At 40.5% G+C, this 72089-nt stretch overlaps 1 protein-coding gene across 1 annotated transcript; it reads left to right on the top strand.

Moving 5' to 3' along the window:
• Positions 1-37735: 37735 nt before the first annotated feature.
• Positions 37736-68991, top strand: grm3 (glutamate receptor, metabotropic 3). The gene is made up of 11 exons (XM_015964627.3): positions 37736-38187; positions 39793-39936; positions 44532-44801; positions 46522-47122; positions 61735-61977; positions 62084-62273; positions 62548-62857; positions 62971-63164; positions 63262-63394; positions 66438-66615; positions 68692-68991. The coding sequence occupies exons 1-11, from the start codon at positions 37876-37878 to the stop codon at positions 68766-68768; spliced, it is 2652 nt and encodes an 883-aa protein (XP_015820113.1). The 5' UTR covers positions 37736-37875; the 3' UTR covers positions 68769-68991.
• The last annotated feature ends 3098 nt before the right edge of the window (positions 68992-72089 follow it).

Raw genomic sequence — 72089 nt, 5'->3', positions numbered from 1 at the left:
TCTAGAGCCGAGGTCACTGAGCTGGACCCAAAACTCTTCTGTGGCAAGGCTCCAGGGGTGGATGAGATCCACCCAGAGTTCTTCAAGTTTCTGGATGTTGTAGGACTGTGCGATATTGTGTGGACATCAGGGGCAGTTCCACTGGATTGGATGACCAGGGTGGTGGTCCTCGATTGTCCTGGTAAGGTCTATTCAGGGATTCTGGAGAGAAGGGTCCATCTGATGGTCGAAACTCCAATTAAGGAGAAGCAATTTGATTTTCGTCCTGGTCATGGAACACTGGAACAGCTCTTTACCCTTGGGAGTGTCCTGGAGGATGTGTGGGAGTTCGTCCAACCAATCTACATGTGTTTTGTGGATTTGGAGAAGGCAATCGACCATGCCCCTTGAGGGACACTCCGGGAGTGTGGGGTACGAATGCATCCCTTTGTCACCGATTCTGTTCATAACTTTTATGGACAGGATTTCTAGGTGCAGCCAAGGTGCTGAGGGAATCTGTTTTGGTGGCCTAAGGATCAGGCTTTTTGCAGATGATGTGGTCATGTTAGCTTCATTAGACTGTAATCTTTTGCTGGAGTGGTTCGCATTTGAGTGTGAGGCAGCTGGGATGAGAATCAGCTCCTCTAAATCCATGACCATGGTCTTGATTTGAAAAAGGGTAGAATGCCTTCTCCAGGTCAGGGATGTGGTCCTGCCTCAAGTAGAGAAGTTTAACTCATTCACTGGTAGCCATTTCCTGATCACTGACGGCCTTCGCTGCCAGCGTTTCTCACAGTTTTTACTGTTTTTTTAAGAGTCACAGAACATTGCGCGCTAGGATGATGTCGATGCCAAAACTACCAAAACAAAGAGGAGACTCACCTCTTACATCAGGAAGAATCCTCGTGTTTCGAGCATTATCCGTTCTTTCATAATCCGTTGTTGAATTGTGATCGGCAGACGCTTTTCCGGTTTGTGCCTCACTTTTTTTTTACAGGAACGGCCCAAAACGATCTCCAATCACATGGATGTGTTGCTTCCTGATCGTGTGATCTGTGACATATGCGGATGAAGATTGGCTTCAGGGCTGAGATGTTTGTTCTCTCAGCGCGGGGGCTCGTTCCGATGCTCAAACAGTTAAAAAATGCAAATGACAACTTAAGTCATCAATGGCAGTGAATGAGTTAAGTATCTTGGGGTCTTGTTCACAAGTGAGAGAAAGGTTGAGTGTGAGATTGATAGGTGGATTGGTGCCACGTTTGCAGTGATGTAGGCCTTGCACCAATCTGTCATAGTGAAGAGAGTGCTGAGGCAGAAGGCAAAGCTCTCGATTTGCCGGTCGAAATACGTTCCAACCGTCGTCTATGGTCATGAAATTTGTGTCATTACAAAATAACTTTTATCTGCAGGATGTCTGGGCTCTCCCTTAGAGACAGGGTGAAAAACTCAATCATCCAGGAGGGGTTCGGAGTAGAACCGCTGCTCCTCCACATAGAGAAGAGCCAGCTGAGGTGGCTTGAGCACCTAGTTAGGATGCCTCCTGGACTCTTCCCATGGTGAGGTTATCCAAGTACATCCAACCTGGAGTAGGCCTAAAGAAATACCCAGGATACGCTCAAGGGACTATGTTTCTCAGCTGGACAGGGAACGTCTTGAGATCACCCTGGAGGAGCTGGCCCAAGTGGCTGGGGAAAGGGAAGTCTGGGCCCCTCTGCTTATAGTGCTGCCCCCACAACTCGAACCTGGATAGGCAGAAAAAACGAATGGATAGATGGATATTTATTTACTTGCTTATTTATTTTGCTTATGTATTGAGTATTGAGTAAGAAGTAAAATAAAAATAAGATTACATGTAATCGCACATGAGCAGTAAACTATTATTGTAACCTTCAACCACTAAAAAACAACAAATAAAAAGGAAACTTGGGTTTCCAGAATTATGCAGCATAATGGACACAGACATACTAATTAATGTACATCCGGTCTTGCACAAGTATTTAACACATACTGAATATTGCAATGATGTTATTGTGTAACAGGATAATGCCAGTACCAGTTAAACTGAGGAAATTATAGTTTCTTTAATAAAACAATGCCACCAGTTTGCTGCAAAGTTGAGCCGGCATCAGGGAGTCTTAGGTCATTAATAAGTAGTCAGATTGTGGCGGTAATGTGCTGCAGTCATGTTCTTTTCACAAAACATTATGCAATGGTGGTATGAAATGGGTATGGGGTGGTCTGTGCACTGCGGTGGACTTCCATTTATCTTGGACATAACTTGTGTTTTATTGCCATCAAGCCACGCTTATTGAGTGTTTTTTTTCAAGACGATCCTAAAGGTATATGTCCTCGACAGTCCCTGTGCAATCTCTGATGATCAGAGATCCAGCTGTCACGGAGAGAAGCTCCTGGAGTTCTGCATCACTCCAGTTAATCATCTCAGGTGGTTTTGTTTACAAAAGCAAAACTTTCTTCCCACGTTTACTTTCATTTTGAAGGTAGTTGCCAGCCGGAGCTCAGCAGTAACTCCCAACGTGATCCTGACACCTCCTTCTGTTGCGCCAAGGTGTAATTGTTGCGGTAATATTACTATCAAGCGTGGCAGCACGAATGCCACAAAATTCCCACACCGCCATGCCGCTACGGTGCACGCCGCAGATTTTCCAGTGTGGTGTGCCTTACTGCAGAGGGGATGAATGAGCTATGTTAGCGTTCTGATTTACATCTTGGATGTCTCAGTCCTCCACCTTTGAAGATGGTAGCACAAGAGGCATCTGCTGTCTGGAACGGTTGTAAATTTTTCTAACCTTTCCCTGCCATCTATATCCAAAGGTTCTCATTGGAGTTAGATCAGAGGAACACACAGGATGGTCCAAAAGAGTGACATATCTTTTCTCCTGGAAGAAGTACCCTGTCCTGTGGCCATTGTGTACTGTAGCATTGTCCTGTTGAAAACCCAGTCTTTACCACACTGACGAGGGGCCTTAGTCATTAGGGATGCTGTCTGCAACATTTGAACATAGCCAGCTGTTTGATGCTCTTGAACCTCCTGAAACAGTTTTTTTTAATGGCTGCCCACAATTCTGAAAGCACCTCTACTTTTCTCCATTATCTTACCAAAATTGGTTCTGTGTTCTGATACATCTGAACTGAACAGTTCATCTAGTCATGATACACCCAGATTCCTTATGTTCTCAATGACACACGTGGTCTTATTGAACTGGAGGAACAGGTGCCCACAGTTGTTACAAGACTTATTGTCCAAGCAATACTCGGCACACTTTTAAGCACACTCCTTCCTCTGTGAGGAGCCCCATCCATCATGAGGCCAGGACAGGACAGAGGGCCATGGGAAATGAAGTGTTGCTAATTCTATTAACACAAGGACACAAACAATCTGTGGGGAATCACAAAAGGAGGAAACTTAATTCCAGCTGACCGTCTTCCTGCTGCAGGAGCCAAAGCAGTTTGCCACGATAAGGCCAAAAATTACTGCACACACACACACACACACACATAAACACACAAGGAGCCTTGTGTCATTACCATGTCCACACTGATACCACTGCCCTCAAATATTTCTGTCTTTCTTTCTTTCTTTATTTCTCTTTCTTTCTTTCTTTCTCTTTCTTTTTTCTTTCTTTTTTCTTTACTTATTCTTTTTCTTTCTTTCTTTCTTTTTCTTTCTTTCTTTTTCTTGCTTTCGTTCTTTCTTTACTTATTTTTTTCTTTCTTTCTATTTTTCTTTCTTTCTTTCTTTCTTTCTTTCTAGTGGGGAAAAAGCACAAAGCTGTCTCGCTGAGCGACTCTTATGGGACAAAGCTGGCTTTCTAGGCATTTTGCATGTATGCATGCCATGTAGACAATGAGGCCTCTATTAGAGAAGCCAGCATCTCTGAGCTGGAACGGCAGGGATGAGAGATGTGGTCGAGAAAGCTGTGATTGGCACTAGAATCCGCCGCTTATGAGTATCTGCTTCCCAAATATTTCCATCGGAAATGCACGTGGAAGGAAGATGAAGTGGATGCTCTGACCTTTTCAGTTTTTACCGGCATTCTCATGTGCTATATGATGTCATTGCCACATATGCATGGAAAACCTCCTATAGTTTTTTGACTGCAAACAAAACAGACAAAATAAAACATTGCTCTTAGCCGCATTAACATGAAAAACTGCTTAAAGCAAGTCTTCACATTGTGTAATTCTATGCACTTGGCTAACTTTGCAATACTGGTGTTTGTGTGTGTGTGTGTGTGTGTGTGTGTGTGTGTGTGTGTGTGTGTGTGTGTGTGTGTGTGTGTGTGTGTGTGTGTGTGTGTGTGTGTGTGTGTGTGTGTGTGTGTGTGTGTGTGTGTGTGTGTGTGTGTGTGCGTGTGTGCGTGTGTGCTTTAATGTACACACACATACTGTAAGAGCACTTTTTTCCTTCTCCCATGTTGAACTAAATAGGACAGGAAGAGACAGACCTACAAACCAGACTGGTGCATTGTGTTAGTGTGAGCACTTCAGACATATTTGATTTTGGACTTTAATTTTAAGCTCAAACAGTGGACGTCCTGAACCACTGATCCACCATTCCTCCAACAAGATGAAGCACAGGCAGCGCTTGGTGCAGTGTTCTTCTCCACTGGCCTCATGGAGTGCAATAATAATATGTTGAAACATTAATGTTGCCTCCTTGAAGCAAAAATGTGAATTTGAATTTCTTCATTACTCCATTTGGTTCGAGCCAGGTTGCAAGGACACAAAGACAGATCCAGTGTGCTGCTTTGCAACCAACGCACATCTGCTAAACACCCAGCACATCCCTCATCATCCCCTGTTTTTTCCCTTCCAACCACCTCTCTTCTCTCACTAAACCTTGAGTTGTTCAGAGAGGTAAACATGTGCTAAGGGAGGTGGATGGTTAAGTTTTCTTTTTATCCAATAAAAATGTCTCCTTGCCAGATCGATTGTTGTTGCTAGGAGACTGAAGCATCCTTTGGCAAGGGGCTTCAGCTCTCCACGTCTGTTGTTTCCCTCCCCATCTATCTTCTTTTTTCTCTCGCTTTCCCTCGCTCCCCTCTCCCTCACTTTCTCTGTGCCCCTCGTGCACGCGCGCTCACGCTCAAACACTCGGAGCTGGCGCGCTGAGCAGTGGCGCCCATCCTCTCCCTCAGTGCGACTCCTCCGAGGGATCAGGAGTAGACTAAGTCAAACTTCCAGCAGCTTAAGATTTGTGCGCAAACTCTGAAGGATCGAAGTAGCCAAGGTAGGTCCAGTGCGCCACGTTCGGTTCTGGTGGGCTGCTGCTGTGAAGAGAGATCTAAGATTACAGGTTAAGGCAACAGAGTGCAGAGGAAAAATTGACAGTCCGAGAGCGTCCAGGCGCGTGCCAGACAGTCGCGAGGAGCAGAGCGATTGCTTTGAACTTTGCGCAGGATTTAAATACCCAGCTGTACTGCAAACGCGTAGTTTTCTTTGGCTGCCAGTAATCGCTGGTTGTATTTGAGCGGGTGGGATGAATTCCCTGGAAGCTAAGCTCTGCGGGAGATGCAGGAAAAGATACAAAGGGTGAAACAAAGAGTATCTGCAGTTGCGTATGTTAACGCTGCACCGAGAAGTTATTTGGGCTCAGACAAACCGCGCTGAGGCATGTCCCCCGACTTTGGGCGTCCTACAGGGAGACAGTGGAGAGTAGAGGGTCTCTAGGAACAGCCATACAGGTGGATCAAATAACTGATAATTGTTAATCAGCAGCATTACCCACCCAACACATTGCACCAGAGGAGAGGCGCATGGAGGCACATTTACAGCGATCAAAATGTCCAAATGTGACTCCAGATGTGGCGACTTTAGACCTATAGACTCAGATGAGCCGGCATCACAGGGTAGAACGTAAGTGTTACAGAATATGAAGTTATTGAGTAAGATGAGCAAATTCCTCCCATTTACTTGGTCTTCAAAAAACAAAAAGTGAGGCTGTTCCTGCAGTGCAGGTGTATGACTGACCTTACCTTTTCCCCTTTTGATTTTTTTATTATAAAAAGTTAAAATACATTTGAATCTCTCCTTTTTTTATTTTTATGTTATTTTTTAGACTGGAATGGTACAGTTTTCTGTACAACGCATTTTCCAGTGAAAAGTACAGGAGTAGAATGAGTGGCATGTCATGTTACAAAATCAGGACTGTCATCTCTTGTACAACACTTCAGTGTTTACCTATTCTTATTCTATTTCTACAGTTTTATTATAATAAGAAAGAAATGGGGTGCTGCCCCTTTGTTCAGAGCAGGGGTGCGGAACACCTGTATTTGATGCAGAACACATACACCTTGAATTACTGTGGACAATGGAAAAAATATATTAATCCTAAAATTTTGTTTTTATTTGTCTTTTATTTTTGTGAGGGGAGCATGTCTGTTTACATGCAAATATTAGCTCGTGTAAAAAATACAATTATTTACAAAATAACAGGATTTTTTTTTCTTTAACATTTTGTGACATTTTCATGCGATACTTTCATGTTAAATCAGGATGTTTGTGCACATGGCCAGACATATTGATGTGCTCAAAGTGTGTAACTTGTTGATTTGTCATGCACACAGTAGTTTCTCTGCTCTGTGAATGTTCTCGGTTTCAGACGTGATGCAGGAAGATGGTTTTGTTCAAAGTTGAGAATATATGTCATCATACTTTGGAACATGTGTTTGAATGTTGCATGAGGAATTGCATGTATATACAAGTAAATCATCTGATGCAAACAAGACTAATCTTGAATCTTTTACATTCAGTTTTGGTAAAGATGCTTATATTTGCTTCAAACTGCAAAGAACTTCATCAGTAGCAGTAATAAGTCTGCAGGGTGTTTGCATTTATTTTAGAAGCCATTGCGAGCAATAACTGGCTGATTTTATTGGTTGTTTTAATGGTTTTCCATAAAACATTTAATGGGGTGCTAATTTACTTACTGTGCCAGGTTATATTTCACTTGAAAATGTTTGCCATAGTGAAAAATTGCAATTATTTTAATGACATTTATAAAATAAAACTTATACATTCTATATTTCTGATGTAGGGCACCAATGCCAAGTTTTTCTCTGGGATCTTTTCCCCTGTGCATATAGCCTAAGATGGAAATCTGTTTAAGGATGTTTTGTTGAATATAGCAAGCCAGCACATAGATAGACAAAGAGATTTTTGCTGCATGAGTGGTTTCTGAAGTGCTGTGAACAGAATCTTCATCAGAATCATGTGACCGGTGTGAGTCTAACTCAAACAAAGCTCCATAAAGGGCAAATGTTTTAACAAAAAAGAACACCCATTTCATGAATATATTAAAAGACAGAGTGAAATGCGTTGCAACTACAGAACAAATTTGCTAGAACCTATAAAAGAATGTGACTTTAGAACATTGTAATAATGATTGAGATAATTGGGAACATTTAGAGTCAAGTACTCATTGTTATTACTTAGGAAAAACTATGTTAACGAAGAATGGTTAGCATTTTAAATGTGTTGCTGTTAAGATTATTTGTAACAATTATGTTTTAAGGCATGTTATTGCAACATTAAACAGATAGAAATGGTTATCAAAACATTGATTAAATCAAATACCATCCTTTTTTATATTGGGTTTAAAATATAATTGTAAATTGTAAACTATTTGAAGCTCTACAGGTGTTTCTATAGAGATTTGTATGTCACTGTCCAAGGTGCTGAAATAAGTCAGGCAAGTTGTGAGCTGTCTAGATTTAATTTCCCTTTATCACACTTTTTTTTTTGTCTTTTCCATGTGTCCATCAGCAGTGAAGAAACAGAAATGACACAATGGGATCTAATGACGAGATGGTCAAAAGAAGTCCAACACTAAAAAAACAGGTAAGAGACCCAAAATCTTTTTTTTTTCATGCAAACAATAACAGAACCAGATCTGACACACAAACAGGTCAATGTAATTTGTATCTGTACGGAGCTTGCATGTTCAGGTGTGTCTTCCAGGAATCCTATTGTATTTTCTAAAGTTTGGAGGACATTAGTTTAACAATCAGCACTAAATGGGATTTTCTTTTAGGTTCTGAATGTGATCTTTACTGATCTAATTCCAAAACAGAATTTAAAAACTTGATTAATGTCAAGAACTGTAAGAAGGCAGTGTTTCCGATCTTTTCTGTAGAGAAACATAAACTTTAGAAGTTTTTACTGTCCTTGATACTGGAGCACAAATTCATTGTACCTCTTTTATAAAAAAATAAATAAAATAAAAATACGTATAAATGCACATCCTAAATGTATTATTTATGAAGTATTTTCCTTCAGTTAAATCAAATTTCAATTACTTGCCTACATTCACAATTGAATGTTAACACAAATAGCTAATTAGCCTCTCTGATAGCAGCAACTTAAAACATTTAAGCATCTATATATGGCGAAGAAGACTTGCTGAAGTTCAAACTGAGCACTAGAAAGTGCCAGAAAGGAAGTGTCAGTGACACTTTCAGAATAATTCCAAATCTGTTGATGTATTGAAGTTTTAGGCTGTGCAGTGGCGCAGTGGTTAGAGCTGTTGCCTGGTAGCAAGAAGGTCCTGGATTTGCTTCCCGGCCTGGGATCTTTCTGCATGGAGTTTGCATGTTCTCCCTGTGCATGCGTGGGTTTTCTCCGGGTACTCAGCTTCCTCCCACAGTCCAAAAACATGACTGTTAGGTTGATCGGTCTGTCCAAATTGTCCTTAGTTGTGAGTGTGAGTGTGCATGGTTGTTTGTCCTGTGTGTCTCTGTGTTACCCTGCGATGGACTGGCTATCTGTCCAGGGTGTACCCCACCTGATTGCCCGTTGACCGCTGGAGATAGGCACCAGAACACACACACACCCCCACCCACCCCCCACCCCGCACAAACCTACGTGGGCAAAGCGGGTTCTGAAAATGGATGGTTGGATGGTATTGCAGTTGTCACCCACAGCTGTTGCTGCAGGGTTTGCAAACAACGGTCTAAAATCAAGAAAAATGATTTGAGTAACCATCATGTGTGGATGAAAATGCCTAGTTGATGTTAGAGGTCAGAGAGCACCACATCTGAATGCATTGATCATTGCCACAGACTGACTACAGCAGCAGAGGACCACACTGTCAGCTAAGAACAGGAAACTGAGCTGTGTAGTAAATGGGCTGTATTTGATATAGCACCTTCTAGAGTCATAGAACCCCCAAGATGCTTTACAACACAATCATTCATCAGTTCACACACACATTCACACCCTTCTGGTGATGAGCTACATTGTAGCCACAGCTGCACTGGGGCACGCTCACAGAGGCGAGTCTGCTGTACGCAGGCACCAGCGGTCCCTCTGACCACCACCAGCAGGCAAGATGGGTTAAGTGTCTTGCCCAAGGACACAACAACAGAGACAGACTGAGCGGGGCTCGAATCTGCAACCTTCTGATTACGGGATGAACACTTAACTTCTGTGCCACCATAATTTACCAAGAGTGCACAATAGGAGTTGGAAAAACCATTCCCGGGTCTCTATTTCAGCTTCAACATTCAGATGATTGGGTAAAAAATGTGTGTAAAAAATTTGTGTAAACGTGCAATAATGGATTTATCCTTCTTTGTATCAATGGTTCAGGATGCTGATGGAGTAAAGACGATAGGGAGATGTTCTTGTCCCTCTTTGGACCCCTTCAGTAGCAATGGCGCCTGGTTTAAATAACTGATTATTGTTGTTGATTTTTTTATTCTAGTGTTAAGTTCATTGTTCATTGATGTTAGCTTGGAGTCCTCCTCAAGTTCTTGTTTTTTTAATATTTTCTTACTTTTTCTACTGCTTTTGCGCTCCACATGTTGCCTATGCTGCTTTGCTCCAGTGAGAAAACAAGACAGTGTCTGGAAATAACCGCTGTTTCCTACAGTTTCTTTCTCATCATCTGCAGTCACACACTGAGCTGCATACAAACATACACACATTGTGACGCTGTTACATCCCCGACAGGTGTTGTAAAAATGTGAAGGATGGGGGTAACATAAGAATGGACAGTGGATATTAAGAGAATTTTATTGTAACAAAAAGGTTTTAAAAACGCGCGAACAGATGACGACGGTGCGTTATAAAAATAATGCAAAAACAGAAAACTCTGAAAAAGGTTAACATTACACAGCAAATTATCAACTATAAAACACCTGGTTAAAACTTGTATTAAAAGCTTAACCGAACAGAAGGTGTTTTAAAACCCTGAAGTTGATAAAAGTTCCAAAACAATCCACTGACTAAAAACACCTGGTAAAAACTTATTTTAAAAAGCTTCACCAAAACGAAGGTGTTTAAAACCGAGGTCAGTAAAATTGCCACAAAGTTAACCTTAAAACCAAACTGCAAAAAAGATCCCACAGGATCATCCAGAAACGTCTTATTAACAGTTATAAACCACCCCAAAGTTTAAAACTCATGCACATGAATCTAAAGGAAAGGGGTTGAAACTTGAAACTTGAAACCAAAAACCAAAAACCAAAAACCAAAAACCAAAAACCAGGAGGACAGGAGAACAGCAGAACCCCTGCACTGCTACCTCCCAGACTGCTGAAGGCACAGCCTTTTTATGCAGGTGTTGGCAATCAAGGAAGATGCAGCTCAGATGTGCTCCTCAGCAGCCCGGGAGTGAGGAGAATGAGGGACGGTGTCAGGCTGTTTGACCAGAGCTGGGTGATCCTGGCTCCTGCTCTTCCCTGGCCAGACTGGCAACCGTAACAGACGCATACACACATAGAGTGGTAGTTCTCTGGTGCCCTCTTGTTCCTGACATGCACAGACGTTCACACACGCGTACACACACTCATGGGATGAGGCAGTGAAAGGGCAGTGGGATGTACAGCTGTGATGGCGTGTCTCTACGAGAGATCAGGCTCTTTAATAAATGATGATACCAAGAAGAAAAATGATGTGTGTGTGTGTGTGTGTGTGTGTGTGTGTGTGTGTGTGTGTGTGTGTGTGTGTGTGTGTGTGTGTGTGTGTGTGTGTGTGTGTGTGTGTGTGTGTGTGGGTGTGTCTATGTGATGGGGCCTTGGCGATCATGCATTGTTTGCCATTAAGACACAGTGTCTTGTTTTAAGTATAAGGTGCACATATCTTTGCATTCTGACTTTAAGAATAATCTAAATAAGTGTTTTAAATCTAACTTCCTCTTAATTTACTGGAAGTTCCTGAATAATACTTAGCTGAACTCCTAAACTTTACCAGTGTTTGGAAATTTGATATTTAAATAACTACAGATATGAATGCCATGTGACAGTTTGCTGCAGCAGAGAATGATTGAGTGATAGAGGTTAATAATTTTACATGTTCCATTGGGATATTTAGTGATTGTTGCATAGATTTTGTGGATTTGTTCATTTTGTTTACCACAACTGAAACGTTTGATCACACAAAGGATTCATCAGCTCTCAATAGCCCCTAAAACATTTTGAATAAGATCAAAATGTTTATCAATGAAGCAGTATTGTACATGAATGAAATAGAATTTTTATTTTCAGTTTTTGTAAGCTTTTTGCAAAATTTTAATTTTACTTGAACTTTTTTTTCTAAAAATGTTAAAGATTCCATATCATGCTACTTTAACCCTTTGAGATCAAAGCACAGTTTATGATAAAATATTACCAACTACACTATTGAGATGCCCCAAACCTCACAATCATTATTGATGGAATAACAAATATTTCCTGATCATTCATTCATTCACTGATTTATTTGTTTGTTTGTTTGTTTGTTTGTTTGTTTGATCATTGGGTGTGCACAGCTTCTTTGATTAATCTTCATTGATTAATTCATCCTCATCCAGTATTTGGGCCATTAGTTTATTGGTTTGTTGTTTTGACAATATATAAACAAGATTGAAGAAAACAATCTAAAAATACAAATTAATTAATGAACTTTGGGCTGTAATTAATATTTAACTTTTGATTTATTCTTTCAATTATTATGTGATTAAATACATTAAAATATTTTCTTTCCATATCAATTTTTGAATAATCTGTATTTTCTTGGTCTTTTTAAAATCTTTAGAGAAGCAGTTTGTCATTTATATGTCCTAAGAGGTGGGCAACGGTGGCACAGGAGTTAGTGCTCGCCCCATAATCGGAAGGTTGCAGGTTCGAGCCCCGGTCAGTCTGTCACTGTGTCTTTGGGCAAGACACTTAACCCACCTTGCCGGCTGGTGGCGGTCGGAGGGACCAGTGGCACCAGTGCTTGGCAGCCTTGCCTTTGTCAGTGCGCCCCAGGGCAGCTGTGGCTAAATTGGAGCTCATCCCCACCAGTATGTGAATGTGTGTGTGAATGGGTGAATGACTGATTGTGTTGTAAAGAGCCTTGGGGGGTTCCAGGACTCTAGAAGGCCCTACATCAAAGACAGGCCATTTACCATTTACTATAAGAGATGCTTTATAAATAAAGTTTTACTTATTTACTTGCTATTGGGACAAAGTAACTCTCCGATTTTGTCCAGAGCATTATTTATGCACAACTTCATCTAACAAATAAACACTCAGAGAGTGGAAACGTATCACAAATGTTTTGTTCATTGAGTGAGGTGGAAACGAAACGTTGAAAGGTAAAATGCAACAGAAACTAATTGAGTGTAAGTAATGAACTGAGAAAAATCACATAGAATTTCACTACACATGGTTTAATCCAAGAGCACGGGTATAGAAAGTTTGGTACTTTTAAATAATATATTTTTTGTTTGGGGGTTAGAGTTAGGGTAGGAGGAGATAATGCAAAGAAGGATTCTCCAGAGAATCAAGAAAATGATGGACAACCCTGAGCATTCTCTTCACAAGACTGTCCGACAACGGAAGAGTGTCTTCAGTCAGAGGCTTCTTCAGTTTCGCTGCAACACTGACCGCTACTGGAGATCCTTCCTGCCAACAGCCATTGTAATATTCAATTCAATTCAATTCAAGTTTATTTATATAGCGCCAAATCACGACAAGAGTCGTCTCAAGGCACTTCACATAATAAACATTCCAATTCAGGTCAGTTCATTAAGCCAATCAGAAATAATGTTTCCTATATAAGGAACCCAGCAAATTGCATCAAGTCACTGACTAGTGTCAGTGACTATACAGCAATCCTCATACTAAGCAAGCATGCAGCGACAGTGGAGAGGAAAATTCCCTTTTAACAGGAAGAAACCTCCAGAGAATCCTGGCTCAGTATAAGCAGCCATCCTCCACGACTCACTGGGGATCGAGAAGACAGAGCAGACACACACACACACACACACACACACACACACACACACACACACACACACACACACACACACACATACATACACACGGACAAGTAATGTGTCTACAGTTATATTGTGATGTCTTAGTAAATATTCTATTTGGTGAAAGATAGACTTTATTGTATTTATCCTAGTGGATCTATAATTAAACGGATAAACTAGTATTAGCACATCAAAAGTCAAGGAAACCAAAAAGTTATTATCAGGAGAGAGAGAATGCATTAGTGGTTAGCAGCAGTGTGCTAGACGATGCCCCCCTCCATGAGGCCACCACAGCTCAGCAGAACGTCATTGTCGCTTCTTCTGGGGAGAAAAACACAGAGAAAATAAAGTTACCAGCTGAAATTGCACAAAATAGTACAGTTAAAGAGCAGACTGTAGAAGAAAGCAGTAGAGTGTGAGAAGTGGTCAGTGTATCCTCCAGCAGTCTAAGCCTATAGCAGCATAACTACAGAGACAACTCTGGATAATCTATCCCATTTAGATGTAGGCATGTTGGAGGCAGGGCAAGGGAGAGCCGTCTTTACCGACTGTACACTCCACCTCCCTCTACTCCCCCACTTGTCCAGATTTAGGCTAACATCAGATTTTAACCATAGTCCCTATCAAATAAAAATGTTTTAAGCCTATTCTTAAAAGTAGACAAAGTGTCTGCCTCACGGACTAAGGCTGGGAGCTGGTTCCACAGGAGAGGAGCCTGATAACTAAAAGATCTGCCTCCCATCCTAATTTTAGATATTCTTGGAACCACCAGTAGACCTGCAGTCTGAGAGCGAAGTGCTCGGTTAGGAACATATGGAACAATCAGATTCCTAATGTATGATGGAGCTTGATTATTAAGAGCTTTATATGTGAGAAGAAGGATCTTAAAATCTATTCTGAATTTAACAGGTAGCCAATGTAGGGAAGCTAAGACAGGAGAGATATGATCTCTCTTTTTAATTCTCATCAGAACTCTAGCTGCAGCATTTTGGACAAGCTGAAGACTTTTAACTACATTATGTGGACTTCCTGAGAGTAATGAATTACAGTAATCCAGTCTTGATGTAATAAATGCATGAACTAGTTTTTCAGCATCACTCCTGGAAAGTATGCTTCTAATCTTAGCAATATTCCGAAGGTGGAAAAAGGAAATCCTACAAACTTGTGAAACCTGGGATTTGAATGACATGTCCTGGTCAAAGATAACACCAAGGTTCCTTGCTTTGTTCGTGGAGATTAATGTAATGCCATTAAGGTCAGGCGATTGGCTAAGCAATTTCCTTTTCTGGATTTCTGGTCCAAAGATGAGAACTTCCGTTTTGTCTTAACTCAAAAGCAAAAAGTTTAGAGTCATCCAAGATAATATACAATAACTCTTTGATGACTTGAATTTTCTTATTATTCCGAGCTACTACAGCAATCAGTTTCCCTCTGGGATTAACAAAGTATATTTGAATTAAATTGAATTCAATTGAATTTATTTTCATTGAATCCTTACTATCATTTGATTGCCTTTATGTTAGTAAGGCGTCCATAAGAAGTTAGGTTTAAGTTAAAAACCAAATAAGTCTCAAGTTATTGATTTTTAGGTTATTGTGCCGCTTCACAAATGAGCAGACAGTAGGGCAGCACAATACATCTCTACTGTATCGTAATCGTGATATCGGCATATCACAAAGAACTGAAAAAATAACGCAATGAATGGTCAGCTCAGATGTTTGCTACACATAATGCATTTTGTCAATCAAATGGAAGCATGATGTTTTTGACTAAACAAATAGAGCTCTTCACCCATTTGGCCAATCGGGTGGGTTCTTATAGGTAAGATGCCCGCCACCTAGGTGGACGGCACCTAATTTGGACCTAATTTAACAAACACCTGAGATAGCTTTGTTCTGCTTTTTTGGCCGATGCAGCTTTTTCACAGGATCCCCTGATAGCCTTTTTTTATTAATTTCCGTTTTCCCTTGCTGCCCATTTTTTGCTTTTCTCATTGTTATGACACTTTTAGTCTTTTTTTTTTGCTCTTGAGTTAAGTATTTGCGTATTTATTGCAACTCATATCATCATCACAATAATAATATTGTGCAGCCCTAGCAGACAGAACGATTAATGCTTTCTTAAAGCGCTGAGTCTCCTGGTACTTAAAGGCACAGCAGCACCCTCATTTGTGGTGCAACCCAGCCATTCAGCCTGTTTGCACCTTCACACTGAAAATCAAATGAGTACAACCAGGAGCTTCTCATACATATGCTCATGAGTCCTGCACTCAAATGCCTCAGAGGTGGGAATGAGTTGAAAAACTAAAATATAAGCTCATACTTCCCAGTCAGGTTAAAGTTTTAAAAGGAAATATCTGATTTAACCCTTAATCCATGCTGCAGTCAGGGGGAGAGGAGAAAGGACAGGGTCATCTGCTGGTGGCCTCGATGTAGCCGTGTTGGTTTAACATAAACGTAGACCTTTTTCACTCAAGAAGGAAAAAGGTGTAGTCACACCTACATTTTTGAGGACTGCAAAAGATCTCCAACAAAACCTTGAAATTATTTTTTCTTTCAAAACTACCAGATAAGAGAGTTGTTTTGCCTCCTCCTTGTATACCAGCTTGAGAATCAGCATCATCCATCGCTTAAATCAATGACCCAGACTTTCTTTAAGCATAAATTCCCATTTTTTACTTCGACCATTTCTAAAATGTTTAAAATTTATAACACAATTGGATGGAAACCATGTTAATCAGCTGAAGCAACAAAAAGGGGAGCTTATGTCAGCAAAATAAAAGTTTTCCATTCCCTATTTCTAGAAATCAGCAGTAACTATAACCTGTACATTTCTCAGCTTCAGGATCCTGCCACCACTCTGATGGATTTAGAATGATATTATGTAGGAATATTCCTGGGTTCTGATTGGATAAACACCACATCAAAATCTGGCCTTGTGCAAACATTTGCATGAACCACGGTGAATTTAGTTCAGGAAGTTAAGAAAAGACTCGTTAAAAGAAATGTGTCTCATTTTATGAGATTGATAACAAACTGAAGTTTCCAAACTAAAGTATTTCATATCAGTTCTGTTTTGGCATCTTCACAAAAGATTGTATCTGTTTCCAGCTATCTAAACACAACATCCAGGCTTGTTTGATCGCGTTGTGTGATGTACAGTATGTGTATCCGAGGGTTCCAGATGTACGTATAATGACAAGGTCTTTATTCTGATAACTGGGTTGTCAACAAAGTTTATTCAGGAGATGTAAGATATTTTTATTTACTTTTAAATCCTACTGATATTTTGTTCAGCTGGCAATACTTTGGTGCAGCAGACAGCACTCTGCCTGCCTCTGAAGAGTCAGTATAAATCTGTATTGTGTCTTCCTGTTGCAGATTCCATGCTTTGGTTTTACAGAGGAAACTCTGAATATTGGAATGTTGTGCAAAAGTCCATTTGTTACAGTAATTCAGCCAAGACCGAGAGACCATATTAAGGCTCAATAGAGGTTTAGAGTGTATCACTTTGAATCTAGAATATTTATCCTTTTCACAATATTCTAATTGTCCGAAGTTTTGAAGTCTGATGTTTTCATAAGCTGTAAGCCACAGTCATCACAAGTAAAGGCTTGACATATCCTGCGTTGCATGTAATGAGTCTATCTTGTATATTAGTTACACTTTTAAGGAGATGTAGTGAACCTGATTAGGCTCTTTTAATTATGTAGAGTAATGGTTTATGCTCTTTTATGAAAGAGGAACCATCCTACATATTTTATAGTTTTAAGAAGACTCAAAGGTTGTTTTCATCGATAAACTGTCGATAATATCCGTGGGTCTGTGTTTCAGTTCAATGAAGAGACAAGTTTGAAAGTTAAAAGATTTAATTCTTCAAATTAACCTAATGATTTTGAAATGACAAGCATAGGAACAACAATCAACATTGGCAACTTTGTTGAACAATCTTTAACAGTTGATATTGTAAACTTGCTCAAATAGACCTTGTGTTGGATGTGTGAAGGTTGAGAGTGATGTGATGTGATTATGGATGCGTGTGTGCAAAATGTAGTGAAAATTGAGAATAAGGTGAGATGAATGCGTGTGTGCATCTGATTTTGCTTCAGGAAGAAACAGGTGTCTGAGTGAAAAGTGATGGTTTGAATAAACTTAGGTTTTGTTGGAAAAGATGCATCAACGCTATCTATCGTGGACTGCCTCACCCTACGAGGACCCTCGTTCAGATCCGGAACGTCAACGGCCGATGTTTCATCCAGGTCACCTCGGCTGGCAGAGAAGACGAAGGTGTCCACCGGTCCGGTCAAGAGATGCCCCCTGGTACACGCTGATGATAAAGCGTTTGCAGATGCGCTTTCTTAAGTTTAATTACTCAGAAAATCAAAAGACTCGGGACGAGTCTGCGTTAGCAATTGCAATTCCGCTGTCCTGTCTGGCTTGGCAGGAACAGCGTGGGGGGGGGGGGGGAGCCGGTGGGCTCCATTCCCCCGTTAGCGGTTGTTCACACGTCCTCTCTCTCTCGTTGACCAACTCCAACTGAATCATCAGACTGAAACTTACCAAACCCAGTTCTCTTCTCAAAGCAAAACTTGTGCGTCAGCAAATGTGTTTTGGAGTTTACTGTGAGAGAGTGTGTGTGTGTGAGTGTTTGAGTGTGTGAAGGTCACCACTAAAACATCCTCAAAACATTATTTAATTAAGTATGGATTCATTAGTTGTTATGATTACCCAAAGCATGATAATCATTCATTTGATTAAAACACATTTATAATGAGCAAAGTGATCATACTGATTATTTAACATTTTAAAATAAAGGAAAGGAAGTTTTTAACTTTGTTATGTTATGACTAGCTTTTCCATGAGAACACATCTTCTGGCGCTGCAGGTGTTCAGATGTTGTGGTTTCTCCCAGACTCGCTGGCGTTCAGGTCTTAATCTATGGGTGAAAGTTCTCAGCGACCCAGCTATGACCCAGCCGAGTCAAATGGCCTTTGGCACAGAAAACCCATATTTCCTCACGTTACATAGAGTTACTGAAATTACAGTAATTAACTTATTTTGCCATATTCTAATTTTTCAAGTTACACCTGTATTTTTGATCCAGTGCAGGTTTTTAATCACTACCTCATTTTTAAATGCACACCAGTCTTTAAAGAGCAGGTTCATTGAGAATCCCTTTTTACTTATTATGTTTGAAAACAGTCACTCTGAGTTTAGCATGCAGGCTGAAGGTCAAAATAGTCTCCCTCTCCTATTTCCTGCTTTAGCTGCTGATACGAGATAGGCTGATAAACACTCAGTTCAGAAAAGCCTGACAGATCTACATCACACTGTTACTTAATATTCATGGACTCACCCATTTTGACTCACGATAGAGAAGGCTGTTGTTCTTTTGCACATTTGTTCTGTTTTAATCTTCATAATCCATTTCTTGGTTCTTTTTTTTACACAGTGTAGTAAAAAACACTTTTTTTACCTGACCTGTTTCGACTAATGTATATAGAAATTATATTTTCTTCTTCTTCTCATGTCTCTAGTCATCATCAAGACTAGAGACATTAGTCGAAACATTTCAGCTGTTTTACAAAGGCTGTTGTTATCTTAGTGTCCAGGAAACAGCAGAGAAAGTCTCGACTAGCAGAAGTTAGTGGAGTTTTCCTCTCCACTGTCACTACATGCTTGCTTTGTATGAGGATTGTTGTAAAGACACTGACACTAGTCAGTGACTCGATGCAAAATTTGCTGAGCAGAGTCCGTGTCATATTGCTGTTAGCACGTCAGAAGCGAGATGTCCAAATATCAGGAAATAACACTCCAAATCCTGCCGTGTTGAGCTACTTTCTCCTTCAGCTGACTTCATGTCCCTGAACAGGAGCATCTGCTTTGCTTTAAGCAGAGAACAACTTACAAGGTACTCATTCCTAATATAGACCACTGCAAATGTATTGAAATAAATAAGTAAAGTTGACCTTTAAATGTTGTTAATCTGAAAATGATGGTAATCTTCTAAGTACCTGACTATGTCAGAACCTAACTGCTCAACCTTTTGGTTTAAGTGTGGATAAAGAGTCTGTTTTTGTTTTGTATTTTTCAATTGTGCTGAAGGATCGAACAAGGCAGGCAATTAACTTTGTAATCTTAATAAAATTAAATCTCATTTAAATTCGTAATGATTAAACTGAGCTTAAAGATGTATTATGACAATACACAAAAGAAATGCGTGCATTTTATTAGTTTGAATATAACATTCAAATTAAATAGATTTTTCTGTATTTACTGAATGACACAAAATAATTTATGATGCATATTGTAAGTAAAAAAAATGAAAGCATTCCTTAGCATGAATTTCAGCAGCTGACATGCCTGTGTACTTTTTTTTACTTGTTTATTTTTGTCTAAATAATCCAAATAGCTTAAATATGGAATAATGACCTGCCTAGAAATCTTGGATTAACAGTCCCACAAACCAAATTAGACATCGTAGCTTCATTAAAACGCCCAACAAGAAACTTTTGTATTGATTTAAACCAAACAAATGCTTCACCTGTACAATGGAACACATTTATTCTGCTGCAGGAGAAATAATGAGCCCTTTAATCAAAAGAGAATTTGGATAAGTGGAATATCTGGTTACAACAGAGAATTAAAAAAAATGCTGATAATTACTGAGGAATTAATGCAGTAATTAGTTTTTACACATCACTTCCTAAACTAAATCAACCAAAAACAACCAATAATATCTAATCCTTTCAAAGAGGCTTTTAAGTTCACCTGAGCCAATTAGACGTGTTTGCTTAACTGCCTCAGATGGACTGTGGTTCTTTACTGATCCCTTTCATCAATGCTCAGCCCACCTCATGCATCAACCTCAGAGATGACAGGCCAGCAGCTCCGTGGACATGAATTAACTATAGGATGCAGCAAGTCTTGTGCTATAGCGGTTGACTGATGTGCCATGATAACTCCCAGGGTCATTACATGACGTTTAAGTTGATAGATTTGATCCACAGATGGGTAATTCTCCATCTGACAGCCTCACTCCATTTTACAATGATGAAAAGCAGACCTGATGAATGCTTTGCCACATTTCCCAGCCGAGGTCTGTTTTAGGCTGAACAGCAATTTTTAATCATGTCATGTCAAATGAGTTGTGGATCGTAAAAACTTGGGGAACACACAGTGTGAAGAAAATGAAGACAGAAGCCCTGTTATCTCAGAGATTGTCCAATAATGTCATCAAAGACCAATCGTCTTTACGCCGCTGTGTCTCGACGGTACGTATTTATACTGATGCAAACGCAGCCAACGTGCACGCATGCACGGACTGCAAGACGAGGTGGTGCTTAATCTGAATTTCTTTACATGAAGTAAGAATCTTGGAACAGGTTTTAACACAAATATAAAATACAGGAAAATGCAGCAAAATGCTTATTTTTGTAGATCACTACATTTTAATGCAGATTGATGTTTTCTAACATTGAACATGATGTCATCATGCAAGCTTTGACTCAATTCTGGAAAGGTGATCTCCTTAAATGTGAGAATGTTCAAGCTGCAACTCTTATTCTATACAGAGGAATCCACCTCACACAAGTCATAGATCCCTTTTTTTAAAGTATTATTGTTGCTTTTGCTGCAACGTTCTGAGTTATTAAACTAAAAAGAAGCCATGTAATTGTTCAAGGATGTAGAGAAAAGCCTGATTGGATGAATTTATTCAGATTTTAAGCAATTTACAAAAAAGTATTGATTTAAAAGAGTGTAAATGCTTGCTGGTGGCCTGCAAATAAAATAAAATAAAAATTTACATTTTAATTACCACCAAAATATAATTAATTTGAAAAGTGTTGGCACCTTCCACCTGCAGTCTTTTGAATTTCCATCAGAGGGCAGAAAGCACGTAATGTTTCATACAGCAATCTGAAGAAAGTACCAATGCTGTTAAAAAGTCTTACATTCACCATTACATAGTGCACATGACTTCCTGTGCAAATTTCATTTTAAAAGCAATCATTTATAAGCCTGATATTCAATGGTCATGCAAAGGTCTTAAAGCTGTTATGGCAAATCTGCAGACAAGTTAAGTTTGGAACACAAACACGGTCGCAGAGCACTCACCCCTCCCCTCTGTATCTTCCCTGAGACGCTTCGGCAGAAAACAGAAACCCGCAGAAACGAGATACTTCTAAACACCTGTCACCGTTTTATAGGTCCAAATATATTTCGTTGTCCGTGACAAATTATATTTTTCTTTTCAGGATTCTGGGACTTTGTCCTAAAGTTAGGGATGGGTACCTTTGACATTTGGATCGATCTGGTACTAAATCCCGGTACCTAGGAATCGATACCGGTACTTAACGGTACCAATTTTCGATACTTTTGAGTGTTTAATAGTTTAATTCTCTTTTATAATTAAATATATATTTTCTCAATATATAACCATATTTGATAAATATCACGATAAATAACGTACAACTGTTTGTATTTTAACATCGTCCTTGTAGTTTTATAAGCTGATAATTAAACTGAAGCAAACATCTCTACTGTGAACTAAATTTACTGTGTATCTTCATTCCTTTTGCCGTCCTTTTTCTTTGATTTTTCCTACTGGGAAGGTAGAATTTCCGAGGATAAAGCGAACGTACCATCAGCTGATAACAACGGTGGCAATGGAAGCTAACATATCAAGCTAACGTTATCTTAAACAGTTTATTTAGCTGCTGGGGCAGATTAAAACCATGATGCCTCACTTTGAGATCGTTGTCACTGGTTTCATCTTCACCCAATCACCCGTCGCATTTAGTAAAGTGAAGCCAAACTTTAGAGCGCATTCATGTTCTTCTAGTTGGAAATTCGGAGTTCCGAGGAGAAAGCGAACGCACCATTAGCGGAACGGAAGCTAACATATCAAGCTAACGTTATCTTAAACATTTTATTTACCTACCGGAGCAGATTAAGATGAGGATGTCTCACTTAGATCGTAGTCGCTGGTTTCATCATCACCCAGTTACCTCTGTTTACAACCGGCTCGCAACGACTGACAACATAACGCTCTTGCACATGCGCAGCTGTCTAGGCAAGTTCTCGTTATGAAGGACGGGTACCGAAACGAGGCACCGTTTCAAAAGATGTGAATCGGTGCTCAGTCGGTACTGTGGAATTCGGTTGGTACCTTAAAAAGTACCGAATTCTGTACCCATCGCTACCTAAAGTTGAAGTAGCAGCAGCCAGTTGTTTTATCCTTCTCTGAAATTATTGTGTCCTGTTGCTAAATACGTGGGTCCGAAACGAAGGAAGGACCCAGAGAATTGCAGCAGTTTGGCGGGACTGATGGTTCAATAGTTACTTTCGTTTGTTTTGTTTTCTTTTTGTTTTTACATCTCTATGATGAACATAGAGCTATACTATGTTAGAACGTAGTTAAGAGGCATGACATAAAATGTTTTGTGCAAATTTGTTATTTCCAAATTAGCCACTGCAGCTTTAAAAGAATGTGGTTCCCATTCTCCATCAGTCTGCAAAGTCCAGAAGATCAATGTCAATGTTTCTAACATGACACGGCTTTTAACCTTCGGACTTTATGCTGGTCACAGAACAGGCTGATTAATCAATACAGAAAGGGCTGAGCTCGGAGTACCTCATCATTGATTCTAACGGTAAATGAAAAAGGGTCTCAGTAAAGTAAGCCAAGTGCTAAGACATTTTGCAAACACAAAATAAAACTATGTTGCCTTAGAATCCTAATAATATAACATTATGATGTGTTTTTTTAATGGGAAAAGCGAGTTGTTACTGTTTTTAACCATGTGTCTCCCTGGCTGTTTAGATGCTAACTTTAGTTTTATTTATTTATTTATTTATTTATTTATTTATTTATTTATTTATTTATTTATTTATTTGCGATACTCTTCTGCCCTATTTATGGATCATCAGTCTTTCCTGCCTGGGAAATGCTTTGTAAATAATTAATGATCACAGCCCATTGCACCCGTTAAGCTGTCTGAGACGTCATGTCTACACATACAAATTCTGTACCAACATACATGTAATAATGAATGCATCAGAGTTGATTGATTTATGTCCCCATTTAACAAACTTTTTCCAAATCATCTCAAAGCACAAAAATACTCTCTTTAATGATTTAATGAATGAAAAATAGAAATAAATCTTCATATGCATGGAGATTTGGGCAGTTTAAGATCGAAACGCCTATATTAAAAAAAGCCCCTGATGCCCCACCACTGTTTTTTTTTCTTTCTTTTGATCACACATCTGCACATACAGTATTTCCTCATACTGTGAGATTCACGTCACTGCAGCAGCTGTGAGGTCTGTTAGATTCACAGTAGACAAACAAGTGCACACAACACAAACACACAGTGGCAACAAAACACACACACACACACACACGAGTTGTGGGGATATCTCTTCTTCCTGGTCCATCGACCCTGCATGGCTGCTCTCAGCTGGATACGTGTCATCCACAGCAGCCTTGCCTGTTAGGGGCAGAGTGAGGGCTGTGAAGGGTGTAAAGGAGGTGTAAATAAATAAGTGTAGAACTAGAATAAAAAAAGGGAGATGTGGGAAGGGGAGCTTGGAAGAAACAAATACGGGAAGCTAGAGATGGGTGAGGTGAGCTGTGTGTGTCCTACTCTCTGATTTAAGCAGGGTCAGGAGGGAAACAAGCTTTTCTGTCAAATGTTACTCTGCATAAAAACATCCAGGGAGAAGGGTCAGTTAACAACCTGCACACCTGTTTTTTTTTTCATTTATAGTCCACCTCCCTTAAACTGTTTCTTAATCACCTTATGTGTGTTCCCATCTTTTCTCTAAGGTGTCTATGATGATGTGATGTGCCAGCTGCTCTGATTCCTCTAAAATCAGGTAGGACATTTAACAACACTATATATACAGAGTCCTGATTATGGCAATTTTTCTAGGTATTACATTACAGAATTCTGGGGAAATATACAACTGAAGGCTTCTTGTGCTGTGAAAGAATGTTTGCCTCTTACAGATTGCTCCTATTTCATGTTTTCTGTCATGCTTAAATGTGAACTTGAAACTCGGTACTGGACAGAGATACTGTGATTTAAAGCAAAATGAAATTATCAAATAATAATTTTCTTGATTAAGGGGGGGAGCTACCCAAATCAGACTGATGACACTTATAAGGTAATTAGAGAGATGCTTTACTACTTTTTCATATTTTTAAATAGTTGTCTTGGGCCAGTATGTGCTAAAACTACCCTTTAATTGTGAAAGGGTTAATGAATTGTCACGCAGAACCCCAATGGTATATATATATATATATATATATATATATATATATACATACATACATACATACATATATATATATATATATATATATAGATAGATAGATAGATATATATATATATATATATATATATATATATATATATATATATATATATATATATATATATATATATATAAGTATCACACTTTAGCTTTGCTTGCATGGTTGCTCTTGAGACATAAAGCTTGGACTGGGAACATTCAAAGAGGTTATAAGGAAGCAAACATTCAGTTTCAGTGGATGCCTTGGGAGCAGTGTAAAACTACTGGGATGTATTATTTGGCCGATTTCATAAACATTAACTATGAGAGCTAGCAGATGCAGTAAGACATGTCAAAATACAGCATAGAGTAAAGCTTTTATTGCATACTTAGTTTAATCAACTGTATAAAAAGTTCATATTTGACAACACACACGTTCATGAGCTTGCACACAAACCGACAAGCTTAGAACAAACAGAACCCTGCGTCCTCCTCAATGGGCTCATTATAAAAATCCCTCATTGTGTTTGTCTCAAAGCGGTCTTTAATAAAGAGTTTCAAAAGTTTATTCCCATGAACTCTTTTTTACTACATTTTTTCTTTGCTAAAAGTAAAAGAAAGCCTACAATCTAGAATGCTTTAAAACATGACCGTAAATATAGTGTAGTGTTGGGGAAAAAAACTGGCCACAACCTAAATAAACATTCATGCCATATAATCTCCTAGTAATTAAATAAAACATAATTATGTAGTGAACCTGATTAGGCTCTGCCAATTATGTAGAGTAATGGTTTATGCTCTTTTATGAAAGATGAACCATTCTACACTTTAATTTGTGATATTAATTTGTAATAAATTAATAACCAAATTTTATAGTTTTAAGAAGACTCAAAGGTTGTTTTCATCGATAAACTGTCGATAATATCCGTGGGTCTGTGTTTCAGTTCAATGAAGAGACAAGTTTGAAAGTTAAAAGTTTTAATTCTTCAAATTAAACTAATGATTTTGAAATGTCAAGCATAGGAAATAACAATCAACATTGGCAACTTTGTTGAACAATCTTTAACAGTTGATATTGTAAACTTGCTCAAATAGACCTTGTGTTGGATGTGCTGAAGATTGAGAGTGATGACGTGATTATGGATGCGTGTGTGCAAAATGTAGTGAAAATTGAGAATAAGGTGAGATGAATGCGTGTGTGCGTCTGATTTTGCTTCAGGAAGAAACAGGTGTCTGAGTGAAAAGTGATGGTTTGAATAAACTTAGGTTTTGTTGGAAAAGATACATCAAACGCTATCTATTGTGTTCTGCCTCACCATACGAGGACCCTCGTTCAGATCCGGAACGTCAAAGGACGATGTTTCATCCAGGACACACCTCGGCTGGCAGAGGAGACGAAGGTGTGCGGCGATCCGGTCCAGAGATGCCCCCTGGTACACGTTGATGATAAAGCATTTGCAGATGCGCTTTCTTAAGTTTAATTACTCAGAAATCAAAAGACTCTGGACAAGTCTGCGTTAGCAGTTGCAATTCAGCTATTCCTGTCTGGCTTGGCAGGAATAGCGTGGGGGGGGGGGGGGGGGGGGGGCGCAGCTCCGTTCCCCGTTGGCATTGTTCACAAGTCCTCCCTCTTTCGTGGTCAAACACCGAACTGAATCATGAACTGAAAACTTACCAAAAGCCTTTCTCTTCTCAAAGCAAATGTCCGTCAGAGCAAATGTGTTTTGGAGTTTACTGTGAGAGAGTGTGTGTGTGTGAAGGTCATTATAACATCTTCAAACATTATTTAATTAAGTATGGATTCATTATAGCTATGATTAACCAAAGCATAATAATCATTCATTTGATTAAAACACATTTATAATGAGTAAAATGGTAAAATGATTATTTAGCATTAATAAACAAAGGAAGCGTAAGACTCTTTATTATGACTAGCTTCCATGGGAACACATCTTCTGGCACTGCAGGTGTTCAGATGTTATGGTTTCTCCCAGACTCGCTGGCGTTCAGGTCTTAATCTGTGGGTGAAAGTTCTCAGCGACCCAGCTTTGACCCAGCTTGGCAAAGTATAACCTTTTGCACAGAAAACCCATATTTCCTCACGTTACAATTATATTAAATTAGTCCACAGTCATTTAAATTTGTAATCTGTGAAACATTTTATTTGTAATTCAAATAGTATTCCAACTTTTCCAAATGTCTTTGACAAATTTCTTGTCATGGTTTTTAGGAGAAAAGATTTCTCATTGGATTGGGGGTTGATAACCAAGGGACACCTCAAAGGGGGAGAGGCCAGTGGCAGAGAAGATGTGTGACTTGTGAGCATATTTGACCCAGGGTAGGTACAGGCTCCAGTCAGAGGAGTTTGAGGATGTGACGCAGCGGAGGGACGCTTCGAGCACTCGATTCATATTCCATGGAGACAAAAGACATAGGAAGTTTTCTGAGGGGAATGAGATAGCAAGTTTTAGAAAAATGGTCAATGATGGTGAGGATAGTGGCCATGCCTTTAGAATAGGTCAGACTGTTGAAAAAAATCAGTGCTATATGGGACTGAGGTAGGATGGGTAGATGATGTAACAAACCAGAAGGAGGGTTATTAAAAGGTAGGACACGCAAGAAAGTAGTCTCGTAGAAAAAGAATGTAGAAGTATTTGTGAAAGGACGGCCAACAAAACTTACAGGTGATGAGAGCAACATTTCAACTGATTCTTGGGTGACATGAGAACTTTGCTGTATTTATCAAGTGGATGGGTCTGGAAGGGACTGTGGTGGGAACGCAGGTCCAGTTAGGGAGTCCAGAGCCAGGGTCGGGCTCATCCTATTTGGGCCTGAGAAATTACATTCTATATGTCTCAAGTGAAGGCGCCCATTGAACAGTTGAGAGGAAGAATGGGGGCATGAGACTTGGGATCCCCTTCAGGAGAAAATTGGCAAGAAGAGCATCCGGATTAATGTTGTTATTGCCTGGGCAGAATGAAATGGAGAGGTTAAATGGTAGAAAACCAGAGACTAATGACAAGGATTGAGCTGTTTGGCTGACTGTAGTTATGCTAAGTTTTTGTGACCAATCCATACCTGTGTGTAGAGCCCTCCAGCCAGTGATGCCATTCCTGTTGCCTTCATTCAAACCCATTTTGATTATTCCTCCAAGGCCAGTTTGATGACTAGAAGTTCCCAATCCCCAACGTCATAGTCCCTCTCTTTGAAAGTTAGCTTGCATGAGTAGAAGACTCAGGGATGAAGATTTCCATCAGTGGCTGACCTTTGTGATAGGTCTGAATCCAAGGCACTGACTTCTAAGAGTAACTGCTTCAGAGGATTGGGTTTATCCAAAAAAAATTGCGCAGAAGCCAAAAGGGTCTTGAGGGTTTTGTAGGCATGGTCCGCATCTAAGGTTCTGGCAAAGTTAATCTTGGTGAATGTGAGGGCAGTTAGAGTAAAGGCAGTTTGGCTGTAGTTCTTGATGAAATGGTGGTAGAAGTTCATGAAACCTGGGAAGTGTTGAAGTTGTTTTCTGTTCTCCAAGGTGGGCCAGTCCAGGACAGCTTAGATCTTGTCTGGGCCCGTGCGCACCTGTCCACCCTCAAAGACTTATCCTAGGAAGGTAACAGATGACTTGTAAGACACTTTTTTCAGCTTTCACGTTAAAGTGGTTTTCAAGAAGGCATTGAAGGACAAGGTGGATGTGCTGTTGATGTTTTTCTAGTGCTTTGGAATAGATGAGGATGTAATCTAAGTAGACAAAATCAAACATTGTTTACCATGGCTTGAAATCTGGCAGCAGCATTGGTGAGTCTGAAAGGCATTACCAGGTTCTCATAATGTCCAAATGAAAAGCTGTCTTTCACCCATCGCCCTGGCGAATACGAATAAGGTGCATTACGAAGATCCCATTTGGTGAACAAAGTAGATCCATGGAGTCTGTCAAAAGTAGAAAAGATGAGTGGGAGGGGACATTTGTTTCTCACCAATATCTGGTTTAGCCCTGGGTAGTTGATGCAGGGCCTGAAGTAACCAACTTATATCGAGACGGAACAAAAGCCGGCTCCCAGGGGAGACGAGGATTGACAAATGAGGCCAGGAGATAGAGATTCTGTAATGTACATCTATGTGGTTTCTCTCTCGGGTCGGGAGATGTTATGCAATCAGCTTGATGGCGGAGGTGCTCCGGGCAACAAATTTAAATTGCAACCATATGGTATATAACGATATATGAATAAACAAACAAACATGAACAGACATATAAGAGGGGGTAAGGATGAGGGTTTGCGTTTGCTAAATACCTGGATGAGATTGTGGTAGATAACCAGAACATGGGTGAGATAGGAGGTTTCCGTCCTAATCTGGTTGGTAAGGAGTGGGTTGGTAAGCATGGCGGCCTGAAGACAGGTAGAATGACAGAATGAAGACCAGGAATCTACTCTAACCCCCAGAAACCCAAATTTAGAAAACAACTGAAAAATCTTATTTTAACCTTTCACATGTTGTTCTAGGAGGCCAGATAAACGGGCCTTTTTTACACATTTTAACAGCCAATAGTGTTGCAGAACTGAACTAGCCTAGTGAACTAGACCAAATTCTTGCTTTGCAAAGTTTGGTCTAGGCACGCTCCATTGGAACCTCAGCAGCTCCTACCAGGACTCTGGCTGGCCAATCACAGCTCTCTAGAGGGGTTTCAAACACATAAAGAGCTGTGATTGGTCCATAATGGTGGGCCAATCATAGTGCTCTATCTGCTTAGTGAACAAATCACAGAGCTTTATCCACTTTGTGGGCCAATCAGGGCACTCTATATGCCTGGTGGGTGGGATGATGCAACAGAGTGAAACAAGAGTATGTCACATTCATTGTCCAGTGGAATGCGGAGATCATTTGAAAGACAACGGTAGAACCCGCCCCACAACCGAGAGCCATCAATGGAGCATGGCCAGACTAAACAATACATTTATTTAGTCTGGCTTGCCAGGCTAGAACTGAACAATAGGACCTATTAGTAAATGTGGTTTTAAAAAGAAAAAAAATGGGGAAGGTTTATTTTTGTAGACTTAAATCTGATGTTGTAATATTACAACCGTGGGTCTCTGGGGGCTAAGGTTATGCCAGTTTATCTGTGGGTTATGTCCGAAGCCAATTGAATTCTAGAACAAGAAGAGAATGTTTGATGGGAAAAATCAAAAATGACAGACTTCTCTTGTGATTGCACAAGATGATTAGTTGTAGAGTTTCTGTTTTGTGTGTTAACAACTGAAGAGACAGTGGTGTTAATAGGTAAAGCCAGAGGAATATTTTGAAACTTACATTGTGCTGCGAAGCTGGTGTCAATAAGCTTTTTCTCACAGCTAGAGTCGATGAGTGCAGAAAGGTCAAATGAGTCCTGGGAGTTGAGCAGGGTTGTTGGAAGGGGGATTCAAGGTTGATTCTAAAGAATTAGATGGTCCAACAGTTTCCTTGTGTACACTGCCAGACCCTCTCCTTTGGCTTAACGGGACATGAGAAGATGAAGTGACCAGACAATCCACGGTAGAGGCATTGGTTCGCTTGAATGCACCATTGTTGTTTATATTGTGTTTTGGGTTCTGCCCACCTGCATGGGTTCTGGTTCTGCAGAAGTGGTACTGGGAGGCAAAGCTGTGTTAGATCAAAAAGTGGATGAGTTGGTGCAGGGTGTGAGAGGTAGCCTCCAAGTTTTTTCTCTGGATCTATCCTTCAAACGGTTATTGAGGACAGGTAGGGTTATAAAATCATCAAGATTATAACTGCCATGATCAAAATTGGCTAATTTATCTTTAACAGGTTCATTTAGTGCATGAAATTATGCACTCATTAATGAATCTTCATCCTAGATAGAGGATGCAGCCAGTGCTGGACTGACCATAGGGCATAGCGGGCAACTGCCCGCTGGGCCGACCCTTTCATCTTTTATGGGCCGGTGTCTGTTTTTTTTTTTTTTTTTTTTTTTTCCTGGCCTCTAGTTGTTGCGGACAACTTGCCCGCGCCGCCCCACGCGACGCCTCGTAAAAGTTGGTGGATTGGCCAATTGGTAATAATACACTCTGGGCTGGACCAATAGCCACAGGTCTGATGCACCCGCCAGTTGTTTGAGAATCTCAGTAAACAGACAGACGAAAATGGAGAACAAAAAACGGAAAGGAGAAGCGGAGAAAATTCGACTAAAAAAGAAACTGGCCCTTCAGGCTAATGCTGGCACATGTGTTAAAATCTCACAGTTGTTTGGTAGTGAAGGTTCAAGTAAAATCAATTTAGGAAGTGATGGAGCCTCAGCCCAGCGACAGGTTGGAGAAGAAAAGAGGGAGGAGGAGGAGAAACCCGAGCCGGTGTTGTGCCATAAATTGACTCGCTGCCAAAAAATGATTAGCCACCGCGGGATCGCGCACGGTTAGGCAATTGCATTTCTAGACAAAATTCCCCAGGATTTCGCCCTAAAACTCAGCATATCTAGCAATATGGACATTCAGAAAGCAAAGATAACCTCTTCCGGTACTTAAACAGATGTTTATCGCGGATATTAGTGTGGCAGTGTTTGTGGCACCCTGCGCGGGAGCACGAGGACGTGCTTGTAGAAAGAGGGAGGAAGATGTGGCAGTGTGAGCATCCACAATATCCCGATAGATTGTGCGCCCTGGCTATTTGGCCAAGGAGATGCTCCTTTGGCTGACTGGTAAGAGCGTATGTTTCTAACCCGGGGGTCTGGGGATTGAATCCCGCCCGGGCACTCCATTCTGCACCTTGCCACATTAGTTTTTCCAGTTCTGAAGTTGTTTTAAGTGTTGCTATTTGTTTTAAACGTTCACAATGAGGATATATTAATCCTTTTTGCAATATTTGCGATTGAAAGATGGTTTGTGCCACAAACTTTGTGGTAAGAACTGGCTTTCTTTATGTTACAGCCTTGATACTAAAAAAATAAATAAACAATGTAAAATGGCACCCTGTTTTGAATGTAAACGTTGTATAAATGGAAATAAACAATTCTCCAGCGATTTAATTTTTTCCCCTTCCTTTCTTTAGTCCACTTGACATGGAGCCACAGTTAACTAGTTTGGGGCACATTTTTACTTGAAAAAAAGTATTTAAAATGATCAAGCTTTGGCTTTACAATGACACTGTGTAGGTTGCTATTCATTACATTGCTCTATTTAAAAGTAACAAGATAAAAGCACTTCAGCACATAAAATTAAGATTGTCACTTGCCAAATAGACTACACCCTCCCGTTTACCTATAAGAAATGCCTCAAAATATCTTTAAATTCTTTGTTGATGATTTAATTGTAGACAAATAAAATGGCATTTTACTTGCCAAAAAGTGATTGAATCGCTAAGATTTTCATGGAGGCTAAAATTGACCAAATAAGGGTTTTATGTATTATCTGTTGACGTTACTGTACTCATACTGCCTACTGTGTCATCAAAAACACCCCAAAAATGGCAACAAAAAAAAAAAAAAAAAAAAAAAGAAGATAATTTCCCTTGCCAAAAATTGATTACAGTGTCCTGGTCACCTGTAAAGGGTTACATTTACCTAAATATTACTTTATTTATTATCTCTTGATGTTATTAGTGCCATCACAGGATGCCGGTGTCTTTCACATTCATAAACACCTCAAAAATGGCAACAAATGATCATGTCCCTTGCCAAAAATTGATTACAGTGTCCTGGTCACGTGTAAAGGGTTAAATTGACCTAAATATTACCTTATTTATTATCTCTTGATGTTATTAGTGCCATCACAGGATGCTGGGTGTCTTCCACATTCATAAACACAGAGTCCTGGTCACCCATAAAGGCTTAAATTGGCATCAATATTACTTCATTTATTATGATGCTGGGTGTGTTCCACAATCATATTCGAATAAACGTGAAAATATTCTGTCCGAATATCTGTTTCTTGTTATAAATATAACAGCTAGAAGGATTTACAGTTAAAATAGGAGAAACACGTGACTCCCCAGGAAGGGTCGTAACACCACTTGCCTCACGCACATAAGTGAACAAATCAAAGCAGCATGGAGACACTCCGTCTCCAACCACCTCTCAGGCAGCAGCCTGCACTCCCAAGTTCTACACGTCACCAGAACATAACCAACCGCAACACAATAAAAGCAGTGTTATACAAAATGGAAGGCCTGTAGTGTTTATTCTCTTACAGTAACAACTTATCAATTTTTTGGAGGAATTTATTTGAGAATTTTTTGGTTTTTATTAATTGTGCAATAGAAAAGTAATCGCTAGATTAATCATCTAAATAGTCATTAGAATAGTCGACTATTCGATAAAATAATCGTCAGAATAATCATTTAAAAAATAATCAGTTACCCCCAACCCTACTTTTTAGAATACCAGGATAGGAAGGATGGTGTAGGTTTACGTTTATTAGATTGATACATAAATACTACCAATAAGAAAGTGTACGTTGGTGTGTGTCAGAAACAGCATAAGGCTTAATGTCTTTTCCAAAAAAAAACAGGTGATGGGCCGGTCTCCAGTCAAAATGCCCGGGCTGAATTTTTGTCCCAGTCCAGCCCTGGATGCAGCTAAAGTCTGGAAATGGAAACAGACTTATTGCATGGTTGGGCTTGCCGTAATGCACTGGAGTAAGTGGTACAGCTGGTTACTTGGCCAAGGGTTTGCTTTAGCTTAACAAATTAAAAGAGTAGAAGCTACGAAAATTACTGGCATTAGCTTCAGCCCATCTGAGGGCTCTACCTTTCAGTAATACATATGATAAAATATATTAGAAATATTTTTATGTTTACAAATGATATTTTATTCAGCCCAGGATTCTGACTTTTATCAGTGGCCTAGTGGTAGAGTGTCTGTCCTGGGACTGGAAGATCAGGGTTCAAATCCTGGCCTGGGTCATACCAAAAACTTTACAAATGGGACCCAAGACCTCCCTGCTTGACACTTAAGCCTGGTTTATGCTTCTCCGTCAGCTCCACAAGGGACAGACATGCACGGATTGACAGAAGCGTTTTGCTCTCATACTTCTCCATCTCCTGGAGAGTGTTGCAAAGCAATTGCCCGGCAGGACAACAGAGGGCGTAGCGCTGTTCTGTGGTATCCTGTCATGTATCCGGTCCAAGATAGTGTGTTTATATTGTGTTTTTTTTTGTATTTGAGAGACTTTTTAACACAGACAAATTTGTCTCATCCTCCTCCACCTCTTCTTGCGCTCGCCACCTCTAAACCCACGTTTCCTGTCATTTCCGTCCACAAATAAAACGCTTGCTGCGCATCTTTTCACTCCTCCAGTCACGGGGGAATTAAACGTTCATGTTTTTAGAGTTTTTTTGCAAGGTATTCTTCAAGCTTCTCCATGTCTCATGTCAGCATGAGGGAGGGAGTGTGTGTGTGACTGTGTTTGTGTATGACTGTATATGTCAGGTGGGGCCTTTGACTCCTCCCCTCTCCTGGAACTTATCTTGATGAAATAGATCTTCGTCCCCCCTCCCCCTGTCACACCTGGTGTGAGGGGTTGTGCCTTGGTCTGCCTGAGTGTTCGTGGCAACCAGGTCTGGGGGTTTAAGATTTTGGCATCTGCCGGATAGATCCCGGTGGCTGCCTGGTGGGGTCTGGGTCCCTAGGCTCTGCTGGGTCCACGGCGGGGGTGGTCGCCCCTGGGTCCCGGGTTGCTTGGTTCCGGGTTCGGCCAGCTAGGGGGTGGGAGGCTGCGCGCGGGCCTGTGGGATTGCCGCTGATGTCTCCCGGGACTCTGCCGGCTGCTGGTTGTGGCGCCCCGGGGCGATCCTCTGTGCCTCTCGAGGGGGGCGGGGGCCTTCCTGGTTGCAGTCTCCTTGGGGTTCCTGTGTTCTGGGGCAGCGCCTGGATCTCTGGGACATGGAGCTCCCCGTCTCCTACACATCTTTGGGGAGCGGATCTGGGGTCCCTCACACTCTTTGTTGGACGCTCCTATAGAGAAACCTTAAATAAACAAGCACGTGTACACACACAGGTGCTCACATGGTGCTCTCAAAAGTATGGGCTTGGGCACGTTCAACACATGTCTTAAGACTATGGTGGGCACTTAATGCACTGTGATTTATTATCATGATTCTTCAGTTAAGCAATGTTGATCATGTATTTTTTCATCAAGTTGACGCAGTGATAGCTAGATCTTGTTGTATTGTTGTTGTGTCCCTTTTTTTGTCCTTTTGCTTTTTTTGTCTTTTTCTGCAGGTCTAGAAGCAGACTCTTGTTCATTGTTTATTTTTGTGGACCCCCCCCCCCCCCCCCCCCCCTCTCTCTCTCTCCCCACCTATTCTTTTCCTTTCTCTTTCACCTCTGTCTCCGTGTCTGGTCGGAATTACAAAGCATTCAACAACAATAACAATAAAGTTTTAATTATCAGGCGTGGCATTAAAAGCAAACGCTTTGATGCTCCACCTGAGAGTAAATCTGTAAGGCTTGTTACCAGCATTCAGACATCAATTCTGCTTGCTTCACAGCCAGACAGGACACAGTAAAAATAAATAAATAAATAAAGCTTCTCCATGTCTGCGGCTTTATCCTCGGCTCTCTTAATGTTTTTGAGGGCGGAATGGCGGCGCTGTAGACAACAGCGGCGTCCTGACCAATCACAAGCTTGCGTTGTCTGTCTCGACTGACGGATGTGTAGAAAAGAGAGCTCGACTCCGTCCGTCCTTGCGGAGCTCTCCGGCAGGCCCGCAGGGACGTTGCGTGTCTCCGCACTGACGCAGACGGAGAAGCATGAATCACCCCTTAGCCTTAAGGGGTTGGATTGGGGGGTTAGCTGTAGTCAAAAATGCCGTCTGGCAACGGCGCAAACATCTTTTTTTTTTTTTTTTTTTTAGAAGAAATGCTTTTAGCGCTTCTACTTATTGTGGTTTTAAAGACATTGAAGTCATTTAGATCAGAGGAACGAGCTGCAGCAAACTCCGCCGCTGTCTTCGTTGTTTATGAGAAACTCAGCGTCGCTGTGTGTGACGTCCACGATGCTGTAGTTTTTTTTAGCTGTAGTCAAAAATGGCATCTGGCGACAGTGCAAACATCTTATTTTTTATTTATTTAGTTTCAGAAGAAAGGCTTTTAGCGCTTCTACGTGTTTTAAAGACGTGTCCAAGTCATTTGAACAAAGGAAAGAGCAGCCGCGAACTCCGCTTCAGCCGCCATGTTTATGACAAACTCGGCGTTATGGTGTGTGACGTACGCTGCTCAGCACTGATTGGCTTGGTTAGAATTCTCACGGGGTGGGGATATTTGAATAGGAGTGTTTCCAGACCCTTTCTCTGTGCAGAATTAAACAGAGGAGTCTGGCAGGCCAGGCTAGATGACTATGGGACTTTAACACATAATCTGTGCACTCTGTTTCCTGAACTTGCTCACATTACCATTAGTTGGGAGAGAATGAAGCAAAATCATGGAAGTCTGTTTTTAGGTTCACCCCCCTCAGAAGTGCAGAGTTTATGTGTGTAGATCAGTGTGTATTGAGTGGGTGTGTCTGTGTGTGTTTTTCTGTGTGCCGTATTACAGAGCAGAGTGGTGAAAATATGGCAGCTGCTTGCAGAAAAATCGGAGCTGTGTGCATCTAAGGGAAGCTTTCATCCTCCTACTAGCCCACCAAAAAGCAGAAACATACTTGACTGCACTCTCTCTTACACAGATGCACATTCACACTGACAAACACACACAAGTCAATGCTCCAGGAGCACACACACACACACACACAGGCCAGCAATCAACTGGAGTTTCACTCCCAGCTTGCATCATGTCTGCACTGGGACCGTTAATGTACTGCTCTGGATATTTTTAAACAGCTGTATCCCCTCTTTCTGAGAGTCTGAATGAATGAATGAGTTAATGAATGAATTAAAACAAAAATGTAAAACAACTGCTAAAATAACCATGTCAAGCCAGTATGTGGCAGTAACATCAGTATTGGCATCATAGTACAAAGGAAGAGTATTTTCAGCCTGGCTAGATTCTCCTCCAAAACAATGGTGACTTTATTTACTTAAAGGTGACATATTGTGCAAAACTCACCTTTTTCATCCTTTTGTGCTGCCATGTGGGTCTGTACTGCCACTATAAACTCTCCAAGTATGAAGTAAAAGTTTCCATCCATTTCTGTCTGTGTTAGGTTGAGTATCTAAAACAAGCTGTTTCAAAAAGTCCCTCATTTGTGATGTCACAAATGTGTAAATGAGAATTGAACAATAGTGCAGTTAATTTATTCAAAAACACTTTCATTCATGAATCTTTCTTTTTTCCCTGGTAAATCCATGCCCCACTTAGTAATCCAAGGTTCTTGCTAAATCCTCAAAAATTCTCCCCCTGGAGCTACAGAAGACATTATGTAACATGCAAAGTGCTATCAATAATTAAGTCAATTGTAAAATCACCTGTTGAGTGAATCTTTGAATTGATCTCCTTTTGTATAGTATGTCAGACCATCGTTGACCAAAGTGGAGATAGTGAATGCTTCAGAAAAAGAAAACAGCCATAACACATCTATAATTGAGTTATAAGTTGTAATCGGCAGCATCAGCTTCTGCTGGCTTCATTGTTGTCAGATAGCGTCTTTCATGGTGAAATCCATTCAGTCATCACACTCTAATTATGTGGCGGAGAGGAGTAGAAGCCATAAGAATGATAACACAGAGTACACACATGTGTGTAGAGGAATAAACTGGTGAACAAACATGGGAACGTTGGGAGGGAGATCAGATTAGAGGAGCTCTTCTGATCTGCGGCAAAAGAAGGCTGAGCTCAAGTATCAACCAGCCGTCTAAGCTGCTTACCCTGTTACAACTATAGGGCTCATACACACACATACACACAATATAAAAAAAGTTTGCTGAGTGATGTTTGTGGAGGGTTCGAAGAAGGAAGGGTGGAGAGGAATCTCGGAACAATTCTGTAACTCTTGTAGCTGGGCTTTTGCTGTGAAGCAGAAATGACTTTGAGTCCTTGTTAACAATGTCCCCAAACTCCAATAAAGGTCTGCTACACTTCATAGTGCAAACACAAAAGGATTTTAAAGTGCACGTCCTGACAGCTTTGTGATTTGTCCAATGTTTTGTAGAATGTGTTTTATTTCTTCCCTCCCTGTCCTTTATTTTACCTTTAAGGAGAACTGATGCCCAGATGTTTTGCTCCTCCGTGTGTGGTCCAGTTCAGCGCTGCCTGACTGTTTCATGGGCCACAAACAGACCCAAACATCTACGGCTGCCGCTCAACTCGACCCCAACTCACTCTGAGCGCCTCACTCTTCACCCCTCGCCCCTAACCTTGACCCTCAGCCCCTCACTCGCCTTTGGATCTCTTTTCACATTCTGACAGCCTCTACTCTCCTGGAGCCCAACATGGTGCCCTGGCTCTCTTCTCTAATCTTGGTCATGATGTTTCAAGGCGCTTTCCTCACAGAACCTCCTCAATCACGCCGCGAGATCCGCATTGAGGGTGACCTAGTCCTAGGCGGATTGTTTCCAGTGCATGAGAAGGGTAGTGGAATGGAGGAGTGTGGACGTGTGAATGAAGACAGAGGGATTCAGAGGCTGGAGGCCATGCTGTTTGCCATAGATAGAATCAACAATGACAACAGTTTGCTTCCGGGTGTCTCACTGGGCGTCCACATCTTAGACACCTGCTCCAGAGATACGTATGCACTCGAGCAGGTGAGTGAACACTAGACAAGAGAGGTTTCAGTAAGAGTCTTTCATCAAATCCTATTCAGGGTTCTAACTGATTAATACTCTGATCACATTGTGAATGTTGGCTGTGGATGTTTCACTTTTGGCATTTAGATCAGAATGCTGATGAAACTTTTTAGCAACATCACCATTCACCATGGTTTCTTAATCAGTGGGTCTTACTGGCATGTAAAAGTCAGGTAAATCTGCACAATTTATCAGTTATGTTGAGGAATTTTACACTAATAATTAAAGCAAATATTTTATGAGAAAATTTGAAGAAAGAGAGATTGAAGAAAATTTCTAAAAGAAAACATAGCATAAAGATTAATGGAGATTTGGTTTTCAATGGGCTTGATATTAAAGCAATAAGGTCGTGTCTTGGTCCTCAAACATCACTATTCAGCATGTTTTACATGTTTCTCTGCTCCAACACACCTGTTTTGTACCCATGGATGATTAGCAGACTTCTGCAAAACTTGAAATTCAACCACTGAACCGTGTTTGTTAAAGCAGGGAAACAAAAAAAAAGGTGGATAGTTGCATTTGATCGAGACAAGCCAGTTGAGGTGGGTCTGCATCTGGTTTGCATCTTGGTTTTTTTTTTTTGTTTTTTTCATCCACCCAGACATTTTCGCCTGCTTATCTGGGGTTGGGTCGGAGGGGCAGCAGCCTAAGCAGAGAGGTCCAGACTTCCCTCTCCCCAGCCCCTTGGGCCAGCTTCTCTGGGGGAATCCAAAGGCGTTCCCTGGCCAGCTGAGAGACATAGTCCCTCCAGCGTTTCCTGGGTCTTCCTTTAAGTCTCATCCTGGTTGGACGTGCCCAGAAAACCTTACCAGGGAGGCGTCCAGGAGGCATCCTGACTAGATGCCCAAGCCACCTCAACTGGCTCCTTTCAATGTGGAGTAGCAGCGAGTCTACTCCAACCCCCTCCCGTACGACCGAGCTTCTCACCCTATCTCTAAGGGAGAGCCCAGCCACCCTGCGTAGAAAACTCATTTTGGTCGCTTGTATCCATAATCTCATTCTTTGGGTCACTACCCAAAGCTCGTGACCATAGGTGAGGGTTGGTAGGTCAACCTGTAAATTGTGAGCTTTGCCGGCTCAGCTCTCTTATCGCTACAACAGTTTGGTACAACTCCCACACCACTGCAGATGCAGCACCAATCCGCATGTCAGTCTTGTGCTCCATCTGTCCATTTTTTTTTTTTGTTTTTGGGTTTGTTTGTTTTTTGTTTTGTTTTTGTAATTTGCAATTTGCAACTGGGTGGAGGCCCAAAGGAAGACCCAGGACACGCTGGAGGGACTATGTTTTCGGCTGGCCAGGAAACGCCTTGGGGTTCCCCCTGAGGATGGATGAATGGATGGATGGATGGATGGATGGATGGATGGATGAATGGATGGATGGATGGATGGATGGATGGATGGATGGATGGATGGATGGATGGATGGATGGATGGATGGATGGAATCACAATGGGTGACCATGACTGGACACCAATGTATTATGGCATGATTGAACCCAAATGTACATTCATAAGTGAGGTTGTTTTTGAAAGATAGAAATTATCTACATGCATGTGACCTCCAGGCTCTGGAGTTTGTGAGAGCCTCCCTTACCAAGGTAGATGACACCGAGTTCATCTGTCCGGATGGATCCTACGCTCTGCAGGACGACAGTCCGCTCGCCATCGCAGGAGTCATTGGAGGGTCCTTCAGCAGCGTCTCTATCCAGGTAAAACCAACACTCGGTTCACAATAATAAATAATTCACCATAAGCGTTACGCAACTTTAAAAAATGGCTGTAATTTATCTTTGCTTGAGTTCCATGACCATGTGTGCCAAGACTACCTTTAGTTGAGTTGCTTTACCTGTTTCCATCATTGTTTATGTCAGTGTGTGTTAATGTGTATTTATATTTCTTAAACTGGAGTTCCGTCAGTGTGTTCATCTGTGTTTTCCCAGCTTTTGTTGCTCTTGTCACAGAGCTGGTTATTTGCATAGTTTAGCATAAAACCCTTTTTTCTCCTTTACTCCTCTGTGACTGCACAAAAGCCTCCTCCTATCAGTTCTTAAATCCCTAATCTCTGCAACGTTCTCTCTGTCTTCCCAGCTTTTATTTTTGTCTCTACTATTTTATGCATTGCTCTCCTTTGGTTATTTAAACCTTTGCTTTGCTCTTTCTCATCACTTCCTTTTCCCCATATTTTCCATATCTATTTGCATCCAGAGGCATCCCCCCTGGCTATTTGAGGAGATCTCAGTGTAGGCTGACCTCAGCCCCCTTTTTCATCATGTCCACCTCCTCCTCATCCCAGGGGCAGCAATTGACATATCTGCTTTGTTTCTTGTCCTTCATCACATATTATCCTCATTTGTTTTCTTGCAGCTCATTCTTGTTGCCCTTTGTGTATTTTTCTTTGCAGTTTGCTTAACCCATATTTTCTGAAATCAGTGATGTTTATGAGACCTCGAACTGCTCAGCTTTCTCATCTTCTGCCAGTGATGCTAATCTAACCGGGCTCCTCTACTTAGCCAGTCTGTCTGTTGCTTCTAAATGAAGTAGTAGGGAATTATTTTATGTTTAACCATGCACTCCGATGCCTTGAAGGCATTTACTTTGCATGCCTCGCTCTTCCATTCATTTGTATGTATATGTATTCTTTTTGTGCTTGGTGTAACCCATGTTAGAATGTCTCTGAGTCTGTTTATAAACCGCTACAATACAGGGTTGTTTCTCCAATCTCCATTTATAGGATGAAGACACGTTTTAATTAAGGTCTGCATTTAATTTTGGTAAAAGTCAATGCAACATCTTTGGAAATGCACAAATCTTTTTCTTTTGCCATTTCTTTTGCCTTCCGTTTCTTTCTCTTCTCCTACTTTCAGCTAATTTCTATATTACATCTTTATCCCTTTTTTTCCTCACAGGACTGGAATAGTGTAAAGTCTCCATGTCTTTACAGACAAGGCTCTTAGGTAGCCGTGGTCATTGTTAGGTGACAGGTTCATGGAGAGATTTGGATAAATTTTTCGGCGTTGACAAAATCCTGTCCTGAAACCATAAAAAAATCGCGCAATATTAGAAGCAGACGTCACTCCAGTAGCGTGTGTGTGTGTGTGTGTGTGTGTGTGTGTGTGTGTGTGTGTGTGTGTGTGTGTGTGTGTGTGTGTGTGTGTGTGTGTGTGTGTGTGTGTGTGTGTGTGTGTGTGTGTGTGTGTGTGTGTGTGTGTGTGAGAGAGAGAGAGAGAGAGAGAGAGAAAGAGAGAGAGAGAGAGAGAGAGAGTGCACATGTGTCAACCTGTGTGTTTTCTGCTCATCTAGTTATTAGTCTAATAAGATTCTGACATGTTGTCAAAACAGCTCATCAACTCAACTATGAATGAATGTACAAACACCCAGTATGATGCGCTCTGGAGGGATTAAACCAAGGCGCCAGCAGAATGTCTGTGTATTTATTTGTGAGGCTGCAAGCATGAGTGTGCCTGGCATGTTTCCATTGCTTGTAATGTCTGGGACTAAAATTCATAGAGAGAAACATTACTCAACCCCAGTCATCTGGCAGAAATAAAACCCACAGATGATTTAAGATAATGGTCTCATTCACTACAATTCCAGAAAGTTTAACTGAAATCTGTTTAATGAAGAATTTTTTCATGGATTAATTTGTTAATGTTCACACAAATAAAAACACACTGTTTTGCTTGTTTTGAAAATAAATGTTATAATAATTCAGTTACTAATGATGTCAATTTCAAACATAATAATAATAATAATAATAATAATTCTTATTATTATTATTATTATTGTTGTTGTTGTTGTTAGTATTATTATTATTATTACTATTATTTCTATTATTAGTAGTATTAATATTGTTATTATTGTTGTTGTTGCTGTTGTTATTATTATTATTTCTGTTATTATTATTATTATTATTATTATTATTGTTGTTGTTATTGTTGTTATTATTATTGTCTTTCATATGGCCTTGATTAATTCAATTCAGTTCAATTCAATTTTATTTATATAACGCCAAATCACGACAAGAGTCGTCTCAAGGCACTTCACATAATAAACTTCAGGTCAGTTCATTAAGCCAATCAGAAATAATGTTTCCTATATAAGGAACCCAGCAAATTGCATCAAGTCACTGACTAGTGTCAGTGACTTTACATCAATCCTCATACTAAGCAAGCATAAAGCGACAGTGGAGAGGAAAACTCCCTTTTAACAGGAAGAAACCTCCAGGGAATCCTGGCTCAGTATAAGCAGCCATCCTCCACGAGTCACTGGGGATTGAGAAAACAGACCAGACACACACACACACACGCACGCACGCACGCACACACACACACACACTCACACGCACGCACGCATACACACACACACACACAAAGACAAAGTAATGTGTCTATAGTTATATTGTGATTTCTCAGTAAATGTTCTATTTGGTGAGAGATAAACTTTATTGTATTTATCCTAGTATGTATCCTAGTGGATCTATAATTAAACGGATAAACTAGTATTAGCACATCAAAAGTCAAGGAAACCAAAAAGTTATTATCAGGACAGAGAGAATGTTTAAGTGGTTAGCAGCAGTGTGCTAGACGATGGCCCCTCCATGAGGCCACCACAGCTCAGCAGAACATCACTGTAGCTTCTTCTGGGGAAAAAAACACTTAGAGAGAAAATAAAGTTAACAGCTGAAATTGCAGAAAATAATACAGTTAAATGAGCACGTCACCCCCAAATCAACCTTTTTTTTTGCTGATAAACTGTATACATGATTATCCAACCGTGCTGTAGACACATGTAGTCAATAATTTGACACTTTAGTGCATCTTAGTTCAAATTTAAATATTCTGCCTAAAACTGTCATGTTGTGCCATCGTCAGGTAAAATGTCTGCACTACATTTGAATTTAAATTTGAGGTTAAGAGATACTCAATGACGTTAGTTAGTACATTATGATGTCACAATGTTATTGTGAGTCTGTGTGTGTGTGTGTGTGTGTGTGTGTGTGTGTGTGTGTGTGTGTGTGTGTGTGTGTGTGTGTGTGTGTGTGTGTGTGTGTGTGTGTGTGTGTGTGTGTGTGTGTGTGTGTGTGTGTGTATTTGTTAGCGGCTCCGCCCTCTCAGTCTGCCAGGCAACAGCTTTTGTTGTATTTTTCAAACATGAAGTGGGAGTGGAGTAAGTTTCTTGTAGGGGGTGACTTGCTCTTTAAACTGTGATTGAAGGGGCCTGTAGGATTTCCCTTTGATTTAACTTCCAATCCCGGTGGTAAATTCTAAATCAGACCTTGATTCAAGGTATCCTGTCTTCAGTTGTGTGACAAACCCACCACACCAGTGATGTCCAGTCCAAGTCATGAAAGTCCACTATCTTGCACATTTGCATGTTTCTAGGTTTAAGCTCTAACGTGAACAGTTGAATTTACTCCTCAGGAATCCTCCAAGTCCTACAGAAGCATGTTGTTCACCCATTAATTCAAATGATGTGCGTTGAAGTTGAGAAACACCTAAAACATGCGGGATAGTTGCTCCTGAGGACCATAAACGGACACCACTGGCCTAGTTTAGTTTCTGTGGGTCAGAAAATGTGAATAACAGGAAACTGCTTGAGTGGTCAGGCAAATAAAGTGAGAGCTACATGAGAACACATTTAGAAATTATTTTGTGAAGTAACTGAAAGAAGAAAAACAGACTCGTACAAACTGTCAGACATGCCAATACTGTATTTCTTACAATATTGTTCCTCCAAGTGTGCCAGAGTTTTTTTTCTGTAAGAAAAGTATAATGATATTGTTCCTTAAATTTAAAAAAAAGTATCACATTAATTGGTTTGAGAAACTGAAACGTAGATAACAAAGAATTAATGGAAACTATTTAATCATTAGCCTATTAAATCTAAACTGAAGAGAAAAAACTACACAGAAATAAGTGTTGTTGTTTTTTATCGTGACACTTCACGACACCTCAAATGTCTTGATGAATGAAATGAGCTGAAACTGGCTCAGCTGTCGCCACCTCACCAACGTCTGTGATCTACTACAGCAGCTCTGTGACTGCAATCAGTCTGAAATTTAATGCTGTCTTGCACAGCAAGGCTTATTAATAGCATATGTCTTCAATCTGCGTATGTTACAGCTGTAGTGATATGCTTTTTATATCTTTATGCATGCATTCATTAATCTTCAAGAAATGAAACATTAGGCTGTGGAAAACAACGACATTGAATTATGTTGATGTACATGGTGTACATTTGGATTTATTTAACCAAAATTTGTTGTTTTTTATTTATTTTTTTGTCCATTTCTCTCCATCTTCAGGTTGCCAATCTACTCAGGCTATTTCAGATCCCTCAGATCAGCTATGCTTCAACAAGTGCAAAGCTCAGCGACAAGACCCGCTACGATTACTTCGCCCGAACAGTCCCTCCTGACTTCTACCAGGCCAAAGCCATGGCCGAGATCCTCCGCTTCTTTAACTGGACGTACGTGTCTACTGTTGCATCAGAGGGCGATTACGGTGAAACTGGTATAGAGGCTTTTGAGCAGGAGGCACGCATGAGGAACATCTGTATCGCCACTTCAGAAAAGGTGATTAGTGGAAGAGACAGGTCCCATTCTTGACTCTAACTTGGGGAATATCATCTTCTGATTTGCAAGGTATGGAGCTAGGATTGGGGCAATATTACATGTAACTTGTACCAAGTTTTGTAACTTGTAACATGTTTTGTTACTATCTTTCATTTTGTAGCATGTCATTCAAGTTTTGTAACATGAAACTTTCATTTTGTAACACGTAAATTTCATTTTTGTAATGCGTAACTTCTGTTTTGTAGCATTTAATCGCTTAACTGTCACATAACTTTTGCGTAAAACTTTTCATTTTGTAACTTGCAGAAAACAAATCAATGTACAAGTTTCAAATCACAACTCTCAAAACACGCAAAGTTGTTATGTACTGAAGGTTACATGTTACAAAACGAAAGTTACGTGTTCCATAACAAGAATTATCAAAATTAGAAGGTTTTATTGCTATATGTGCGAGAAATCACAACATTAAATTGAAGCAGTACTTGCTGCAAAAAAAAAGATAAAAATAGGAGATAAGCAAATATTAGCCTGGCCTGCCAGACTCCTCCTCTGTTTAATTCTGCACAGAGAAAGGGTCTGGGAACTCTCCTATTCAGATAACCCCACCCCCGAGAATTCTAACCGACCAATCAATGCTGAGTAGCATACATCACACACCACAATGCCGAGTTTGTCATAAACATGGCGACTGAAACGGCGTTCACTGCGGCTCTTTCCTCTGTTCCAAATGATGTGAACAGGTCTTTAAAACCATAACAAGTAGAAGCGCCAAAAGCCTTTCTTCTAAAGAAAGATGTTTGCGCTGTCGCCAGACGGCCTTTTTGACTACAGCTAAAAAAAACTACAGCATTGTGGACATCACACACAGCGACACTCAGTTTCTTAAAAAACAACGAAGACAGCAGCGGAGTTTGCTGCGGCTTTTTCCTCTGATCTAAATGACTTGAATGTCTTTAAAACCACAACAAGTAGAAGCGCTAAAAGCATTTCTTCTAAAAAGAAAAAAAGATGTTTGCGCCGTTGCCAGACGGCATTTTTGACTACAGCTAAAAAACTACAGCGTTGCGCAGTACAGTCGGCATTTACGTCTTTTTGCTGACTGGTTATTTTTGAGTTGGCTAGTCCCGCCCCTCATGTGCCTCTCTGCCTGTGAGTAACCAGACTCGTTGTCTGTGCAGAATTAAACAGAGGACGAGTCTGGCAGGCCAGGCTAAGCAAATGCTGGGGGAAGTAAGAAAATACTCACGATAAAATAATAATATAAAGCTGCAATAATTAGAGAAGTGGCTACTATTTCCAAGACAGGACATGTGTTACACAACGAAAGTTACGTATTACAAAATATGAAACAAAATGTGAACTATCGAAAGTTGGTTACAAAACATGTTATACAAGTTACAAAACTTGGTACAAGTTACGTGTAATTCTGTCCCAATTCTTGCTCCATACAAGGGAGATGCAAATTTGTGAGCCTTAATGTGTTTTTAAGCCAAATGTTGCATAAACCACTACATTCATTGTGCTAAAACTCATTGGCTGACTTTGACAGAACCAGATGCAACATCAAAATTAGCTGAGAGAAAATATGGTGTGATTGTGGCTGAAAAAGCAATATGCATCCTATTCATTTTGCTTAGTGTTTTATTTTTTAGAGGGAGTTAAACTATGATAAATGTTAGATGGTTTATACTAAAATAATTATATCTTTCTTTTTTCTTAGGTCGGTCGCTCAAACGCTAAGAAGTCTTACGAGGTTGTGATCCGTCAGCTCCTTCAGAAGCCAAATGCCCATGTGGCCGTCCTTTTCCTTCGTAGCGATGATGCCAGAGAGCTTATTGCAGCTGCAGCTAGACTTAACACCTCCTTCATTTGGGTGGCCAGTGATGGCTGGGGTGCACAGGAAAGCATTGTCAAGGGAAACGAGGTTACCGCCGAAGGAGCTATCACGCTCGAGCTGGCGGCCAACCCCATAGCAGATTTCAACCGCTACTTTCTCAATTTGAACCCAGTCAAAAACCTCCGGAATCCATGGTTCAAGGAATTCTGGGAGCAGCGCTTTCAGTGCTCTTTAGGACTAGGAGGGCTGGCTCTGAGAGAGACACCTCTCCCGCCATGTGACGAAGACTTGTCAATGGACAAAGGCTATTTCGAACCAGAGTCCAAGATCATGTTTGTGGTGAACGCGGTGTACGCCATGGCTCATGCCCTCCATCATATGCAACGGAGCCTGTGCTTCAACACCACCAAACTGTGTGACAGCATGAAGGCCTTGGACGGGCGCAGACTCTACAGGGATTACATTCTTAATGTCAGCTTCACAGGTAAGAGAGCCAGAGAATGCCGAAGAGAGTGTTGAGTCCTAGATAAGGTGCTGAAAGTGGATGAAGAGAAAAAAGAAGTAAATGCTGGAGAGGAAGGTTACAAGATAAGAAGAAATGGACAGGGAATGTTAGTGCTGTCCCTACTTAGCAGGCCTCTAATGAACACATGGCTGCTGTTCTTCTCCTCAGCAACAGAACATAAAAAGTGCTGAAACAAATCCATTTAATTGCTACATATTGTCAGAGCCAGCTTGCCATTGACACCTATTACCCATGCGTAATTGATGCAACACTACAAAGTTGCTTTGAGGAATGAGAGCTGCAGTTAATCCGTCAGCCATATTCTTCTCTCTTGCACTAATGAGATTGTGTGTGTTATAATAGCTCCTATAGCGGGCTGCCAGTCTGTCAGTCTCTGAAGAGTTGGGAAAGGGGAGACGGAGGATTGGCTTGACTGACAGATCACGCACAAAGAAAGCATTAAAATAAACTGCTGCGTCTCAGGGAGTGACACAGGTTTAGAGGTGCTTATTCCTCCGCCAACCATGACCAGAAGCAGACATCAAAACACCCAGACAAACAACATTAACATGGCAAGCTTTGCCGTGGGACATCTGGGGGAGCACGACTAGGGATGGAGGGAAGAATGAGGGGGGATGGCACCATCCATGGAGGAATGGGGAGAGGAAAAAGCTTACAGATAAGCCTGACAGGCAGACTAAAACGAGAAGAGAGAGTTTTGGGGGTAAGGTGAAAGGGAATAAAGTGATAAGGAGGGGGGGCAAGAGAGGGATGAGGCAGTGATGGAGTGGGACGGTAAATGTCAGCAGAAGAGGATTGTTTTTGAAATTCCACATCTTCATTTATGCATTGAAACATTCGTTTTGATGGATGGATGGATGGATGGATGGATGGATGGATGGATGGATGGATGGATGGATGGATGGATGGATGGATGGATGGATGGATGGATGGATGGATGGATGGATGGATGGATGGATGGATGGATAGATAGATAGATAGATAGATAGATAGATAGATAGATAGATAGATAGATAGATAGATAGATAGATAGATAGATAGATAGATAGATAGATAGATAGATAGATAGATAGATAGATAGATGGATGGATGGATGGATGGATGGATGGATGGATGGATGGATGGATGGATGGATGGATGGATGGATGGATGGATGGATGGATGGATGGATGGATGGATGGATGGATGGATGGATGGATGGATAGATAGATAGATAGATAGATAGATAGATAGATAGATAGATAGATAGATAGATAGATAGATAGATAGATAGATAGATAGATAGATAGATAGATAGATAGATAGATAGATAGATAGATAGATAGATAGATAGATAGATAGATAGATAGATAGATAGATTTGCTTTTTGATGGTTGAGTAACTTGAAGCTACGTGGCTCTAAACACCAAGATTGTGAGTCTAGTTATGCAGCAACTCATATGCAAGTAAACCACCAACACCCACATGTCTCAGTTTTCTAAAAGCATGAAAGAGTAAGAGTCTAGACAGGATTTCTAGGTGCACCCAAGGTGTTGAGGACATCTGTTTTGATGGCCTGAGGATCAGGTCTCTGCTTTTTGCAGATGGTGCGGTCCTGTTGGCTTCATCAGAGCGTGAACTTCGGCTTTCGCTGGAGTGTTTCGCAGCCAAGTGTCAAACAGCTGGAATGAGAATCAGCTCCTCTAAATCTGAGACCATGGTCTTGATTAGGAAAAGGGTAGAATGCCTTCTCGGGTCAGGGATGAGGTCCTGCCCCAAGTGGAGGAGTTTAAGTATCTCGGGGTCTTGTTCACGAGTGAGGGAAAACTGGAGCGTGAGATCGATAGTTGGATTGGTGCTGCATCTGCAGTGATGCGGGCATCGTACCGGTCTGTCGTGGTGATGTGCACTTACAGTATACATCTTTGCACCTACAGTATGTGAAGAATAAGCTGGGGTGAAGTGGAGTTTAATGTTGAGAATAAATTCTGCAGCATCACCATCTGCAGTGCTCTCAGTCTGAAATGGAAAACTATAACTCCTCATTTCTTTCTCCTTTCCACTAACATGCATGTTTATTGTGTGGCTTTCAAAGTTGAATTTTTATCCAAGCTGGACACACAGAAGTAGTTGCTGCTCTTATTGCATTTTGAAAAAAACAACAGACATCGTTGCTGCTGTTATTAGGGCTGTTTTGTTGTCTTTCACAGCCAGTTGGGTGTGTTGCGCCGAGGCAGTGTGTTGCGCGGTTAGGAGAATGTTTCCATTCACAGCTCTCTTCATCTAGTCTCATCTCTGGTTGCTATGGAAATAAAGCTGACACTATTGCCAATTGTTAAGGTGATCTGGTAGATCACAGGCATTGCTCCACACCAACTAGCGGCAGACAAAGAGGCATGTTTGTGCATTTTTATCAGTTCCTGCTGCCCACTTTTGGAACAAAACACAGAAATACATGTGCAAAAAAAGACATCTATAAAAACATTCAAAACAGCCATTTATTGTTTTTTACAAGAGGTGGCTTGAAATGCTTGCTTTTCCGCGAGCATGAAATTGCAGACACCCCCAACCCACACACTTCTCAGAGCCATCATTCAACTCCCACCCACCTCCCCGATCTGCAGCAAACAGAACAGTATATACACACACGCATGCAGTCTTCTGTTCAAATACTGGTGATAGATGTGATATTCCCCCTTCTCTGCATGACGCACGTGTGTGTGTGTGTGTGTGTGTGTGTGTGTGTGTGTGTGTGTGTGTGTGTGTGTGTGTGTGTGTGTGTGTGTGTGTGTGTGTGTGTGTCTGTGTGTGTGTGTGTGTGTGTGTGTGTGTGTGTCTGTGTGTGTGTGTGTGTGTGTGTGTGTGTGTGTGTGTGTGTGTGTGTGTGTGTGTGTGTGTGTGTGTGTGTGTGTGTGTGTGTGTGTGTGTGTGTGTGTGTGTGAGCAGAGGCGGTGAGCCTTCAGGGCCATATTGAGCACAGAGCTCACTGCAACGTTTAGATGCTGCTGAACAACCGTCGCTCATTCTCTGCCTTGTTTTCACTTGACTCCATCTCTTTATCTCCATCTTTTCCGTCACTCTCTTTCCCTCTTTCGCCATCGTGCCATCTTTCCACCTTTCTCTCCAGCTCGTCCCCTCTGCTCACTAAGAAAATCTCCTACTTTCTCTACATTCAAAAGCAGCACATCCCACACAGACTTCACAAGGTTGCTCTCCTTCTTCGAATGCCTCTCTGCACAGCTCTTTTCCTCCACCCCTTTGCTTTACTCATCTCTCCATCCTTCCTTCACCTCTTCTATTGATTCCTACCTTTAAAGGCTCTCCTTTTTCCACCTGTATCTCCATGGTGTGACATTAGTTTTTCACTCGTCCCTTGTGCTATTTCCTCTTTTTTCCACTTGTATTCACCTGTCTCTTCTCCCTTGTCATTCTCCTCCTTTCTTCACTCTTATCTTGTCTCTTGCCACGTCCTCCATCCCTGCACCTCCTGTTTTGGGTTTCTTCCTTTTGTCCATTCTATCTCACCACTTTATGTTTTGCTCAAGCCTTGGGCCTCTCCAGCTTCCCTTCTTCACATTTCCCTCCCTTTTCTGGACTTCCTTTTCTCCATCCTATCTGTCCTCTCGTATTCCCTCATGGCATGTTGCCGTGGGACCCCGCCAGCGCCTGTAGGGTCCCCCTGGACTAAATCTGCAGGGAGAACAAATGGGATCTCTCATCCTGAGTACATTTGTGACATATGAGTGCACAGTGAATTCATTTGCATTTGCTTTAGGACATGTTTATGTTACACACACTAAAACAAACTCTGTTTGATTCTGTAGAATTTCTCTTTTAAAACCGACTTCTTACCTTTTCCTCCAAAGACCATTTGCTTGTTCGCTCTCTATCTCCTTGCCTTTAATATCAATGGTGCCCCTTGGGCTTTGCTTTAGCCCATCATAGCTGAGACATAATTACTTTCTCAGCTTCTGAATGAAAACCCTGTTTTCACCACATTTCTAATTAAGCTAAAATAATAAGGAGTTGCTCAACTTAATGGAATTGTATATATATATATATATGTATAGATAGATAGATAGATAGATAGATAGATAGATAGATAGATAGATAGATAGATAGATAGATGATAGATAGATAGATAGATAGATAGATAGATAGATAGATAGATAGATAGATAGATAGATAGATAGATAGATAGATAGATAGATAGATAGATAGATAGATAGATAGATAGATAGATAGATAGATAGATAGATAGATAGATAGATAGATAGATAGATAGATAGATAGATAGATAGATAGATAGATAGATAGATAGATAGATAGATAGATAGATAGATAGATAGATAGATAGATAGATAGATAGATAGATAGATAGATAGATAGATAGATAGATAGATAGATAGATAGATAGATAGATAGATAGATAGATAGATAGATAGATAGATAGATAGATAGATAGATAGATAGATAGATAGATAGATAGATAGATAGATAGATAGATAGATAGATAGATAGATAGATAGATAGATAGATAGATAGATAGATAGATAGATAGATAGATAGATAGATAGATAGATAGATAGATAGATAGATAGATAGATAGATAGATAGATAGATAGATAGATAGATAGATAGATAGATAGATAGATGATAGATAGATAGATAGATAAATAGATAGATAGATTGATAGATAGATAGATAGATAGATAGATAGATAGATAGATAGATAGATAGATAGATAGATAGATAGATAGATAGATAGATAGATAGATAGATAGATAGATAGATAGATAGATAGATAGATAGATAGATAGATAGATAGATAGATAGATAGATAGATAGATAGATAGATAGATAGATAGATAGATAGATAGATAGATAGATAGATAGATAGATAGATAGATAGATAGATAGATAGATAGATAGATAGATGATAGATAGATAGATGATAGATAGATAGATAGATAGATAGATAGATAGATAGATAGATAGATAGATAGATAGATAGATAGATAGATAGATAGATAGATAGATAGATAGATAGATAGATAGATAGATAGATAGATAGATAGATAGATAGATAGATAGATAGATAGATAGATAGATAGATAGATAGATAGATAGATAGATAGATAGATAGATAGATAGATAGATAGATAGATAGATAGATAGATAGATAGATAGATAGATAGATAGATAGATAGATAGATAGATAGATAGATAGATAGATAGATAGATAGATGATAGATAGATAGATAGATAGATGATAGATAGATAGATAGATAGATAGATAGATAGATAGATAGATAGATAGATAGATAGATAGATAGATAGATAGATAGATAGATAGATAGATAGATAGATAGATAGATGATAGATAGATAGATAGATAGATAGATAGATAGATAGATAGATAGATAGATAGATAGATAGATAGATAGATAGATAGATAGATGATAGATAGATAGATAGATAGATAGATAGATAGATAGATAGATAGATAGATAGATAGATAGATAGATAGATAGATAGATAGATAGATAGATAGATAGATAGATAGATAGATAGATGATAGATAGATAGATAGATAGATAGATAGATAGATAGATAGATAGATAGATAGATAGATAGATGATAGATAGATAGATAGATGATAGATAGATAGATAGATAGATAGATAGATAGATAGATAGATAGATAGATAGATAGATAGATAGATGATAGATAGATAGATAGATAGATAGATAGATAGATAGATAGATAGATAGATAGATAGATAGATAGATAGATAGATAGATAGATAGATAGATAGATAGATAGATAGATAGATCGATCGATCGATCGATCGATCGATCGATCGATCGATAGATAGATAGATAGATAGATAGATAGATAGATAGATAGATAGATAGATAGATAGATAGATAGATAGATAGATAGATAGATAGATCGATCGATCGATCGATCGATCGATCGATCGATCGATCGATCGATCGATAGATAGATAGATAGATAGATAGATAGATAGATAGATAGATAGATAGATAGATAGATAGATAGATAGATAGATAGATAGATAGATAGATAGATAGATAGATAGATAGATAGATAGATAGATAGATAGATAGATAGATAGATAGATAGATGATAGATAGATAGATAGATATACTATGTATATATGTGGACTTTTTTTTGTTGAGTGAATTGAATGAAAGTTGTTTGTCAAATCAGTGAATCCACTAGAAGTATAAAGTATTTCTAAATTGGTCTGTTTATCCTTTCCATAAACCCCTAAGATGCTCTGTGTTGTATCTTTTAGGCTTTTTATCATAGATGGCTTAGGAAAAATGTCACTTTCATCATCCAATTCTGGTAGTTTATAATGCTGTGCAGGCATTTTTGTCAACACAGTGAGAAAAAAACTGATTTGGGAGCAGGCTTGATGTGACAAGCGAGAAGTATTGAATGCTTGAGCTGGGAGAGAATCAGCTGTTATAGCTGATATTTCTCTGCACCAGGATGGTCTATGCAGGCGGTTTTTTGAACCAATCATCACATTCACTTCTGTAAAAATAAGCTGCATGAATAGTTTTTATAAGCAATCTTTGTTGGAGCCTTCATCAAACCAACTAGGTGTTGTCTAAAACTCTGGATAGTAAATGCACGCTTTTGCTTCTAAGCTTTACATATCATGACATTTTAAACAAAAGTGCTGGCCTTCATCAGCTCCTTAAAGGCCAAGTTCACTGATAAACCATTTTTTACTTGTTAGATTTTCATCTATGATCAGTCACTCTCAGTTTAACAGTTAATTTTATCATTTTATTTTTTCATTTATAGAGCACCTTCCACAATCTTTAGCAGAAGCCCAAGGTGCTGAACACAACAATAACAAGCAATTACATTAATAAATACAATAAAAGATAAAAAATAAATATAAAAATAAAATATAAAATAAATATCACTTGTAAGTCGCTTTGGACAGAAAGCGTCTGCTAAATACATAAACATAAATAAGTAATAACAGCATAGAAACAGATAATAAAACAATTCGAATCAAGACAAAATTGCAGACCCCAGTGGGGAAAAGGCCTGGATATAATAATGGGCCTTTGGACGTGATTTAGTACCAGCTGAACAGTCAAAGGTAGTCCCACAAAGTTGGAGCAAGAACCGCGAACGCACGATCTTCCCTCGATTTGCATCTGGAACTAGGGACCACCATTAATTCCTGCTCAACAGAGCGAAGAGAGTGGGTGGGGACATGCCTTTGTAGTAGTGCTCATAAAGTACCGTGAAGAGCTCTAAAAGCAAGAATCTTTAAACTTTGCAAGCTGAATGTGAAAATAGTCTTCTACACCTATGTCCTACATTAGCCACTGATAGAAAAAAGACGAGGAAATGCTCGGATTGGAAAAGCAAGTCGATTGGACATCACAAAAATGAACATTTAGGGACTCGCTCATCTTGGCTTATGTTGAGGAAGACTGGTGTTGGTTTAGCATCGAGGAGAGAGCAGAGAACATCTCAGCTGGTAGAAGCTAACTGGTAGCATTAGCAACTTCACAACATGGCAGAACTCCTTCAGACGTGTGTCATCAGTGGAGATAAAACACTAATGTTGCAAAGTAAATGGAGTCAGTAGTATAGTCGCGTTGCTGTTATCCAATCAGAGGCAAGATGTTTGAATATCAGGAAATAAGACTCCAAACTTTTGTCTTCGGCTTGTTTCTCCTCTGGTTCACTTCTAGTTCCTGAAACAGGAGCGCAAGAGATTGACTAACAAGCCATTCTTATGTACAAGAGACCAAATTCAAATGTGCTCTTTAGGTAAAATGTTGTTACAATCACAGGACTATCATGCTCACCCATCCCCCTCAAGCCAGAGATTTTAATCAAGACCGTTAGTTTTGAGGGATGATGGAGTTATTGACACTTTAGTCGAGTCTCAAGAGTTACGATACGTGCAGTCTTGTGCAACAGGGCATGATCCTGTGCTACAGAGAAGCTCTCAGAGTATGTGTTGATGACTGCCAGCCACAGCCAGCACAATGTCTGTAAACAACACAGAGATAGAGCTTTTGTTAGTTTTCACTAACTGTATCACAAGTTCATCAGTCGTAGAAGAATGTGTAATGAATGTTTTCTGAAATATTCAATCGCTTTGGTGGTTCATGAGACATGTTGCTGTCAGATGAACAGGGTTGATCTCAAGAATTAATGGCAAAGTTTTAAGGTGGTTTATTGTGCAAAGTGTTGTGCTTAGGGCATGTCATGAGGATGAGCTTCAGCTATTAACATATACAGTGTTCATATGTATTTTGCTTTTCAGTACCAACTGATAACTGCAATATGCACTCAGTATTTTTGTTGGTATTAATAAAGCTAATCAAGAACGCTGAAATGTTGGGGTTTTTTTGTGGGGTTTTGTTTGAAGATTAGTCAGATTTGATCTTAATCCAGTAAGTGGATGACCTAGAGAATTGGTCAAACTGTTAATGTGTTCATGTTGAAAAACAAAAAATATATTAGAAAATAACTAATTATGTGTGTATATTTTTTAAGTTTACCCTGTAGAGAACCAGCCTTTAGCTCCTCACAGCGGGTTCAGAGCGGAAAGTTAAATTTCCGACCTGAAGAGTTCAGAGACGCGATGTCTCGTCAAAGTGGGCAGAATATAGTGAAAGACCCAACTCACCCAGCCTCTCACCGAAGGGCGATGATGGGAAAACTCAAAAGATCTGCAAAATTTGAGGTTAATTTGTGATCGGAATTTAGATTGGAAATTCCACAGAAACATCTTCCCCCAGACGTCTCCAGAGGACCGATTTTAGTGTGGAATAACTTCCGGTTTTTCAAAATAAGACATCAAAGTGAAACACAGAGAAAACGCGTAATTTTGTTAAAAATTAGCTTTTAGATGGATTAAATTGGATATATCGCAGATATAGAAGTCTGGATTAGCTCGCCAAAATGTAGAGAACCTGGCTAGGCTCTGTCAATTATGTAGTGTAATGGTTTATGCTCTTTTATGAAAGAGGAACCATTCTACATATTAATTTGAGATATTAATTTTAATAAATTAATAACCAAATTTCATAGGGTTAAGAAGACTCAAAGGTTGTTTTCATCGATAAACTGTCGATAATATCCGTGGGTCTGTGTTTCAGTTCAATGAAGAGACAAGTTTGAAAGTTAAAAGATTTAATTCTTCAAATTAAACTAGTGATTTTGAAATGACAAGCATAGGAAATAACAATCAACATTGGCAACTTTGTTGAACAATCTTTAACAGTTGATATTTTAAACTTGCTCAAATAGACCTTGTGTTGAATGTGTGAAAATGGAGAATGAGGTGAGATGAATGCGTGTGTGTGTCTGATTTTGCTTCAGGAAGAAACAGGTGTCTGAGTGAAAAGTGATGGTTTAAATAAACTTAGGTTTTGTTGGAAAAGATGCATCAAACGCTATCTCTCGTGGACTGCCTCACCATATTCGGACCCTCTTTTAGACCCGGGACGTCAAAGGACGATGTTTCATCCAGGGCACCTTGGCTGGCAGAGAAGACGAAGGTGTCCGACGCTCCGGTCCAGAGATGACCTTGGTACACGTGATGATGAAGCGTTTGCAGATACGCTTTCTTAAGTTTAAATTACTCAGAAAATCAAAGACTCTGGACGAGTCTGTGTTAGCGGTTGCAATTCAGCTATTCCTGTCTGGCTTGGCAGGAATAGCGTGAGAGGGGGGGGGGGGGGGGGGCAGGAGCTGCAGCCCCGTTCCCCGTTGGCGTGTGTTCACAAGTCCTCCCTCTTTGGTTGTCAAACACGAACTGAATCATGAACTGAAACTTACCAAAAGCCTTTCTCTTCTCAAAGCAAAACTTGTGCGTCAGAGCAAATGTGTTTTGGAGTTTACTGTGAGAGAGTGTGTGTGTGTGTGTGAAGGTCATTATAACATCTTCAAACATTATTTAATTAAGCATTGATTCATTAGTTATTATGATTACCCAAAGCATAATAATCATTCATTTGATTAAAACACATTTATAATGAGCAAAGTGATAATAATGATTATTTAACATTTAAAATAAAGGAAAGGAAGTTCAAGACTTTGTTATGTTATGACTAGCTTTTCCATGAGAACAACATCTTCTGGCACTGCAGGTGGCAGATGTTCTGGTTTGCAGCAGACTCTTGCAGACTTCATGTCGGCAACAGGTCTTAATCTGTGGGTGAAAGTTCTGGGCGACCCAGCTTTGACCCAGCCAAGTCAAATGAAACCTTTGGCACAGAAAACCCATATTTCCTCACGTTACAACCCAGAGAAAGCCTCTGCTGTCTAATATAAACAAAGTAGCACAGCTTGACTTTGCATAGCTGCATCTGAACAAACTGCCAGACTTGTGGATGAGAGTGGAAATGTTTAGTCAGACTGCACAATACTGTGTGTGTCAAAATGCGAGCGCTTTACATTAACACTAATAAATTGCACCAAATGAGCAGTTAAGGCAGATGAATGAAAGTCTCACTAAGGAATAAAATATGGATTTCATGGTTTATTAAACAGGTCCTTCACTCACATTTTTAATACATTAGCAGTGGTCCATAGTAGGAATGAATGCCTTTTAAGTCGTAGACTGGGGGAAAAAAGCTCTGGTGCGCCTGTTTCAGCACAGAAAATTCAACAAGAGGAGAAAGTAGCTTCAGACAACCTGCTATTTGGGCATCTTGCCTCTGATTAACTAACAGCAAGTTAGCTGTAAAAAGCACCCCTGAACATAACATATTTTATATACACTGACTCTCCTTTAGCATGGAAGCTCTTCTCTACTTTTGTAGCAGCAATGTTCTTTACAGCAATCCCAGTGACTATCGGTCAATTAGAAAATAAAATTTAATATGTGGGTGTTTCAAAACTAATGTCTGAATTTCCAAAAGTTCTTTTTATTTTTTATACTAAATAAGTCCAGCTAGAGGTAGACCGATATATCGGTCGGCCGATATTTGTCCACAGTGAAGCCGATTTAAAGTCAGGCACATGCTCGGGCAGCTCAGCGATGTTGCAGAATTGAATTTGAATGTACTTTTACGTTCACTAATAACATCTGCAAATTAAATACTCTAAATTAATTTTATTTAGGTGTCTGACTTTACCACTGAGAAATGCACAAAGTTAATAAAAGTTAAATTCAGAGTTCCAAAACTGATTCAGCTTCAGGAATTTTGTGAATCTAGTGACATTTTTGCAGGAAAATAAGGTGGGAAACCTCTAGATATTGGCGGTGAAAATTGACCCATAAAAATTGGCAGTACATATCGGCTATCGGCTTACAGTGTCTCCTAAATATCGGTATATACCAATATTGATTGACCTCTGAGTCTAGTGAGACAAAAATAAGTTTCATCTCATGATTTATTACTAAATAGCTCAGCAAAATGGAGCCAGTCATTTATTTTACCCTTTATAGAGTATTATCTCAAGCTTCATATCGAATCAGTTCTAAATTCAAAATTGTGAGACTAGGATTAGTCCTTTCCTAAAACCATTCATATAGAATTCTATACATTTTCTTCACATAACCAAAGAAAAAACATTGTTATAAAGGTTTGTGATTTTCAGGCTATTGGTAGTCAAAGTCTATATTTCTGAAATTAGTCATTCAAATTGTGCTGCCATAGATTGTAAGAATGGAAAACTTTGAGAAAATGAATACAGATCATATCGTTAATCTGAATCTATTTGTGTTTGACGAGGGGTTTTTTTTTGGGGGGGGGGGGGGGGGTTTAGCTTTGGCTGAAGAGGCAAAATAAAAATACTGTTATTCCATATTTAAAGAGCAAGTAATGCCTAAATCAACCCTTTTTTTTGCTGATAACCTGTATAGATGAGTGTCTAGTAGTGCTGTACACATGTGTATTTATTAATGTGGTAGTTTAGTGCAACTTACTTTAAATTTAATAATTCAGCCCAAAACTATAATTACATCTCGATCTTCAGGTTAAAAACTCTGCTCCACATTTATGTAGAATCAGCTGTGGTTGATGGCTAAGCGTCATTTTAAAAAAGCAAATGACTACGTGGCAGCCACACCCCCACCTGGATCAGCCACTCACCTGCTGACATGACACATTAGCATTCTGAGCCGCTTGCCTCCTTGAAAAAAATGTCCTCCTCCCCTTTTCGTCTAATGATCGTGGTTAACAGGAAATCCTCCAGAATGCTGCGGTAAGTCTTGTGTGAGTCTGTGCATGCATGCACGTGCGAGTGCGCATGCGCTCGTTAACAACTTGTTTTTAGATTGAGAAAGTCCAACAGTGCACGCGGGGGGTTGAGGAGGGTGCGGTCTATCACTGCCTCAGTGCCACTTTCTCGGTCCGTCAGGCGACGCCTCTTTCAGAAGCGTTTTTCTAACAGGAGGTGTGGATGAAATACGTCTCCACCCAGGCCTTGACTCTTACTTTAAACATCCCTAAGATCAGCATTGACCAACATAATCAGGATCATGATTTATTTCCATTAGCAGGCAGCCCAACAACATGGTACTTCAATTGTAGATGTGACATCAGAACCATGTGTTTCCATGGAAACGTCTCTAAATTTTCAGTCTTTGTGTTTTTATGTTTTTTTTATAACAAAACAGTGATTTATTCATCAGCCAAAGAAGTCTCCCATGGTAAAAAGACTGGGATTTAAAGAAAGAACCCCCCCCCCCCACACACACACACACACACACACACACACACACACCACCACCACCATCAGCCACATCCGGACTCCCTGTCTGAGTTCTCTGCAGTCTGAAAAGACTCTGTCCGTTTCACCAGCTGGTTGCACTCTGAGACAATTTCTTCATAAGCCATTCTGTCAACTCAGCAATGCTGCATGAGGGGACGTCAACGAGTCCTACCAGCCTGTTTACTGTTTGTGTTTGATCTAGTTTGAGTGAAGTCAAGGACAAAACATCCCTGTCAAATGACTGTAATCTATTGTTATAGCTGCATTACGTGTAATTACCGCATGCAGCTAATTGAGCCTTGCACACATTTAAGGTCCTGGTAAAACAGTCATGATAATTACCTAGTGGTAAACCCTCTCTGTGAGTGTGCACGGCCAATCTATCTCTGAGTGTTATTGATCAGACTTCATTAACTGGTGGCTTGCAGTATAATGACTCATATCTAATTTTTGTCTCAAGATTTCTATCTCCATCTTCATATTGAAATAGTTTTCATTTAGCTGTCACTTAAGCGCTTAGCCCCAAAATTCCAAGAAGACTTGACACTTAAAATTTCCTGACAGAGGGAGATGGGAGGAAGATAAAGGGTTGTGCTGTCTTTGTGATTTATGGATTTCATAAAGCCTAACCCCCTCTGCTGCCATCTGACACGCCGTTCTTCTCCGAACGCACCGCGCTCGCAGAACAATAAGATCACTTTGGTTCATGCCGAACCGCACACGTGTACATACCAACGTAGACACACAGCGGGGTCAGAGCTCTGGTTCTGTCAGCACAGCCTCCCACTGAGCTCAGAGTGATACCTCAGCTAGCACACTGTAAGGGGAGCCCTACAGTGCATTCGTGTGCACATCCTCGCTGACACGAGCATGCACGCTTTTCAGCCTGACAGCTTATTTGCAAACTGTGCTCTTATTCATCCTTCTGATCTCATTAAAAAATGAATTTGACCCGCAAGTTGTTCTGCAGCTCTGCTGGAACGGAGAGTCTTGTTACATGAGGAGGATGGCCCACACCATCGCAGGTCGCATCATCATCATTTGACAGGCGGCGTGTAAACGCACAGCTCCGTGTGTCAGCAGCACCGATTTGATTGCACGGCTGTAGGGACAAATGTGGCACTGTAGGACAGACGTGCACTTTGTCTGAGTCAGTATCACTGAGCATCAGCACTATCAGGTCCGGTGCTGCCAACTGTGTGTCAAGTTGCTCTTCTCCCAGTCCCAAGTCGTTTTCCTCCTGCTTTTTATGGCTTCAGCGTCATGCCAATTTTACAATCTGCACTCTTCCCACATCCTCGGGATAGATGGTAATCCCTTTCATAACAACATGTATACAAACCAGTTTGGCAGTTTCAGCAGTGTGCCTCCCTCACAGAGGAGACACGGAGGCTAATTCTATCAGTGAGTGGGTACTTATTACATCGCCCCGGGATTAAATCCTATGCCTTCATGGCTATATGGTTTTATAGGCAGGGTGTTAATTATGCCGTTGGTGATAAACTTTATCAGATAGGATTCTAGGCCAGCAATTTTATATTTATGTCACCTTGGGGAAGGTCGGAAAGTCACTGACATTTGTATCACTGAGCATCCCAGGCATTTACAGCCTCTTCGCAAACATTTTATTTTTAAAGCTGTCTGTTCTTCAGTGATAAAACGATTATTCTAATGGTTTTTCTTCCTGTTCTGGATTCCCAGACCTACAGATGCCCATTCCTTATCATCCCTGTCCTTACCCCTGCTTCTAAAAGCATCAACGGGATGACTGTTTGTGGTTGTTAAGCTTTGATCTCTTTTCTTGCTGGCATTGTCACTTTTTTCTCCTTCTTTCTTCTCACTGTTTGCAGCCCCCTTCTCCCCTCAGGGCAGTGAGACAGTTGTGAAGTTTGATTCCCAGGGGGATGGCATGGGCAGATACAACATCTTCAGCTACCAGCGTGCCGGCGAGCGTTACGGCTATGTGCCCGTCGGTGAGTGGGCAGAGAGTCTGAGTCTGAACAGCGAGCTGATTCGCTGGCCAAGAGAGGTGGCGCCGACCTCGCAGTGCAGTGACCCGTGTGAGCGCAATGAGATGAAAAAAATGCAGGCAGGTAGGAGTGTGGGTTTGAACTATTTTCTTTTGGTAAAGCAACACGACAAACTGAAGTCTGACTTTTGGGAAAAACCGAAAGTGCCGCTTAACTTTGTGTTTTCCAGGTGAGTACTGCTGCTGGATCTGCACAGCATGTGAGCCTCATGAATACCTGGCAGATGAGTTCACCTGTTCGCCATGTGCTCCTGGTCAGTGGCCCACTGAGGACCTCACATCCTGTTATGACCTTCCTGAGGACTACATCATGTGGGAAGATGCTTGGGCCATCGGTCCAATTACCATCGCCTGTGTAGGGTGGGAGCAAAGTATTTTTAAAACAATAACCTAAACTGTGATGCAGTTTTACCACCATTAAAAAAGATTGGTGTCCATTTTGCCAAAGGTTATTTTCTTTTTAAGAGGGAGTTTTTTTTTCCCCACGTTCACTTATTTTACTAAACTTGCCCAGGATGAGGGATTGGATTAGGATTCACTGTAATCTGTCGGTTTCCTGTCAGGAGTAATGTTAAAAGGTCTTTATTGCATTTGTCACCTAATGGGTCTTAACATCCCTGATTCTTGACTGCAGGTTTATGTGCACTGGCCTCGTGTTTTGGGTGTTCATCAGACATAACAACACTCCGCTGGTGAAAGCCTCAGGCAGAGAGCTCTGCTACATTCTCCTCTCTGGAGTTTTTATGTCCTATGCCATGACATTCCTCTTCCTGGCCAAACCCTCCCCTGCCATATGCGCCCTGCGACGCCTCGGCCTTGGCACGTCATTCGCTGTGTGCTACTCCGCTCTGCTCACCAAAACCAACAGAATCGCCAGAATTTTTAATGGTGTGAAAGACGGTGCGGGTGCTGTGAGACCACGCTTCATTAGCCCATTTTCTCAGGTGAGAGAGAGGAGAGTTCTGTCCATCAGTCTACATCAGGCACATGGATGGGCGGACTGACGAACAGTGGAAACGTCACGACCCTCTTTCTCTTTTCTATTCTTGTTTGTCAGGTTTTCATCTGTCTGAGTCTCATCTCCGTGCAGTTAGTGATGGTCTCAGTGTGGCTGCTGCTGGAGGTTCCTGGGACTCGTCGCTTCACGTTGCCAGAACGGCGACAGACTGTCATCCTCAAGTGTAATGTACGTGACTCCAGCATGCTGCTGTCACTGGGATATGATGTTCTCCTGGTCGTCTTGTGTACTGTGTAAGTGTCTTCAAAATTACTTCGAAGAAACCAACTTTACATTTTGTCTGTACCTTTTGTCTTATATCAGAAATATCCATCTCTTTTTTTTTTCTAGGTATGCCTTCAAGACCAGGAAGTGCCCTGAGAACTTCAACGAGGCCAAGTTTATTGGCTTCACCATGTACACCACTTGTATAATTTGGCTGGCCTTTCTTCCCATCTTCTATGTTACATCAAGTGACTACAGGGTAATTTTTATAACTTTTATCCATCTTTATCATGCATGCAGAGTTTTTATTTTAGTACATTTCTTTATTAACCTCTGGTCTGATGACGATGTGAAGAGAAGTGGCTCCTATATTTATCATTTCGACTTCAATCTTTTGCATCGGGGGATTTTTTTATAACATTAAAATGATTTGGAGTGTATTTCTGTGTAGAAGTTGTAAATAATTACTTTCATGTCCATTTTGCAAAGCTTTTGTTCAGAGAAATATTTTACATCCTACAGGATTGATCTAATATCTAGAACAAAGTGTAATAAAGTTAAAGTCCCATTATTAGTCATCACACACTGGTGAAATTCATCTCCACATTTGACCCATCTCTGAGGGGAGCGGTGAGCGGCAGCAGTGGCCGTGCTCCGGAACTATTTGGTGGTTTAACCCCCTAATTCAACCCCTTAAAGCTGAGTGTCAAAAAGGGAGGCATTGGGGGACCTGACCGGGATTTGAACCCCAACCTCCCAGTCCCAGGGCAGACACTTTACTACTAGGCCACTGAGAAGGTATTTCTGTCATTTTACAGTATCTACTCTTCAGATGTTTGTTTTAAAGAAACTGAGAAACCATCTTTTACTTATTTTTGAAAATAGTCAGTTACTCAGAGTTGAACATGATGGCTGAATGTAAAAATAGCCTTCTACCCCTATTTCCTGCATTAGCTTCTGACAGAAAATAATTGTTCAGTTCAGAAAAACCTAACAGATCTGCATCACACTGTCATTTAACTCTTCATGGACTCACTTGTTGGTTTAGCGTCCAGGAAAGAGCAGAACGTCTTGACTAGTAGAAGCTAACTGTTAACATTAGCAACTCTACCGCACAGCAGAACTCCTTCAGGCTTGTGTTATTTGTGTAGATAAAACATCAGTGTTGCAAAGCAAACAGTCAGTGGTAGAGTTGGCTTTGCTGTGAGCCAATCAGAGGCGACATGTCCAAATATCAGGAAATAAGACTCTAGATCCTGCCGTGTGCTGCCACTTTCTTTTCTGGCTGATTTCTACATCCTCAAACAGGAGCTTCTGAACTTTGTTTCCCACAGAATGATGTACAAGGCATTCATTCTTACTAAGGATCACTGCACATGTATTAAAAATATGAGTTTGATCTATAGGTTCTTATACTTTTTGCAAACTTTTTAGTTAGTAAAAAAACAACAAATCATTGCAACACAATTCACCACAAACAGAGAATCAGCACAAATGAGGTCTAGTACCACACAAAGTACTGCTTTTCGAAAACCAGCAATATCCAAAGTGATCCAGCATAGGCGTGCCATCCCACAATGTCAACATAACTGCAACAAAGAATCACCACACGGACTTCAACAAGCTTTTATTGAGTAACAATAGCAAGCTCTAAGCTCATCCCTAAAGGACAAGAAGGGCTTACCACAAGCCACACATACAAGCTACAGAAAATTATAAAACGCTTCAGTTTACATGATAGTATTTGCAACATGAACTACAAAAATCCAAGTTTACTCTCCTTTAACAGCTAAAAACAACACAGATGAGCTCACAAATTATTTATGAGCCACAACATAAAACAGAAACTGAATGCTTGCTGAGCAGTTTAGGAATTGCATTATTAAAATAGCCTTTCATGGTAAAAAAAAAAATATATAAATATATATATATATTCAAACCAACAGAACCAAGCCCTTGTGGTGATCTGCCCCAAGTCTGATAAACACAATAAAAATCATGCAGACTGTTGCATAACCAAAAAGTGGACAGTGGGGATGCAGAGGGGCACAACAGGAGTTCGTTCAATGTTAGTTTTAAACCTGCTGCTGGTGATATTTAACACTGTATTCAATGTAAACAACTATGTGATGTGAAATTGATGTTGGTAAAATTGTACATAATTAAGTTCAGCTCAGCCTAGCCACTGGATCATCAATCCAGTATAGGACATAATTATTATCCTCAAACAGATGCCATACAGACATCATATGGGCCAGGAAGATAACCACAATGGGTAAGAAAGTACCAAAGATAGCCCAAACAAGCTCTTTGACTTTAGATTTTAAAGTTGCTTCAAAGCTAAAGTAACAAATTTACTGAATTGCAGCAGTATTTTCCCTCAAGGCTGATAAAAAAAACACACAGGCAACAAAAAAGTGAATAAGCAAGTGCAGTGGCAACTTCTACTTGTTTCTAATCCTATTGGCTGATGTCCCAACTCTGCAGTTCTGGGGTGACAAACAGGCTCAGTCAAAGTGCTGACACATGTCCAGATTTAACAGCAAAGGGGAATAAGCATTCTCCTTTTCCGAACAAATCTTCAGTGTGCGCCTTCACACTTCAGGCACGTGTGTTTACAGACAGAAGAAAGAAACCTTGTTCTTTATTCTTTTCTTTTCTTTTTTTCTTTTCTTTTCTTTTCTTTTCTTTTCTTTTCTTTTCTATGAAGATTAGCCTGGTACAGTAGTAACATCCCCCCTACATGCACACCCACCCACTCACATAAATATTCACATAAACAGAAGGTCTTGAATTGTTGATTACTGATGAGTGTCCTCAGCTCTGCAGTGATTTCACTCTTAGCTGCTGCAGGACTTAAAGCCATGATTAGGGGTGGCCAGAATCAAACATGCAGCAGACACCTCTGCAGACCTGTGAGCAAGCAAGGCAGCATTTAGCATTGATTATACAACGAATCTCACAGAATGAAGTTAAAGCAGTGACAGACTGTTAAGTTTGGCTTCTGCGGTCTTGTTGATTGAGTTGATTGATCAGTTCTGTAACTGTTATCCTCAGGACGGTTAAAAGGTAAAGAGGTCTGAAAACAAGAAGCTCACTTTAATTGGTTTGAATGCACAGACGGGGCTCAGACGTCTTTTGAAAGCATTTTTGGAATTTCCTTTTATCAGAAAAAGAAAAACCACAAAAAGGATCTCATTAAGTGGTTGACGTTGTTTGGATACTGTGCAATTAATAATATCGGAGAGTACTACTCCATCAGTTTGGCTACTAGTGCCTTTCTTCTGGTCATTTCTCTGCAGGTTCAGACCACCACCATGTGCATCTCCGTCAGTCTGAGCGGTTTTGTGGTCCTAGGCTGCATGTTTGCTCCCAAGGTCCACATCATCATGTTTCAGCCCCAGAAGAACGTGACAAGCCACAGACTAAACCTCAACCGCTTCAGTGTGAGTGGGGCTGCCACCACATGTGCATCTCACGGTAGGCCACATGAGATTCAAATGTTTTTCTATTGATGTTGATGACATGGCAGTTTTCCTCGAACAGATGGATGTGTTTGGTATTTACACACTCAATTTTTTCTATACTCACTTAAACATGCTCAGGGTCGTGGGCAGGGGCTGATGCCCATCCCGGCTGTCATTGAGTGAGAGGAATTGACAGGTCATCCCTTCATGACAGGGCACACTCTCACACCTAAGGTCAATTTAGAATCATCAATCAACCTAACATGGATGTATTTTGGACCGCAGATGGAATCTAAACTAAAAACTCACACATGAACGAGGAGAAGATGCAAGCATTATACTGAAAGGCACCATTTAAGACTCAGATCTAAGTTGTTTTTGCAACACAACACTGCATGTGTTGTTTGGTATTCAGTATAAACCAAATATATTAGTGCTGTGTCTTGCATTGAGTTTATACTCAGATGTATTACAAAATATTACATAATCGTAGACCTCCAGCTTGACAAGTGAATAAAGTTTAAAGTTTAAACGTCTCTTTTTATTTGTGATATCAACTAAACATTTGAGCCGTCTGAAAAACGAGGAAAAAGTGAAACTGAGACATTCATAAGTAAATATGTAATAAGCTAAAATGTGTTTAGTCCATTTGGGATGGAGAAACAAAGAAACATTTTTAGGTGAACAAATAAAATGTTTAAATCCTAAAAAGCATGCACAGTGCAACTTTTAGAAAATTACATACGATATGTGGTGTTTTGTTCCTCGTGAGTTCTCCAGGTAAATTCCTCAGATTGCAAACATAAGACGTGATGTCTCTCCACTGGTTACCCGTTAACTTTAGAGTTCATTTTAGACTCCTGGTTATAACGTTCATGCTCTACATGGTCAAGCTCATCCCTACATTACTGAACTGTTAAAGCCTTCTGCTCCAACCCGAATCCTCAGGTCCACACACCAGAACCTTCTAGAAGTTCCAAAGACCAAGGAGCAGTCACCTCGACAAAAGTCGAGGTGATTGCTCTGGATTTGTCATCCACAAATAAAATCCTATTAAATTCAACTTTTCCTTATTGTGAGATTATTGTGGGGCTGTCCAGTAATCTGAAGGTTTGGGGTTTGATTCTGGCTCCTGGCAGGGAATGCTGCTGTTGTGTCCTTGGGTAAGACCATGGGTAAGACACTTAACACCCCCATGCCTTCTGGGGGTCAGAGGGACTGGTGGCGCCTGTGCTTGGAAAGCCTTGCCTCTGTCAGTGCGCCCCAGGGCAGCTGTGGCTTCATTGTAGCTCATCCCCACCATTGTGTGAACGTGTGTGTGAATGGATGAATGATGCACTGTAAAGCACTTTGGAGTCCTCTGACTCTGGAAGGCGCCATACAAGTGTGGGTCATTTATCATCTATGTTACAAACAAATTAAAATTAAAATGTGAATGTTCTCAAATGGGTCTGCAGCAGAACATAATTTACTCAATTGCATAAAACGTGCCACAGAGTTATGTAAGTAAATAATTTTAGGATCGCCATTAAATGTGTCAACGTGCAAAGATGATAATTTTATGCACAGTCTCAGAGTATACCATAAATACACACATGTGCACGCAGGCTGAACTATTTTTTCCCACTTTTTGCTTCCTGGTGGATGGCAATAAAAATATATATATAAACCTATGACAGCAGGTTGGTTCTAGAAGCTTGGATTCAGGGCTTAGCGCATTCAGATGAAGATGTGTGACGGCTGTGTTTGGGGTGCTGCCAGGGCTGTTTAGGGGTATTTCTGCATCTTGTTGGAACATCAGCATCATAAATCAGCTCCAAGGTGTCCCCAGTCTAAATCACTGGATACAACAGCTTCATAGCAACATAAAATTCCCACGGCGCATCCTTTGAAATGCATCTTGAGGAATGTAAACAGCAGCAACAACAAGCACGCTGGTGAAATATGCGCCAAAAATACCATTTAATGTTTGTTAGCTGCAGGGGGGTCATGTTGTTATTATTGGTTTTATTTATTTATTTTTATTGCTCAAGATTTTATGTAATTATCTTATCTTCTTTAACCGTTCGTGTTCCTGGTATGTTTACAGCATCTGTCAGCTCCCACTTTGTCCCGACGGTGTGCAACGGAAGGGAAGTCGTTGACTCCACCACTTCCTCTCTGTGACGACCCCCAGTCCCCGCACCAAACCCGTTCCTGCGACTGTTAGCTACGTCAGCAACACTACCCCCTCCAGCTTTGGTTTCCCTACTTCACACACACACACACATGCACACACACACACACTCTAACAATAAAATGTGTATACAAAAACAAGCAAACACCCTCCTCGTGGACTAGAACTGTATTGTTTTACAAAATGTAGAAAGTGTGTAACTATAATTAAATTATTTTCTAGGGATGTATATACATGGAATTGACATTGTTGTATGTAGAGTAACAAAAGAACAAAAAAAGTTTTTAGGAGGAAATTTTTGCAGCCTTTGTTTTGGCAGCTTTGTCTTGATGTAAATAGAAAGAAGCTGAAACAGAGGGGGGAGTGGGTGGAGGTGGGGGTGGGGTGGACCATGTCCCTCAGTCTGGATGCACATTTGTGGCTCTGCTTGCCCCCACTGCAATACCTGCGGACTTTTGGATTCTCATGCTTTTTTGTAGTTCTCATCTTGTATGCATTTCTAATGTTTATCTGTACATTTGTATATGATACTACTGATGGTTCAAACAGCACAATGTTAAAATTCTTTGTAACACTAAAATGAATGTGGACTAAAGCATAAACTGGATCAACCGGAATGACGGGAAGAAAGGAAAACTATAAGGAAGAAAGATCGATCACTCATTCATGAATTTCAGTTGGAGAATTGATCTTATTGCATCTTAATAGATGTGTGTTGTGTTTTATAACAACCTTTAAAGGCTTTTTTTTTATTACAGATGCTCTTTTATTCTAATTCTAATCATGGAATCCTTTTATCTAAATGGCCATGACTCCAGATGTCTGTTCAGCAGAGCAGCACTATTTCCCTCCCACCCCTAAACTGCTCTGTTTGAAAGACTGCTGTGATGCACTAATAATAAATAATAGCTGGACAGAAAGAACAAGAACAAATCAGTTTCTCACCCGGTAATTATGAACTCCATGCACTCAAAGTGACACTGATGGAGGAAAGCAATCTGTTCTGCTGAACACATGTTGATTTTTTTCCAACTGCAGGGGAGTGGTAGCTTAGAATGAATGCCCCTTAGGTACCATACGTGGTGATATTCAAATATGGCTATGTGCCTTAATGTATGTTTGATAAGTTCATGTTAGAGATACGTTTTACATTAACCAGCTTGAAGCTTTTTTTTTTTGGTGAATGTAAAAGTGGCCTCGTTGGGAACGCGTTTGCTTCAGGAAAAGAGTTTTATTTCATAAGAAACCTTGTTTACCTAAACGTTTGGAGCAGTGACTCTGATGTCCATCCATCTCCCAGATTTGACACGTTTTTTACACCATAGCAAATCCAGGAAATGAAAGGAAGCACATATATCAGCAGGAGGAAGTCAGCGACTTGTTTGAGTGTGCAGTTTGCATCCCTGTATTAAATGTGTTGATGTTGGGAAGCACAGTGGAGCAGCTGGCTTTGGCGGTCCCAGAGAAGCTTGGGAGAGAAAGCAGAGTGCACACAGTCAGCTGCTGGCAGATCCCAGTTAAGAAAACATGTTGGAGTATAGAACGTTTATGCATAATATACATAAGAACATCCATACATATGAAGCTGTGGCTAGCGACATTCCAGACTCAGTCGGATGTGATTCTTGAGACGGTGAAGTAGCCGAAAACAGTGAACTAATTTAACCAATTTTTACTTTACATGAGTTAGATCTCATGTAACTGTTGTTGAAAATAGGATGGTAGTGATTGATTACTAAACTAAATGTTTACATATAACATGCTGTCTAAAATAAAGTGTGACTGTTATATTGATGTTTTCATACAAAATCAGTGACCAGAATCACGTTGTTTGCTGGCAGTTTTAAATCTAGGAGTTGGTATTAAGATTCCTGAAGAGTGTGTGAGCGTCTTTTGACTGGCCGACACGTTTGCACACAGCTCTAACGCAACAGCCTCCTGCGATTATTACACTGAACGACTGATTCAAAGAGTTTCCGAGGATGCATCCGAGATGAGCCGACCTACATTGGGGTGTGCACATTGGGTGCCGGCAGCAGCAGGCGATAGAGCGATGATGGGATGCTGCTGCTGGATTACATAAAGCACTCCCACAGCCCAGAAGTCACAGCACCTCCATGGAAGTATCTCAGAGATTCACAGTCTTTGTTAGGAGAAGGCTTAGCCATTCACTCAGTGGTCCTGCTCCCACAAGATACACCCTGCGTGGCAGGTTGCTATGGACAACCACCATCCGCTGCTGGAATTTCTATTTGTCTGCATGGCGAGAGTAGAGAGTGGAAGGAGGGGTGAGGAGCGGCAGAGAAAAGAGGAACAGAGAGAGAGGAAGAACTGGTTGATGGTTCTGATCCTAATTGGCAGTGGGTGATGAGATTTGGCACCACGAGGCCCTGTACTCGCAGCTTTTTAATGGCCACACAAAACGAAGCACTTAACCCGCATTCTCTGTTCATTTAGTCCGGAGACTAGTCCGAGACAACAGTCTCACACTCTTCTCTGACCCCTCTCTCTTGCTATCCGCCTCACCCTTTAACCTTTCCCTCACCACCTTTGTGCGCCTCATCTCCACTCTGTGTGTGAAACTTGTGACAGAGTCGGTCTCAGCCAGGACCACCTAAGCCAGCTCAACAGACTGGTAGCTCACTCTTGAACTGAAGCACTTGGAACCGGGGTGCCCGCTTCAGCACATGCCATCAAAGCTGCCTCGGGGGTTCGAAAAGCGATGAAAGGGATGTCAGACAAAGGATTTGGAGACTGAATGGGAACATTTAATTGGAAAGTCAGATGTGAAGAAATTAGATCACTTTAATAGTCATTACCTTTCTAAATCTATCAGCTGATACCCAATAACTTCATCTGGAATCTTCTTTAATTGCTTTTCCTCATGAATATCCATTTCAAGCGTCCATCCACTTTGTTCCTCTATTCAGGCTGTGCCAACTGTCATGTGTTTTACAAAGATCTCTGTGCTGTAGCCCCTTCTGTAAAACAGAATGTGTCCTTGGCCTCTGGGCTTTGAGACGAGGAAAGATCTCTGCAGATAAAACTGAAGCAGAGGTTGATGTGAACTCTGAAACTGGCCAGTCACAAAGAAGCAATAGCTACCGTGTTTATGAAATGTGCAATAACGAGGCTGTGACAACATCATAATAAAGACCATGAAGCAAGCAGCTGTGGTTGTCTGCTCATCCTTCTGTCTGCTGTGTGCAGGAGAGAAAAACGTTGCTGCAGTGGGTCTGAGTGCTGGATCTGGAAAAGGAAAAACTAAAGTTTAGACAGACAAGCCTCTTCAGCTAACGCCATCACTCTCA

The sequence above is a fragment of the Nothobranchius furzeri genome, chromosome 4, assembly GCF_043380555.1.
Source record: "Nothobranchius furzeri strain GRZ-AD chromosome 4, NfurGRZ-RIMD1, whole genome shotgun sequence".
NCBI lineage: Eukaryota > Metazoa > Chordata > Actinopteri > Cyprinodontiformes > Nothobranchiidae > Nothobranchius > Nothobranchius furzeri.
This window is presented reverse-complemented; position numbering and strand designations above follow the sequence as displayed.

Excerpts from the sequence above, each read along its gene's own strand:
- grm3 (XM_015964627.3), top strand. The coding sequence starts at position 37,876 with ATGGTGCCCTGGCTCTCTTCTCTAATCTTGGTCATGATGTTTCAAGGC. Across the intron at positions 39,937-44,531 it reads TCAGCAGCGTCTCTATCCAG|GTTGCCAATCTACTCAGGCT; the intron begins GTAAAACCAACA and ends CTCCATCTTCAG. Across the intron at positions 44,802-46,521 it reads GTATCGCCACTTCAGAAAAG|GTCGGTCGCTCAAACGCTAA; the intron begins GTGATTAGTGGA and ends CTTTTTTCTTAG.